The following is a 72,089-nucleotide window of genomic DNA, read 5'->3' on the forward strand; positions in this document are numbered from 1 at the left end:
CCAACAGAAGCTTTGAGCAAACTGCAGAAACATCTTTTCAAAGATTCAGAAAAAAGTTAAAGGAATGCAGTAACAGGATGCACACTGAATCAAGTAAAAGCTACTTAAGCAATAGTGTGGTTTCCAGTCTCAAGAGAAGCTCATGCCATCCTTTTTAGATTCCCCCCACCCCATCCTTGGCATGGTGCAGAGTCAATCTGTGCTCCCATTATGGGTCCCTGGACTTGTTCTGGAGGGAGCAGAGTAACCCCTGTGTTCCTACTAGGGTGCCTGTGTGTCCACACTAGTGTATCAGGTGGCAAACCGAAAGAATGAAACTGATCTCTGGCTTACCCTCCCAGAACTTGACCTGCGAGCAGAAGCAGTTTACAGACAGATAAGGCAGTATACCAAACAATTAAGTCCATGTGGCCAAGGCAAAGGATTACCTACTTTAACATATACAATAGAACATCCAGGAAGGGGAGAAAGTCTATTTGATAGGGAGTAGAGAGGGCATTTGAATTACTATAAACAGAGGCATTCTGTAGACCACAAAGAAACATAAGCCCAGGACCAGATGCAAACTCAGAGAAGACAGAGGACTCTGCACTTCACATTAGTCTTGCACCAGTCTTCACGATAGGAGGGCTACCCTCTGCAGGAGAACTACAACCAACATAGAGCCAATTTGCAAAGAAGAGTCTTTTGCAAAGAAAGGTGCTTTTTGCATTTGTTTGTTTATTTTATTAGCTCCTGGCATTCAAGGGAGGCTCTGTCATATCACTAGCTGAATACAAACTTAAAGAACACACAGTTCAAGAACTAAATCCCAGAGTTACACTTTAACATACTAAAGTGTGCAGTGTACAACAAAAGATTACAAGTTAAAGTAGACACTTGGGAAATGAGGACCCAAAGGAACAAGATAAAAATCCAGAAAGAACAAAGAAGGCTGCATTTTGGACATACTGGACAAAATTTTTTAAAAGCTTATCTTCCATATGTTCAAAGAGGTAAAAGAAAACTTCGTGAACAAAAAAACAATGTCCAAACAATATAAGAATCTTAATAAAGAGATAGAAATTTTAAAAAGGAACCAAACAGAAATGCTGGAATTGAAGACCATAATAGCTGAAAAGAAAAATTCCCTAAAGAGTTTTAACAGTACATCAGAACTGGCAGAAGAAAAGAATCAGTGAAATCAAAGAAGAGACAATTGAGAGGATTCTGGGTGAGGAGCAGAAAGAGAAAAAAAAAAGTGAATAGAGCCAAAGAGATATGTGGGACACTATCAAGCCAATACACACATTGTGGGAATCCCAGAAGGGGAAAGAAAAGAGAAATGGGTATAAGGAATATCCAAAGAAATAATGATAAAACACTTCCCACTTTCAAATGTACTGAAAGACATGAATATGTACATTCAAGAAGTCCAATGAGCCCCAAACAGGATACACTGAAAGAGACCGAGACCTAGACACAGAGAAGTCAAATCGTCAAATGTCAAAACTAAGGAGTGCTCTGAAAGCAAGAGAAAAATAATGTAGTATATGCAAGGGAGCCCCAGTTAGATTAAGGGCAGATTTCTCATCAGAAACCATACAGGTAAGAATACAGTGGGACAAAGTATTTAAAGTGCTGAAAGAAATCACTTGTCAACCAAAACTTTTATATCCAGGGAGACTGTCTTTAAAAAATGAGAGACATTCAGGCCATTCACAACTCTCTTGAAAAGTTGAGAGAGTTCGTTACCACTATGCCTAACCTACCAGCAATACTAAAGGGGGGACTTCAGTCTGAAAAGTGAGGAGACTAGACAGTGGATCAAAGTAGCATAAAAAAATAAAGACCTCTGGTAAAAATAACCAAATACCAGGATTATTGTATTGTATATTTTTGGTAGGTAACTCCGTTTTTTTACAGCTTGAGGGTTCTAGAATGCAAATGCATAGAATATAATGATAAATAGATGGTTATGGCCATAAAATGTATTAAGATGTAATATGTAACAAGTACACTACAGAGGTGGGGGATGGAAGGATATAAGGACAGTGTATTTGTATGTTACTGAAGTTAAATTGGTATCAAATCAAAAATGATTGATACAGATTTAGGTTGTTAAAGTGAAGCCCCATGGTAACCACAAATGAATACATAAAAAATACATACAGAAATTAATAAGAAGGGACACAAGATGGCACACTACAAAAAAAATCAAATAAACATGAAATTAGACATTATTGGAAGAATTGAAGGACAAAAATGGTATAAGACTTACAAAGATCAAATAGCAAAATAGAGGGCGGTGCAACGGTGGCTCAGTGGCAGAATTCTCACCTGCCATGTTGGAGACCTGGGTTTGATTTCCGGTGCCTGCCTATGAAAAAAAATAATAATAATAGAGGGAGAAAATCACACACAGACACAAGAAAAAATAGAAATAGAAGATCTCAAAAGACCAATAACAAGTAAGAGATTGAATCAATAGTCAAAAACTTCCCAACAAATAAAAACCAGGAGCAGTGAATTTTACTAAACATTTCATGAAGAATTAACATGAATCCTGCTCAAACTCTCCCAAAAAAATTAAGAAGAGAAACCACTTCCTAACTAATTCTATGAGGCCAACATAGCTTTATATCAAAGGCAGATAAAGATACGTAAAGAAAGAAGATTACTGCCCAATATCCCTTATGTATATAAGCGCAAAACTCCTCAAGAATATACTAGCAAACTGATCGCAATAAAACAAGTATATCGTAAAAGAATTACACAGTAAAATAATTATACACCTTTATAAGTGGGATTTAGCCCATGTATGCAAGGTGGTTTAACATAAAAAAATCAATTAATTTAATATACCACATTAACAGAATGAAGGCAAAAACCACATGATCATCTCAATTGATGTAGAGAAAAGCATTTGAAAAAATGTAGCATATCTTCTTGATAAAATACTTATAAAAATAGGAATAAAAGAACATTTCCTCGACATGATAAATGGCATATATGAAAAACCCCACAGCTAACATCATACTCAATAGTAAAAGATTGAAAGCTTTCTCTCTAAGATTTGGAACAAGACAAGCTGCCCACTGCATCACTGTTATTCAACATTGTACTGGAAGTTCTAGTGAGAGAAATTAGGCAAGAAAAAGAAATAAAATACATTCAAATTGAAAGGAAGAAGGAAAATTTTCCCTAATTTCAGATGATCTGAGCCTACCTATAGAAAATTCTGAAAAGTCTGCAGCAAAGATCCTAGAACTAATAACAAATTTAGCAGAGTGGCAGGGTTCAAGATCAACACTAAAATTTAGTAATATTTCTATACACCAGCTAACTACAATCTAAAGAGAAAATGAAAAAGAAGTCCACTTACAATGGCAACTAAAATAACCAAATATCTAGGAATACATTTAACCCAGAATGTAAAGGTCATGTACACAGAAATCTATATAACATTGCTAAACAAAATTAAAGAAGCCCTGATAAGTACTTTCTGCGTCAATAGATTGGAATATTAAATATTGTTACAATGTCATTTCTACCCAAAGGAATTTACAGATTCAACACAATATAAATAAAAATTTTAACAGTTTTCTTTGCGGAAATAAAAAATCAATCATAATATTTGTGTGGAAGGGTAAGAGACCCTACCTAGCTAAAACCATCTTGAAAAAGAATAATGAACTTAAAGGACTCACACTCTCCAGTGTTATTATTACAAACTCACAGCAATCAAAATAGCATGGTACTGGCTCAAGGGCAGACATTTAAACCAAGGAAATCTAATTGGGAGTTCAGAAAAAAAATTATTTTTAATAATGGTGCCAAGTCCACTCAATGTGGGGTGAAAATAGCCTCTTCCACATATGGTGTTGGGGAAACTGGATATCTATATGCAACAGAATTAAGTTGGACCCTAATCTCACATCTTATGAAAGATGAACTCAAAATGGATAAAAAAACCCTAAACATAAGAACCCAAATTGTAAAACTCTTAGAAGAAAAGTTAGGGAAGCAGTTTCAGGACCTTGTGAAAGGCATGGTTTTCTTAGGCTTCACACGAAAACACAGGCAACAAGAAAAAAAATCGATAAATGGGACTTCATCAAGATTAAAAACTTTTGTTCCCTAAATGACTTCATCTGGAAAGTAAAAAAGACAACTTACAGAATAGGAGTAAATATTTGGAAACTGAATATACCATATGGTTTTAACACCCAGAATATATAAAGAAATCCATCAACTAACAACAAAAAGACAAACAACCCAATTTTTAAATGGGCAAAACACTGAAGAGCTCTCTCCAAAGAAGATATCTATCTATCTATCTATCTATCTATCTATCTATCTATCTATCTATCTATCTATCTATCTATCTATTTATCTATCCATCCATCTATCTATCTATGTATAGCCAGAAAAAAAAGGAAAAGATGCTCAACATCAATAGCCATAAGAGAAATGGAAATCAAAGCCACAATGAGATACCATTTCATATCTACTGGAATGGCTGCTATTAAAACAACAAACAAAAAACAAAAAATAACAATTGTTGCAGAGAATGCAGAGAAAGAAGAAAACTCATTCATTTCTGGTGGCAGTGTAAAATGGCACAGACATTGCTTAAGACAGTTTGTCAGTTCATCAGAATGCTAAGTGCATGATCTGGGCTGGCAATCCCATTACTAAGTATGTATCTCTAAGAATTGAAAGCAGGTACTATAGTAGGTATTTGCACACTAATGCTCATAGCAACGTTATTCACAATTGCCAAAATATGGAAGCAATTCAAGTGTATCAATCAATAAATGGAGAAAGTATGTTATACACACACACATATATATACAATAGAATATTATACAGCCATAAAAAGGAATGGAATCTTGATACATACGACAACATGGATGAACCTTGAAGACAACATGCTGAGTGAAATAAGCCAGGCACAGAAGGACAAATGCTATGATCTCACTGATTTGAAACCACAGTATAAGCTATATATAACTCATAGAGTCAGAATGTAGAATGCAGTTTATCAGAGGATAGGGTGGGAATAAAGAATGGAAATTTATGATTTAAAATGTACAGCATTCCTATTTGGAATGATAGAAGTGTTTAGACAATGGGTGGGGTGATGGTGGCATAATATTGTGAACAAAATTAATAGCACTGAAATATATATATCTGAACATGATTAAAAGGGGAAATGTTAGATTGTACAAATAGTAACAGAATACATTTTTTAAAAATCCATGGAACTACGCCACACAAACAGTGAACCGTAACTTAAATCACAGACCTTAATTAACAGTACAATTGCAAAAATGTGCTAATATCAATTTTAACAAATGTTCTACAGTAATACAAAGTGTTGGTGGTGGGATGGTCTATGGGAAGCCTGTATTTTGTGCATGATTGTTCTGTAAACCCACAACTTTTCTAATAAAAAAAGGAAGGGACAAACAGTATTACCTAATAGCCATCATTAGTTAAAATGATACTCCCAGTAATCTTTTCCCAGTGCCTCTATGCTGTGTTCCTGTTAGAGGGTTATACCCTGTCAGTGTCGGGGATTCATTGTACTTGCCTCTGCATGTATGTGTGTGTGTGTGCATGTAGTATTGTGACTACATATATGGTGATGATTACAGACTGTAGGTTTGGAGATGGAGGAGGAGGGGAAGGGATCTGAGATGAGACCCCAAGTCTAAAATATGCTTGACAAAATATGTCTCAATTTTCCAATATTCAACTCATATTCCTAATAAAGCAGTTCTAGGATTTCAATGTTATGTGAACAAACTCTATTACATATCTAAGCTTTTGCAGTCAGCCTGGGTTTAATTTATGAGCTTGCCATTTACCAGGAGATACCAGAAAGGATGCCATACAAACCAATAAACTCCTCTGGAAAATGGGGTCTCACTTGTATGTATTAAGGCAAAGTATGTAAAGCAGATACCATAGTGCCTGGAATATGGATTGCTGTTACTATATAATTGCTCATATATTGCTATAAAATACAGTTCCAAGAATATCAGTAATTGTTCAAGTTTACAGTGTTTTCTAATTTAAAATGCACATTAGTATACATTCTTACACATACAACATATATTTATATATAGTTAAAATATAATTATCAAAGAGTTTCGAGTCAGACAGACTACCAAATCTGACATTTGATAAGATTATATGTGTTGGTAGTTATTATAATGTTTACCACTTTATCATGTAGTGATGCAGTGAATAAAGAAAATAATAGTAAATATTAAAGATGTCAGCAAATGCATGTATCTCCTTTACTTTAACCTAATTTTTGCAACAGATGCTCCTCTCTTAATCTCAACAGGGAACAGATTTCACAACCCAGGAGCGTAATTACAGAAAACACTGGCTCTTGTGGTCACGAAGTTATACTTGGGGCACACTGAGTAACTGCCAATTCAGACCTCAATGGGTGACTGGGGCATATGGTGATAAAGGATCAGTCAAGAGTGCACCATAATGTCCAATAAATGACAGTAGCTTTGTAAAATTAAAAACAGAGGTCACCATGCCTCCCCCATCAATAAGAAGCAACATTTGTTGCTAATATGTCTTAATATCTTCTAGTTTTCCTCCCTTCTTTCCATTTGCAAAACTTTTGAGTATATATTGGGTGCTTATCATGTGACAGAAACAATGCTAGGTGGTGAGGGTAAAGGAAAATAGAAACCCCATCCCCCGCCCCCATGGAGCATACAGTCCAATGCAGTTGTCTCTATGGATCTTTCTGCTAAATGTGTTCCCTTATGGGCTGAAAGATTCCAGGACCTCAGACTTTACTGCACAAAGAATTTTAGTCTGTTCTTGAAAATGTGGCAGCTATTTGTGCTTTCTGTGCGTTCAGATCTCTCGTTCTTGGTGCTGTCCACCTCTAGGAATTTCTACTCTCCCTATATCTCTCACCATATGGTGGGATGGGAGAGGAAATCACATTTCATAAATTACCTTGCTTTTCTTCTTTTAAAGGCTTTGGTAGGAACTATCAAACAAAATGGGATTTTGGAATCATCAATATGCCAATGTTCCAGTTTTTTCTTGTCCCCAGGCATGCAGTATAGACTGTTTCTGAAAATAAAGTTATAGAAGGTTTGCAGGCTGATTCTTAGGTTAAAGGAACAAATATTCTTTGTTGTTTTCAACTGGGGCACTTCTATTTGTATAGTGGTGCAGTGATTGATGTTTCTTCTGCTTTTTTGTCTCTTTTTTGAGCAAACAATTGTAGTTACTTGATAGAGCCAGAAGAGGAGTGGGTGTCAGTGAGAAAAAGAGCTGAAATACTGACTTGAGTAAGAGAATATAACCAACTCTACATTACACCATACTCCTGGATAGTTTAAAGACTGAACACCTTTAAGTATATTCTGCATCACTGAAATGCATTTTCAGTATAGCCTGGCCTATCGCTGTGGTGAGTGACATCTTCTTAGACTGCCTCCTTGGGAAGCAGAGCCTATTTTATTTATTCTATTTGCTTTAGAATGTCACTGGTACTGTTATGGGAAGCACAGTGTGGGTAGATGCTGGGTTTATCCTAGATGACTCAGACCTCCTACTAAGTGTCTATCAAACTAGGGTTCCTGATAATTTGAGAACCTAATTCCAACTTTTCTTTTGTTACTTATTATTCTTCACCCTTGGTTCTGTAGCAAGGGGTCCTAAATTGTTCTAAATGCAACTTAAATTAAGTGGCCATTTCTACAGAAAGTGTGTGTGTGTGTGTGTGTGTGTGTGTGTGTGTGTGTGGTGTTAGTGTTGGTGGTGGGGGAGATGGTGGTCATCTAAGATCCATTCTCATAAATACAGAGGGGTCAAAATTGAAATGAATGGTGGAAGGGAATGAGAGAGAGATGTTTTAATTTCTTTAAATCCCTCTTCTCTTTTTCTACACAAGCACACATACACATGCACACATACATATACATACATACACTTAAAAAAATCTGATCACTATAAGTTGAGCTCAGTGATGAAAGAGTAAGAGAAAGAGACTATTCAAATGCAAATGCTAGAGCTCTGCTATGGGGATGGGCACAAAAAGTCATTCTTCAGTGCCAAGATTCAGCCAAGTGTATTAAACCTCTTTCTTCCTTTTTGCATTCTGGTGGTGAAAGTCAGCGAAGTACCTGAGAGTATATAAAACAACAAAGAGGGTTTCATTAAGATCCCCTCTGAGGTCTCCTCCCCAGTGAGACTGGAGATGAATGAAGCCAGTAGAGTCAGACACTGCATCACAACTGAGGAAGCAATTAATTATGCTCACCTTAAGGAAATGATGCTCATCTTGAGGGATTTAAGACAGACAATTTTTGAGGAGGGCAGACTCACTCCCCATAGTTACTCCTCTCCTTATTGCTTCATTTTTCAAGTACCTAACACTGGTACTGGACAGGCAATCATCTTCTGGTAGCAAGAAAGTCTTGCTTTTTCTTAACTTTTTTTAAATTAGGGAACCTGCCAGTTTACAAAACAATCATGCATAAAACTCAAAATTCCCATACGTCAACCCACCACCAACACCTTACATTGGTGTGAAATATTTGCTACTATTAATGTTAACACTTTTTAAAAATAATTATGCTATTTTTATTAGCAGTTACATTTGTTATAATTGGTGAAAGATTATTACAATTGTCCTATCTATCATCATTATTTACATTAGATATACTTTTTTCCCCAATATACCATTCTGTTGTTATCACCTTGTATTAGTATGATACATTTGTTATATAGCCCATGAAAGAACATTCTAATACTTGTAGTATTAAATATAGTCTATTATCTACAATAGGGTTCATTATGCTGTACAGTCTTATGATGTATCTTTTCGTTTTTATTCTAGTAATATATACATCTTAGTTTTCTCTCTTAACCACATTCACCTAAATAGTTCAGTGCTATTGATAGCATTTACAATAATGTGCTACCATAACCACCACCCATTTCCAAACATTTGCCATCAGCCTAAATAGAAAGTCTGTATAAGTTAAGGATCATATCTCCATTCTCAAATATCAGTCTACCGCTTGTTAAACCTATGTATATATTCCAACTCTATGAGCCTGATTATTATAATTAGTTCCTAACAGTGAAATCATGCAATATTTGTCCTTTTGTGTCTCTGTCTTATTTAACTCAAAATAATGTCCTCAAGGTTTATCCACGTTGTGGTATCCATCAGGACATCATTCATTTTTACAGCTGAATAATATTCCATTATACGTATATATATATTTATTTAGTCGTTCTTTGGTTGATGGACACTTGGGTAACTTCCATCTTTTGACAATTGTGAATAGTACCACTATGAACATTGGCAGGTAAATGTCTGTTCAAGTCCTTGCTTTCAGTTCTTCTGGGCATTTGTCTAGTACCAGGAATGATGGATATCATCGCAATTCTATTCTTAAGCTTCCTGAGGAATTGCCAAACTGTTATACAAAGTGACTGCACCATCTTACATTGCCACCAACCATGAATGAGTGTTCTTATTTCTCCACATACTCTCCAAAACTTGTTTTCTGTTGTTGTTGTTTTTTTCTACTAGTACCCATTCTAGTACATGTGAAATGGTATTACATCGTGGACTTGATTTGCATTTCCCTAATAGCTAGTGACATTGAACATCTTTTCATGTGCTTTGTAGTCATTTGTATTTCCTCTGGAAGAATGTCTTTACAGTATTTTTCCTTTTTTAAATTGGGTTGTTTATCTTTTCATTGTTGAGTTGTAGGATTTCTTTATATATTCTGGGTATTAAAATCTCATTGGAAATTTGGTTTCCAAATATTTTCTCCCACTGAGTAGGTTGCCTCTTGTCTTTCTTAACAAAGTCCTTTGAAGCATAAAAGTTTTTATTTTGAGAATGACCTATTTTCTATTTCTCTTTCATTGTGTGTCCTTAAGTATAAAGTCTAAGAAACCACTGCTTACCGCAAGATATTGAAGATGCTTCCCTACATTTTCTCCTAGGAATTTTGGGTTCCTGTTTCTTATATTTAGGTCTTGGGTGCATTTTAAGTTAACCATATATAAGGTGTGAGATAGGGGTCTTCTTTCATTCTTTTACATATGGATATCAAGTTCTCCCAGCACCATTTGTTGAAAGACTACTTTTTCTGAGTTTAATGGGGTTGGCAGCATGGTCAAGTACCAACTGGTAATAGATAAGAGGGTCTATTTCTGAATTCTCAATTCAAATCCATTGGTCAATATATCTATCTTTATGCCCGTAACATGCTTTTTGACCATTATAGCTTTGACATATGCTTAAAAGTTGGGAAAGTGTGAGTACTTCAACTTCCTTCTTCTTTTTCAAGGTATTTTTTGCTATTTGAATCTCTTTACCCTTCCAAATAAATATATTGTATAATTAGCTTTTCCATTTCTGCAAAATAAACTGTTGGAATTTTTATTGGGATTGAATTTACTGTAAATCAATTTGGGTAGAATTGATATCTTAATGATTTTTAGTTTTCTAATCCATGAAAACAGAATTTCTTTCAATTTATTTTTATCTTCTTTGATTTCTTTTAGCAATGTTTTATAGTTTTCTATGTACAAGCTTTTTGCACCCTTTGTTAAATTTATTCTTAGATATTTGATACTTTAGTTTTCATCATAAATGAATTTCTTCTCTTGATTTCCTATTCAGATTGCTCATTACTAGTATTGAAAGCTATAAATGAAAAGTTTTATAGCCCTAAATGACTACATTAAAAAGAAGAAAGATCTGAAATCAAAGACCTAACTGCACCCCTGGAGGAACCAGGAAAACAAACAAACAAACTAACTAACTAATCCCAAAGTAAGCAGAAGGAAATAAATAGTAAAGATTAGAGCATAAATAAATGAAATTGAGAATTTAAAAATACAGTAGAAGCATTGCTGATTTTTGCATGTGATCTTGTATCCTGCCACTTTACTGAACTTGTTTATTAGGTCTAGCAATTTTGCCACAGATTTTTTGGGACTTTCTATGTATAGGATCATATCATCTTCAAATAGTGAAAGTTTTACTTCTTCCTTTCCAATTCAGATGTCTTTTATTTCTTTTTCTTACCTAACTGTCTAGCTAAAACTTCTAGCACAATGTCGAATAACAGTGAGGACAATGGGCATCCTTTTCTTGTTCCAAATCTTAGAAGGAGAACTTTCAGTCTTTCACCATTGAGTATGATCTTAGCTGTGGGTCATATATGCCTTTTATCATATTGAGGAAATTCCCTTCTATTCTTATTCCTGTAGGTGTTATGAAGAAAGGATGCTTGACTTTGTCAAATGCCTTTTTCTGCATCAATCAAGATGATCATGTGTTTTCCCCTTTGATTTGTTAATGTGATATATTATGTTAACAGATTTTCTTTTGTTGAATCAGCCTAGCATACTTGGGATAAAATCCACTCAATCATGATGTATGCTTCTTCTAATGAGTTGTTGTAAATGATTTGCAGGTATTTTATTGAGGAGTTTTGCATCTATATCCATTAGAAATATTGGTTTGCAATTTTCTTTTCCTTTAGTATCTTTATGTGGCTTTATTATTAGGGTAAAATTGGCCTCATAGAATAAGTTAGGCCCTGAACTTTTCTTTGTTCAGAGGTTTTTGAAGGCTAATTCAATCTCTTTACTTGTAATTGGTCTGTTGAAGTCTTCTATTATTTCTAGAGAGTGTAGGTTGTTCCTGTGTATCTAGGAATTTGTTCATTTCATCTATGTAGTCTAAAACATTGGCATACAGTTGTTCAGAGTATTCTCTTATGATCATTTTTTTTCTCTGTGGGGTCAGTAGTAATGTCCCCACTTCTATTTCTGATTTTATTTGTTTGCATCTTTTCTCTTTTTCAGTCAAAGTGTTTGTTGATTTTATCGATCTTCTCTAACAACCAACTTTTGGTTTTGTTAGTTCTCTCTATTGTTTTTTTAAATTCTCAATTTCATTTATTTATGCTCTAATCTTTGCTATTTATTTCCTTCTGCTTACTTTGGGATTAGTTTGCTTGTTTGTTTGTTTTCCTGGTTCCTCCAGGGGTGCAGTTAGGTCTTTGATTTTAGATCTTTCTTTTTTTTAATGTAGCCATTTAGGGCTATAAATCTTTTCATCACTGCCTTCACTGCATCCCATATGTTTTGGTATGTTGTGTTCTTGTTTTCATTTGTCATAAGATATTTACTAATTTCTCCTGCAATTTCTTCTTTAACACATTGACTGTTTAAGAGTGTGTTGTTTAACTTCCATATATTTGTGAATTTTCCAGTTCTCTGACAGTTATTGATTTCCAGCTTCATTCCATTAAGGTCAGAGAACATGCTCTGCACAATTTCAATGTTTTTAAATTTATTGAGGCTTGTTTTGTGACCAAACATTTGGTCTATCCTAGAGAGTGTTCCATGAGCTCTTGAAAAGAATGTATTACTGCTATTTTGGGGATGCATTGTCCTACATATGTCTGCAAGGTCTAGTTCATTTCATAGTATTTAAGTTCTCTGCTTCCTTATTGATCCTCAGTCTAGATGTTCTAGCCATTGACAGAGTGGAGTGTTGCGGTCTCTAGCATTTTAGAGACGTTTATTTGTCCCTCCAGTTTTGCCAGTGTTTTCCTCAAGTATTTTGATGCACCATAGTTAGGTGCATAAATATTTATGATTGTTATTTATTCTTGGTGGATTGCCCTTTTTCTTAATATATAGTGTCCTTCTATTTTGTCTGATATTAATATAGCTACCCTAGCTCTTTTTTTGGTTCTTGTTTCATGGAATATCTTTTTTTACAACCTCTCACTTTCAACCTATTTTTTTACTTTTTTCGGAATGGACAAGCTCTGTGAATTGAACCCGGATCTCTGGCATGGCAGCAAAAACTCTGCCACCGAGCCACCATTGCCTGCCCTCAACCTATTTTTATTCTTGGGTCTAAGGTGAGTTGCCTGTAGACAGCATACACTGGCTCATACTTTTTATATATTCTGCCAATCTATGTCTTTTGATTGGAGAGTTCAATCCATTAACTTCAATGTTATTATTGTAAAGGTGATACTCGTTTCAACCATTTCATTCTTTATTTTTTATGTGTCATATCTTTATTTCTGTCTCTCTTTCTTACCCTTTTAGTTACCCTTACTGGTGATCATCATTTCTACATTCTCCTCCAAGACTCTCTCTTGTCTTTTCTTTTCAGTCTGTAGAACTCCCTTTAGGGAGTTGTCGCACACTCTCCTGTTGACAGATTCTCTCAGTTTCTGTTTATCTGTGAATATTTCAAGCTCTCATTTTTAGAGGATAATTGTGCCACATAAGGAATTATTGGATAAAAGTATTTCTCTTTCAGTACCTTAACTATATCATACCACTTCTTTCTTACCTCCATGGCTTATGATAAGAAATCAGCACGTAGTTTTATTGGAGTTCCCTTTGCTTTTCTCTTTTTCTTTCACAATTCTCTCTTTAATTTTGGTTTTTGAGGTTCTGTTTGGTACAGATCTCAAAAGTAGGTCTATTCAGATTTATTGGGTCTGGAGTCTGTTGAGCTTTTTGGGCAGGTATATTTGTGTCTTTCATATGAATTGGTAAATTTTGAGCCATTATTTCCCCAAATAATCTCTCTTTCCCTTTTCCCTTCTCTCTTCTTTCTGGCACATTTATGACACATATGTTTGCACACTTTCTGCTGTCATTCAAATCCCTGGGATCCAGTTCAATATTTTTCATTCTTTTCTCTATGAGTTTTTCTGCCTGTTCAAATCTGCTGCTGTATGCCTCTATTGTATTTTTAACCTCTTCTATTTTGCCTTTCATTCCAATAATTTCTGTTATGTTTCTTTTTATGCTTTCAAATTCTTCTTTATGCTCACATGGTGTTTTCTTCATATCTTTCATCTCTTTTGTCATATTTTCCTTCATCTCCTTGAACTGATTTAGGAGATATTTTTGAACATCTTTGATTGGTTCCAAATTCTGTGTCTCCTCTGAAGTTTAAATTTGTCTTTTGAACAGGTCTATATCTTCCTACTTCTTAGTATGGCTTGTAATTTTTGCTGATGTGTAGGCATCTGATTATCTAGATAAGTTTACTCTTAAAATCAGTTTCTCTGTCACCTAAAGCTTTCTTGTTGCTTGGCTTTACATTAATAGTCTTCTTTGACACCTGGTTTAACTCATCCTAGATCTACCTTTAGAATTGTCAAAGTTTAATTGATCAGAAGTTTTCAGCTCCTCTTCATTTGATTCTTGTCCTGTATATGTGATACAATTTTCAAAATTGCACTATTTGTGCAATTGAGAAAGCTTACTTTCCTCTGCTCATTCTATGGGAATCTTTTGTTCTATTTGTTTTCTTTTTGTCTCAAAAAAATTGTCTACACTCCTTTTATTGCCTCTAGATGCTTTTGCCTGGAGGCAGATTCTGGGAGTGCAATCACCCAGAGGATTTTCCCAAGTCAACATTTCCAAGACAAAACAGGGCTAGGGACTCACAAATGGAATGAAGACCAGCTCCAAAGTGCTCTGGAGTGAGGGTCAGAAAAAACACCAAAAGCTTTTTTGTCAGCTCCCCAAAGCTGTGCTTTCCTGGTTTGCCCAATAGCTGGCACCCTTAAGCAAACTGTTCCCTGCAGCCCTAAGGAGGCACTGTATCTTCAAACCTCCACAGCTTCTGCTCCTGTGGGGAGCAAGGTTGAAACAGTGGCTCCCACAGCTTTTGTCTTGGGCAAGTTGAAGCAGTAGCTCAGAGCTAGGACTCAGTGATCTGAATTCACTAATCAAAAGCTGTGATCAGTGCTCAGTCATGCCTCCTTGTTCTTGGGAATGAGGAGTTTTATATTCCTTTCTGACAGCAGCAGCTAGCTAGGGACTGGATCCCAAGGCAGCCTGCCAGGACAGTGGTGAATGGGTGGTGGCAATCAGAACAAAGAGAGAGCTACTCACAGTTCATTACTGCAGTTCATTTGCCTCTTCTTCCCACTATTCGCTGGATGCTGGATGTGTTCTTCTGGCCTCCAGAGTCCCAGAACAGTTGTTTCAGGCAGTTCCCATCTGCTTCCTAGCTGATTTGGAGGAAGGAGTGAGTTGTGGAGCTCCCTACTCCCCATCTTTCTACCCACAATCACTAGCAATTCTCTCTCTCTCTCTTTTTTTTAAATTTCAGAACAAAGCCAAGGGCAATGGGTTTGTTTCTGTATCACACACAGTATCTCATTTTTGGAAATCTACAATTGTGTCTTGAGTGTCTTTTATATACCTTGCCCTGAGTAGGCAATATTGGGTATGCAGAAAGTGGAGACAGTATTTCCGCAATTTAGGAATTTAATTTACCCAAAGAATTTTGGAAACTGAGGCACAGGACAGATAAGTAAAATAGTCAATGTTGCTGTGAGAAGTGATACTTTTAAAATCTGAAATAACTAGAAAACCACATCAAAAACTTCAGGAAAGGATTATTTGGTGTTATTAAAGAAATAAGGTAGAACGTTTGTGGCCTAAACAGGTCATGGACACCAAATGAAATTGCAAGTATTTACTTTAAACAGCAACTCTGAACAGGACAGCATTGGGGGAAGATACCTCTGTAGAGAGAGAATTTCCTTGGCCTTGATCTTCAAAGTGTGAGCCAAGAGTTCGCTGCATCCCATGATTCACCTACTGAATCAAAATCTGCATTTTAATAAAGCCTCTATGTGAATCATGAGCCCATTAAAGTTTGGAAGGCACCATCTAGGGGCACTTCATAAATATATGGTGCTGTGCATGGAAACAATTTGCTGCACAGTCGATCACTATTTTGGATAGGAATATATCTTAACTCCTGAGAATGTTGAAGTAGAAAAGCATTAAAAGGGGATTTAAGATTCTAACAAGATGACAGACCAAAATAACTGGGTAACTAGAATTATTAGATACAATTTGCAAACAACAACATTTCTTTATGCATTATTAAACTTTCAGAAGGGAAAGAAAAGTTTCCAGTTGAAGATTTTTCCATGTGAAACTGAAAACCAGAATTGCATGCATGTATTGAAGCTGAGATTATTCTGGGTGGAGAGGCTGAGTGGGAGTTATCAGCTGATGGTTAGAAAGCCAGTAGCTTTGGTTTCATTTCACTTGTGGAAAAGAGATAAAACATTGGACTCTTTCACAGTGTGTATTTAGTATATTTAATAGTGAGAACCCTACAGAAAGTTGTGACTCTTGAATGGCTTAGACAAAATCTACCCAGGGGAGCAGGGAGAAGAGGAAGGCTTTCCTTTAACTGATCTAAGGCGAAAGGAATTGGAAATCCCACTAAGAGATCAGAAATCAAACATGGGTGTCAGGCCTGGATTTATGATGCACACATAGTCCAAGAAATAGAAACAAAAATACTAAAATAAAATAGAGCCTTAGCTTATGATTCTATTGAAATTTGGTAGGAGTAAGGACATATAACCATTCTTAATGGATACTCATTGCAGACCCGGCAACATAGGTTTCCAATGAAAAATTCAACCTAGGTAAAGATTATGTCACAATAAAAAGTACAAAAGAATTGAAAAAATTATCAATCTTTCCTTAGGAAATAGATAATAATGGAATGATTATATCTCAAAGAAATTGAAATAATAGAACAATAGTCTTGAAGAGAAAATAAAATCAGTGTATTAACTATGATGAAAGATATTAAAGTCAGAACTAAAATCTAATGAAATGAAAATGTATATATGTAATGGAATGAGCTAGAAATGGTGAAACAAAGAACAACCTGAATTGAAAAATGAAAATTTCAATAATTGAAATTAAAAACCAAATGAGCAGAGGAGCCCAAGATGGCCGACTTCGAGGATCGGGTGTCGGAGGAGGAGAAGGTACGCATAGCTGCTAAATTCATCACTCATGCACCCCCTGGAGAATTTAATGAAGTGCTTAATGATGTCCGGCTACTACTTAATAATGACAATCTTCTCAGGGAAGGGGCAGCACATGCCTTTGCCCAATATAACATGGATCAGTTCACACCTGTGAAGATAGAAGCCTATGACGATCAGGTCTTAATTACAGAACATGGTGACCTGGGTAATAGCAGATTTTTAGATCCAAGAAGCAAAATTTCCTTTAAGTTTGATCACTTACGGAAAGAAGCAAGTGACCCCCAACCAGAGGAACTGGATGGAGGTCTGAAGTCTTGGAGAGAATCCTGTGACAGTGCGTTAAAGGCCTATGTGAAAGACCATTATTCCAACGGTTTCTGTACTGTTTACGCTAAAATTATAGATGGGCATCAGACTGTTATTGCATGTATTGAAAGCCACCAGTTTCAGCCTAAAAACTTCTGGAATGGTCGTTGGAGGTCAGAGTGGAAGTTCACCGTCACACCACCTACAGCCCAGGTGGTTGGAGTGCATAAGATTCAGGTTCACTATTATGAAGATGGCAATGTTCAGTTGGTTAGTCATAAAGATGTACAGGATTCAATATCGGTTTCGAATGAAGTCCAAACTGCCAAGGAGTTTATTAAAATCATAGAGCATGCAGAAAATGAGTATCAGACAGCAATTAGTGAAAACTATCAAACAATGTCAGATACCACATTCAAGGCACTGCGCCGGCAGCTTCCAGTTACCCGCACCAAAATTGACTGGAACAAGATACTCAGCTACAAGATTGGCAAAGAAATGCAGAATGCTTAAAAGGCTGAATGTGGGATTCTTCACCATGTCAGGGGGAAAGGATTTATTCAACGTGTGGTCATATGATAAATAGGTGGTTTATAAACAAGAGTGATATTTTGCTAGGGCTTTTAAAGTTAACCGGTTTTCTAGCCTCATGGAATACTGTTGAACCTCTAGCATTGTCTTGACTTTTTTGTGTTCTTTGCCTTGTAAGTTTCTGTTCCACTATTTCTGTTTGTACTTTTTTTTTTTTTTTTTTTTTTTTGGCTACATTTAATGTTGGAGAGAGAGCTCTATCCAGGAGTCATTTTACCATTTAGAAAATTTTCCTAGCCAGGAAGTCCTGTTACCAATATAGACAGGTAATGTGTTCAGTACTTTCCTTCAGATCCTTCTGGTACTTCATTGGTTTTTACTGATCCACCAACAGCCAAAGAGGCTATCCTAGCTAAATAGAAGACACATTCATCCTTCTCCTTCCAACTGCTTTGATCATCATTTAGGGCATCTCATAACTGTAGTTTTCAAAAATTTTGGATTAGGGCTTTCGGGTTCTTTGGGGGGGGGGGGGCAAAGGAAGTTTTCTGGAAATTCCATTATAGCCAGCTTCTCTGGGAAGTTGTTTTTAAATCCGAAGACTTGAACCACAATCCCTGCACATGAACGTGTTTGCTTTTTTCCCCTTCCTTCGTTAATTATCTCCTTCCCATTTAGTACCATTATAGTTATATAAATCTGCATTTTTAGAAGAGTTTTACCCATTTTGTTTTGTTTTTTTTTCAAACATTCAAAAACTGCTGACATACTGTGGATGTAGTAGAGTAAATACAAAACTTGAAAACACAGATGTTGAAGGAATAATAAGTATCTTGTGCTTTAATGCTTTTGTGGCAGCATTGTACTATAAGCAATTGAATTAAACAAATATGTAAATCACAAATAAAGAGTAAAAATGAACCAAAGTGAGAAGGGTAACTTTCAGTCGGTATCTTTCTATTGTAACCTGTTATTTAAGGGAATACTAGTGATTTATTCAAATAGGATGTAAAACTTTTTCCTAATTACTCTTCTCTAGTTGTGCCTGCCAAGAATTCATACCTAACTGTGATATAGCAACCCTTCCCAGGTATATTGGCAGGTATGTGTGTTTAATCTCAGAGTACACAGGTGACATAGATATGATATGACAGCTGTTAATGATGGATTCATTTACATTGTTTACACTTTTTATGACCAGGCCTTAAAGGAAGGTCAGTTTTTTAAAAACCAAGTAGTGTCTTCCTACTTATCTCCAAATATATGTCAAAAAGAAGGGTGATTGTGCTTCAGCTTTGTTTTTGCTCAGTAATACAGTCAAGCAAGAGTGTTTCCAAGTGACCTGTTGAGCTGTGTAAGCATTTTTATTTCAAATAAAATATATTTGTATTATTTGTCATTCATACTATCCGTCCATACCACACTATCCTCTGTATCAGGTAATCCAATAGAAATATACCTGTTTTGATCTAAAAAAAAAAAAACAAATGAATATGTTAAACAACTAATTAGTCATAGCTAAATAATGAATATGTGCACTTGACAATTGATTAAATTTACCAAAATGAAGCAGCAAGAGAATAGGAGAATGAAAAGAGAGGTTGAATGACCCTTGAGGATAAAATGTAGCATGACATATATTTAGAGGAATTTCATCACAAGAGAATAGAAAGAATCATTGCAAGGCAGTATTCCAAGAGAACGTGTCTACAAGTTTTCCAAAATTGATCTTTAAAAAACTGTAAGGGGGAAGGGGTGATGTCATCAAGATGGCAACATAAGACATCCCCAGAAAAGTCCTCTCAGAAACAACTAAATATAGATCAAATCCCACTTACTTGGAACTCTGGAGGGTGACAGAGACTGGAGAAGAAATCCACAAATGCTGACTTGAACAAAACATTAAAAACACCAAAAAACAAGGCAGGAGATTTGTGTCTCAGGTGTGCCAGTCCAGGCCCCTGCCCCTCACTTGGTTGCATGTGACTTAAGGTCACACAGCAGCAGCACTCCAGCCCAGGCACACACTGCCTTGGTAGCAGACCACAGAACCATACACCGAAGTAAGTTAGAACCCCACACCCCTTCAGCCCAGGCACTGGCACCCAAGACCACATAGATTTAAGGCACAGCCCAGCCGGTTGGTGAGTACATGCATACAAAAGAGTCCTCAGAAACAAAAGAAACCCACAGCTGAACTGTAGGTAAGGAAGCATGCACCCAACCTGATCCCTAATTGTTGGAGAGCCTAAACAAAACAAAACAAAACAAAATAAGTGTTTTTGAACACTAACCCATTCTGACTCTTGGAGTTGGCTACCCTTATGCGGAAGTTAAGGGAGGCAGAAAAGCCCCATGGGATAAAAAGGAAAGTAGAACTGCTGTAAGGCAGGACAGGCCCCTAGACTGAGAATTGTAATGGTAAAGGGGACATAAAGTATGAGAGAACGGTTGGGAAAATCATAATTGTTGGGAGGAAAATTCACACAAAAACAAACAGAATAGTCCAGGACACCCAGAGAAAGAACAGAGGAAAGGAAATGTCTTGGAGGTGAAATAATTGCACATAGAAGGGCAATCTTAAAAGTTGTACCACATGTCCTGGGCAAGAAACGGGGCAGAAGACTTGAGAAGATCTGAACAATTAAACACAGGCTATAAGTTTAGAAATGAAGGCAATCAATGACCAAAGTTCTTATCAACTTTATTGTGTTTGGCTGGAGCTACGCACCCCAGAAAATACATGTTCTTACATCTAATCCATTCATGTGGGTATGAACCCATTGTAAGTAGAACTGTTTGATGAGGCTGTGAGAAAAAAACAGTCACAGAAATAAGAAGCAGAAATTCAATGGGAACAGAAGAAAAGAAAGAGACCAGGAGAGGCAGTCATTTGCCTAGCGAAGGGACAAAGACCTTCGGTAGTCAGCCCCAGAATGCCAGTCTTCAGAAAGAAAGCATCACCTGATGACATCTTGATTTGCACTTTCTTTTCACTTCAAAATCATAAGCAAATAAATTCCCGTTGTTTAACTTGACCCACTTCATGGCATTTGCTTGAGCAGGCTAGAAAACGTAAACAGCCATTTAAGTAATTCATGGATCAAAGAAGAAATTATAATGGGAATTAGGAAAGGTTTAGAACTAAAAACATCAATGGGAAGAGTTCACATTGACTTTGCTTTCTCTTTATTGATTCTTTTCTTATGAGAAACTGTTTACGCCTGGCATATGTATGCCTGCAACAACACAAAAGGATAGGTATGCCCAGATGCCTTTGCTGTCCACAATGTTTCTGTATATTCTAAACTTCGCTGCCTGGTGGGTGACTACCAGACAAATATGGCTATGAGCAATTGAAATGGGGCTAGTTTGAAGTGAGATGTGATGTTACTGTAAATTACCCATGAGATTTGAAAGACAGTATGAAAAAAAAACCTCACTAATTTTCTTTATTAATTACAATTGAAATGATATTTCGGGTTTGTTGTGTTCAATAAAATTGCAAAAATTAATTTCATTTGTTTTTTTGTACTTTTCTTTATGTGGCAACTAGAAAATATAAAATCATATATGTAGTTTGCATTGTATTTCTGTTGAACAATACTGTTGCTCTCTGAGATCTTAGATTAAAGAGTTAATCAGTGATGGAGTAGTCTACTGAGGGAGTTGAGAGATTTGGGTCCCAGAGGAGAAATGAAACCATATTCTTGCATTATTGCCTTGTTGAAGTTGGAAAGATAGGGACCCGTTTTTCATTTCTGGCTGTTTGTCATGTAAGGGCTGCTCTACTACTGCCTTAGGAAAAATCCCTGCCATAACTTTTTTGACTGGATGTGGTCCCTTTACCTCTATGCCTCCTTGCACACTTCGGTGACTGAGGGAATCCTAGGAGTGTTCCTTCTCTGATCAATTGCCTCCCTTCCGCTCCAGTACCCAGCTTTTCAAATTATGGGATTTTAGCTAGGTCCAAATGCAGCAGATTACTTCCCATTACTTCCCAGTCTTCTCAGAGAGAGGAATTTTGAGGCGATTTTTACAATCTTATGTTCCAATCCCATGCGCACAATATCCAACATGGACAATTCTGTTTGGGGGATGTGGATGATTTTGCTTCTTAATTTCCAGATTGATTCCAATTTGACTGTTATTAAAATTATTTTTGATATTTAAGTACGGGTTTAGAAGTTGATATGGATGGCATAATTGATCACTAAAGTTGGTAAAATGTGGCTCTTTTGTGCAAGTTACTTTAAGGCAGTGCTTTTCAACTGGGGGCATTTTTACCTCCCAGGAGATATCTGGCAAATTCTGGATCCATTTTTGGTTGTCATAACTTGAGGTGAGGGATTCTATTGGCATCTACAGGGTAGTAGCCAGGGGGTTGTTAAACATTCTGCAGTGCATAGGACAGACCACCTTAAAAGAATTATCTGGCTCTCCAAATTTCATTTGTGCTCAGGTTGATAACCTACGCTCTGAGGTAATCTGACACAGAATACATAAATTCCTTTATAAATATAAATACAGAAATAAACAGAATTATTTTAATGTAAGCTTTTCGTAAAGTATGATATATATATATATATGCAAAAAAGTGTGTACATTTTAAGTGAGCATCTCAATAAATTTTCCAACAAGGTGAGAACACTTATGCAACACCCAAGCAGCTCAGGAAATAATAGAACATCACTAAACCCAAGAAGCTCTCTCACGACCTGGTCCAGTTACTACTTTCCACCATAGATAACCACTATTCTGACTTCTAAAAGCACAGGCTAGTCTTGCCTGTTTTTGAACTTTATAGAAATTGAATCATAGAGCATGCACATTTTTGTGTCTGGCTTCTTTTACTCAACTTTACATTCTATGATTCGTCTATGTCGCTGTGTAGTAGTAGTTTATTCATTATTATTGCTATGTAGTTTTCCGTTATACGAATATGCCACAGTTTATATTTGTTCAACTATTGAAGGTCATTTGGTGGTTTTCAGTATTTGGCTACTAAAAATTGCCCTGCTCTAAAATTCTTATATATGTGTTTTTGTGAAAATGCACATTTTTGAGAATTTCTGGGTTGCAGGGTATGCAAATATCCACTTTTAGCCAATATTGTCAAATAGATTTCCAAAGTGGTTGTAACCATTCACACTCTCCTGAGTGGTGTTTCAGACTTACATGATACATTTTTAAAGATCTAGTCCAAATGTTTTATGTATGTCTATAGGTTGATAAGTAGGTAGTAAGGTAGGTAAGTAGGTCGGTAGGTATCTACCAGTTTGAAATCCAAGCTAGTTAGGAAGAAGAAAGAGCACAGGCCTCATCTCACAGCCATTTGAGTAGCTGGGTGACTAAAATATGTTGTAATGAGTCATTGCTCTGACCTTACGTATCCCAGGAAAGCAGCATCAGGTGCATAGAATGCATGTGTCAGTAAACCATTTGGAAGTAGTCGTTCTTTGAAAGCGTTGATTTGTTCTCACTGCCTTCTTGCAGCCAATTTAGACAAGCACAGCAATCCTGTTATGACGAAAATAACTGTAAGATTTTGATATGCTTGCTTTCTGTAAATGTCACCCAAATGTCTTGCTTCTGAAGCTGATGCTCTTCTTACTACACTGGGTTATTATGCCACTGGACACAGCGTTTTCTTCAGCACAGCTCTATTTCCTATGTTACATACCTGCAGACTGTAGTATAGTTGTAAATTAAAAGTCTGAATTCTTCAGGTAAGAATACCTTAAGAAAACAAAGGTATCTCAAGCGTAATAGCAGAACTGATATTATTTGGACTCCTCCAACTGTTCTGGATATCATACTTCCTTTGTTAATTTTTTAACATTGGAATTTTTCCAGTTTCATGTAAATTAGCATCACAATCTTATAAACATGTTTCTATTTATTGAATCCCAGGTCAAAGTAATTATACAACAAAGAACAACAGTTTTCATACCAGACTGCCTGCATGCATGTAAATTGGGGCTTTCTGCCAAGGAGGTAATTAATACAATCTCAGGTTCATGAGATGAATAAAAAAATGGAAAAACTAATGTGCTGGTTTGAATTGGCTACGTACCCCAGAAAAGCTCATGCACTTTTAATCCTATCTTGTGGGGGCAGACGTATTGTTGGGTGGGACCTGTGATAAGGTTGTTTCCATGGAGATGTGACCCCTGTCCATTCAAGGTAGGTCTTAATCCGCTTGCTAGAGAGAAAATTTTGGAGAATGCTCAGCAGAGAAAAGCTGAGAGAGAAAGAAAAGACCCACAGAGACATTTTGGAGAAAAGGACCAGCAAATGTCATCATGTGACTTTCATGTGACAAAGGTACCCCAGATGCCAGAGGCCTTTCCTCTGAAAACATCTCCTCTTCTTGGTGCCTTAATTTGGGCATTTTCATGGCTTTAGAAAGGCAGCTTGTAACTTAATAAATCCCTTTGATGAAAGCCAGCCCATTTCTGATATACTGCATTCCAGCAGTTTTAGGAAACCAAAACAACTAATAACAGAGTTCTCATACTTCAAATAGCCTGAATCAAGGTATCTTTCTTTTCTCCATAAAACCAGCTTCTTAATTTTAGACACAATGTTTTAAATGGTGTAAAAATACGTCATAAGTGAAAAATCTGAGACCATCTCTCTCATGCACAAGAGAAAGTGAATTTCATTTTGTAAAATAATTCGACTGGCCTCATTATACAGTGATGACTCAAATTAAATTCCATCTTCCTGGAATAATAATTATATCCAGGAGGTAATATAGCATAATGGTCAAAAGCATAGAATCTGTGATCAAATTACCTGGTTCAAGTTCTCATTCTCAAACTCAACAGGCATGTGATCCTCAGGAAGTTATTTCATCTCTCAGAACTTTGGTCTCCTATTACTCAAAATAAGCAATAATAATAGCACTTATTGCATGGGCTTTTCAAAGTTAAATGATACCTTTCATCTTAAGTAGTTAGCTTGGTGCTGAGGTCACAGAAAGCTCCAAAACATAGGTAGCTATTATTATTGCTCATTTGAAGATAACTAATAATAATCATAACAACATAGAAGACATAGGCAATATTTTTGCTCCTCTTACAATGGCTGTGCTGTATATGTGCTAAAGGGACTGTGAAACTACGTAAAGGAAATACATGAAGCGGAATGGTGGCTGAAATGCCTGTCAACTTGGCCACTTTTTAAATTGGGAATTCATGAAAAGCAGTATGCTATCCAGTTCTCTTGAGGCAATGCAGAGGAGTGGTAAGAGATCGGCTCTGGAACCAAATTGTTACTATTTGCCATATTTAGACTCAGTATGATCTGAGCAAGTTATTTAATCTCTCTAGTTTATAAAATCAGTAGAATCTCTGAAGATGTGTGTGTACGGTATGTGCACGTGTGTTTGTGTGTTGCATAGGGTCATTTTTAAGACAGATTTAATATACACGGAGCACTCGGAAAAGTGCTTGGCACATGCCGTTATGTAAGTTCTTACTATTATTATGTAACTAACATTAAATTGATTATCTTCTAGAAAGCTCAATTGCTGACCACATTGGGAAAAGACAGCAATTCCCAAAACAAGACATGAAAGTGATTCCACTGTCATCACCTCCACTTTGGAGTTCCATCTTTCAACTAGTTTCCTGCAAAGACTACTGAAAGGAGCATGGAAAGTATGTAGTATCTTGAGTTTGAAGATGGTGGGCACTTGTCAAGCTCTAAAAACTTGATGAGAGCAATGGAAACTGAGGAAAGGTCATGTCAAAATTACAAGCAGTTTTTCTGTTTCTGTAGAGGTTAGGACTTGAATGCAATTTTGATGTCCACTATTTCTACATATTGAGGGATAACTTTGCATAGGTCTTTCAGTTATGCAAATCTAAATCAGATTGTAATGAGAAATGGAGGTGTTTGAGAAGATAAAAGCTCTATTGGGTGATCATGGAAAAGGTCATCTATTTAGTAAATAGACTAGCATCATGGTAGAGTGCTCCCTTTGAAAAGCATTGCTTTAGTTACCTAAAATCTGCTGCTTGTTCTTGTGGAAACATATCTCATATTTGTATCGAGTAGCTACTTGGACAGTAATGTCCTGAGACCCAGGAGACTTTGGAAAAGATATACAGGAATCATCTTTGCTTTGCCCTGGAGAAAGGACCATGAAACTGTCCTATACGTGGTAAGTTCAAGACTGAAAAACTAAAATTTGTGAAACTGAAAAGCTAAAATTTGTGGAACTTAAAAAATAAAGGAGTTATCAATTCTTTTCAGTAATTTGAAATCCAAGTATATAAAGAAGTAGCTCCTCTGGCTTTCCTGGACACCCACCTGCTGCATCTTCTGTTTCTGTGCTGCTTATAAAGTTGGATGACAATGTTCTGAAGTGATTGTTCTTTTGAGACATTAGGGTAAGGAAGCTCAAAGTTTTGGTTGGGAAGTAAAATGCCAAGATTATTGTTTAAAATGAAATTTGGTGCTTCCAAAAAATTGTACGTTGCAATATGCTCTGTGCCTGTCATCCTACCTATAGCTAGAACAATCCTAAATGTTTTGAAATTGCAGGTAATGGTATTGCAACAGTGGCTCAGTGGCATAATTCTTGCCTGTCATGCTGGAAACCTGAGTTCGATTTCCGCAGCCTGCCCATGCCAATAAAAAAAAAAAAAAAAAAGAAAGAAAATCTCTTTGAAAATATTACTATTTAAATTAACAGAAATATTTCTTCACCCTGCGGTTTTATGGTGATGGAGTAAAAGAAGCCTAGTAGATGACAGAATTAAGATGTAAAGCATTAAGTTCTCCAGGGATGTTCGACCTTTGTTAGGTCAGGGAAACCCGGAAGTGCACTGCAACTGGAGCTGCAGAGGCTGTGTTGCCCCTCCCAACATGACTTCTGGAACCGCCCCTTCCGGATACCTGACTTCCGGAGAACCGCCCCTTCCGGACGTCACCTGATGCCCCCTTGCTGAAAAACTGCCCAGGCCATCACCCCAGGCGCTGACTCACCTCCCTCCATGTTGGGTTTGGTGAGCTCAGCCCGGGAGTGCAGAAATACTCCCCCCCCCACACTTTAAATTTCATTGTCTGTGTTCTTTCTTTCTCACCCTTTCGCCTCCTAAACCTTTCAGTCTTCAGTGGGCATGACTCTTTACCCAAACATAGCTAGTTTTATCATTTAATATTCATAATAAATATGCTATAGCTTAGAAACAGACTCTCTAAAGAGCAGCAGAGAAATGAAACCACCCACCTAAGCACCACAAGGTTCCCACGAAGCGTGTACCCATCAGCATCTCGGGCTCACTAAGCATGGAGGCTGACACACTACACCGCAAGTAATAACACCGTCACTCCCGTGGAGCACGTAGGTCAGGACTGCTGGCTGGATCTTCTGAGACCGGCATCCACCCTCGTTCCAGGCACATAATCTCCCACAGTCTCAAGTCTTGCCGCAGGTCCTAACACCTGTCATCAGATTCTAGGCTTCTTCAGTAGCATTACCCTTTCTTCCTGCTCATTCATTCACATATGAAGAGCTGCAGAGCCCCATGTTTGCTTTGTTTCCCAGTCCTTTTCCTAATCTACGTGTCTTTCTAGGGCGTCAAAGGGCCACGATGACAGCAAAGCAGTAATTTTAATTAGGGTTGATTATTTCAAAAATAAATCCTGAAGGATTGGGGAAAGCAACAGATCAAAAAAGCACGAGCTATCTTTCGAACCAAATCTGTGGAACAGTGTGGCTACTCATGCAAAAAGGGGAGCAAAACGGAGCTTTTCTCTCTCTGCCCTCCCCTTGTAGAGTAGGAAGCTGCTTTCCTTGTGGAATCCTGCCACCCCCTCTGCACTTGTTTTCTCTTTCAGGCCAAATTGGAAAACAGTGACCACCTTAGGGGTAATGGTAACTGAAACCAGCCAAACGACATGACCAAAATTTCTGGCTCTGGATTTTGCAGCTGATTAGAATTTAATATCTGATTTTTTTTTTTTTTTTAATTTTTACCTGGTTTGCTTTCAGCATAACCTATAAAACCTAAGATTGGGCCACGTGTTCTGCTTAGGGAAATGAGCATGTGGGATGATGTAAAGCTGAATGAGGAAGAGCAAAACAAGGATATAAAAGGAGTTGTCAGTTGATGAAATGCTAGTTTACACAGTAGGAGTAGAGAATTTTCTTTTCTGCCACAGACTTGTTTTAAAGAGGTCGATTAACATTTGTGTTACAATTTTGCATCTAAGGAGTGGCAAGTTTCCCTGTCTAAGTAGTTTTAGATGATTTGGTTATTGCCTTTTAGCCATAAAACAAATCAGGGTATTTGAAGCAAGCAAATCATTCGTCTTTATGAATTTATTAATTTTCCGTATATTCTGGCCATGTTGATGACTCTGATGAAGTAGATCAAAGAATAAAATTATATTCTAGGGTCTAACAATTTAGATTAGAATTTAACCTTACCCAAATTCTCTTTTGTTTGGTATGCAAGAGGAGGTAGAAGTTGAAACTGTCCAGAAACGTTCACCAAAGAAACCATGGCTTTCTGAACTTGAGTGTATCTCCTGGTCACTTCACCTAGTTAGCACTAATAGTCAGGGTTGAAAAGAAATTGAGTTTACAGGGAAATCAAGTTCCCAAATGTCACAGAAATAAAATATTCAATTCTCTGCTTTTTTCCATTTTTTTTTTACATTTCTTTGAGCATCTTCTGTCAGAAGGGGATCAGAGTTGCTGCAGATGTTAGAATTATTACTATTAATATTATTAATATATATAACTATGGAAGCATTAGAATAAGCTTGAAATTATTTGGGGGAAGAAATAGCAATATTGGCAAATGTTGGGTCTGGGGAACCAATAAATGGCATCCCCTACTTGTATGTTTAAGAACCATCTGAGGAAAATGCTCACAAGTCAAAGAAACTTCAAAATATAATTTTTTCTGGGCCAAAAGACATTATTACAGAAGTGAAAAAATAACCTACAAATTGGGAGACAATATTTCAAAACTTATATGTCCAATAAGATATATAATATTAATATAATATTTATATATATATAATATTTTATATCTAGAATATAAAAAGAACTCCTACAACTTAAACAAGAAGACAAATGACTCAATTTAAAAATGGTCCAAAGATTTGAATAGACAGTTCTCCAAAGAACATAATCAAATGACTAATAAACAGATGAAAAACTGCTCAATACCATTAGCCATTAGAGAAATTGGATCCCACATATGTTATTGATAAGAATGTAAAAGAGTGCAGCCACTATGGGAAACAGTTTGGTAATTCCTCCAGTTAAAACATATGGCAATTCCATACAGTTAAATATAGAATTACCATATGACCTAGCAATTCCATTCCTAGGTGTATACCCAAAGAATTGAAAGCAGGTAAATTGACAGGTGTTTGTACACTAATATTCATTGAGTATTATTCACAGTAGCCAAAAGGTGGAAATAACCCATGTCTTCATCAATGCTGAATGAATAAACACAATATGGTATAATACAGCATTCATCTGTAAAAACAAGTGGGAAGTTCTGGTACATGCTACAACATGAAAATCGAAACTTCATTGAGTGGAATGAGCCAGACATAGAGGGACAAGCATTGTATGATTTCTCTTATATGAAATACTTAGACTAAGTAAATTCATAGAAGAGAAAGCAGAATAGTGGTTAACCAGGGCAGCACGAGGAAAGAATAGGGAGTTACTGTTAAATGAGTTTGAGTTTTGGTTTGGGGTGATGAAAAGAGTCTGGAAATAGATAATGGTGAAAGAGAGTATTGTAAATGTCTTTATTACCAAAGAAATGTTCACTCAAAATAGTTAAAATGACTTATATGTTAGGCATATTTTACCACAATAAAATGATTTTTAATTCATTTGAAAGGGCAAGGGTCCCCGAATAGCTAAAACTATCTTGAAAAGGAACAAAGTTGGAGGACTCACACTTCTCAATTTCAAAACTTGTTACAGACCTACAGAAATTGAAACAGGGTATTGTTGCAGGGACAGACATGTAGATCAATGGAATAAAATTGGGGGTTCTTATTGAAAAATAAGCATGCACATCTATGGTGAATTGATTTTTCACTAAGATGCCAAGTCTCTTAAATGGGGAAATAGTTACTTCAACAAATGGTGCAGGGAAACTAGATAGCTATATGCAAAAGAATGAAAATGGACCCTCTCATCACACTGTATACAGAAATTTATTCAAAATTTTTCAAACATCTAAGAAAAATCCAAATTCTTTGACTTTACACTAAATATATGCACACCAACAGTAAGATAAATGGGGCCTCATCAAAATTAAAAACTTCTGTGCATCTAAACACATTCTCAAGAAAGTGAAAAGACAACTTCCAGAATGGGTGAAATATTTGGGAACCACATGTCTGATAAGGATTTCATATCCAGGATAAATAAAGAACTCTTACAACTCGACAACCCAAAGACAAATAACTCAATTTAAAAATGGTTTAGGGTGGGCAATGGTGCCTCAGTGGCAGAGTTCTCGCCTGCCGAGCCAGAGACCCAGGTTTGATTCCCAGAGCCTGCCCATGTCAAAAGAAAAAGAAAAGAAAAAAAAAAAAAAAAGATTAGGAATTGAATAGACATTTCTCCAAAGTAGATACACTAATGGCCAATAAACAGATAAAAGATGCTCAGCATCATTACCTTGAAAGAAATGCAAATCCAAACTACAATGAGACACCACTTCACCCCACCAGAATGACTATTATTTTAAAAATTGGAAAATAACAAGTGTTGACAAGGATGCAGAGAAATAGGAACCTCACGCGTTGTTGGTGGGAATGCAAAATGTTGCAGCCACTGTGGAAAACCGTTTGGCAATTCCTCAGAAAGTTCAGCATAAAATCACCGTAAGGCCCGGCAATCACAGATCTAGGTATAAATCTGAAAGGACTGAAAGCAGCAACTCGGCCTGATGTTTGCACTAATGTTCACAACAGCATTATTCACAATAGTCAAACGGTGGAAGTAGCCCAAGTGTCCATCAGCAGATGCACAAAATGTGGCAGGTACATGCAGTGGAATATTATTCATCTGTAAAAAGGAGTGAATTTCTGATACATGCTACAACAAGGATGAACCGTGAGGACAACACGTTGAGTGAAAAAAGTCAGGCAACAAAGGGTAATACTGTATGATTCTACTCTCATGAAATATCTAGAAATAGCAACTTCATAGAAACAGAAAATAGATTAGCCATTACCAGGGGCTGGAGTTGTTGCTTGGTAGGTCTAGAATGTTAGGAAATTTGGGAAATATTTAAGAAAAGTTTTTTTTAATCCTTTAAAAATATAAATAAGTGATTTTTTAAAATACAAGCTTAATGATGGCAGGGTAGGATTAGAAAAGTAGATTGGATATATGAATATAATATGGCTTCATCATACATTCCTTCTCAAAATTAAAATGCTCACCCATTTACAGTCCCTACCTGTTCTAGTTTGCTAGCTGCCAGAATGCAATATACCAGAAACGGAATGGCTTTTAAAAAGGGGAATTTAATGAGTTGCTAGTTTACAGTTCTAAGGCCGAGAAAATGTCCCGATTAAAACAAGTCTAAAGAAATGTCCAATCAAAGGCATCTAGGGAAAGATACCTTGGTTCAAGAAGGCCGATGAAGTTCAGGGTTTCTCTCTCATCTGGAAAGGCACATGGCGAACACAGTCAGGGTTTCTCTCTCAGCTGGAAGGGCACATGGCAGACACGGTGTCATCTGCTAGCTTACTCTCCTGGCTTCTGGTTTCATGAAGCTCCCCGGGAGGCATTTCCCTTCTTCATCTCCAAAGGTCGCTGGCTGGTGGACTCTCTGCTTTGTAGTGTTGCAGCATTCTCTGCCCTCTCCGAGTCTCTCATTCTCCAAAATGTTTCCTCTTTTATAGGACTTCAGAAACTAATCAAGACCCACTCAAATGGGTGGAGACATGTCATCCCCTAATCCAGTTTAACAACCGTTCTTAACTAAATCTCATCAACCAGGGAGATGATCCCATCACAGTCCCAAATCCACAGCATTGAATAGAGACTATTCTACCTTTAAGAAATGGGATCCATATTAAAACATGGCTTTTCTTAGGGGGCATACTTCCTTTCAAACCAGCACACTACCCCATACCCCATTTCATTCCTTAAGATTTCAAATTCTAAGAATGGGTTGTCCCAAACAAGAGTCTGAAGCCTAAGGTCCTTTCACTAATGTCACCAACCAGGTAAGGAGAATAATTTCTCTTTCTTTGGGAAGGAAGCACGGAAGCTACACTCCCAATATTTCTGTGAGCAGAAAATGTCTCTTTCATTGGCGTGATTGGGATGACCAAAAAGAATGAAAAAGTTATTTGCTTAGCTATAAATCTTTATGGTGTTTATATTAATTTTATGGAAGAATTAGAAGTTTTCAAGAGTTAGTGATGTTTTAAGTTAATTTGAGAGTGAAATCTGAGCCTTTAGCTAAAAGTGGAGAATCTACTGTCCTACCCACCACAATAAAAACACCAAAGGAAAAAAAAAAAAAAAAAACACAGTTCTAGACCAGTACATGATCTTATTCTTTTTCACTTCCACTAAGTTTCATAACCTAGAGGGAAACCTGAACTTTTCTATTTTCCTACATCCCTTGAGCTTGAAGCCAATCCTAAGAAGTATTTTTTAAAATTTCTTTCCTGCTTCTACTCACTCTGGTAATAAAGTATAGAAACCTGGTCTTCTATTATTACAGAATCAAATATCCTTTCCAAGCAAAAGATACTCCTCACCCCTAAACTTCTCTACTTCACTCCATTTCAGTAAAAAACCTCAGAGACCAGGAAGCCTAAGAACCTTGCAATTTTCTAATTTGTAATCTCTACACTGAAGGTATAAAAGACCCAACTTTTAATTCCATGATATTTCCCTATAGGAATATGTGTCTTTATGTGTAACCGAGCATCAATGCATACCCTTTGATATCCAACTGAATCTGGTATTTCACACAGGAGTCATTGATTGGCCATGTTGGTGGCAGGTGTGGCTAGCTGATCTTTATTAGGCTTACAGATAATTCATGTTTCCCAGGTTCCTTTACAGTTAATTGTGACCATGTGACCAAGGTCTAACTAACAAAATATTTGTAGAGGTGATATACTTCTATGGCTGTCACATTAAACCATCTATGAGTGGTCCTCCATGATTCCTCCCCTGCTGACTAGTTGGAATGAAGATGACACCCTCGAAAGAAATGTGCTGATGATGAATGAGGCTTCATCCCTTTGGGTCCCTGAAGGATTTCATGGAGCAGAAAGCATACTGTGCTCATCCTCCCACCAGTTAGGAATGCCCAATTTGAGACTTTACTGTGGCAATAAACAAATTTCAATTGTGTTAAGCCATGAGAGTTTGAAGTTTGTTACAGCAGCTAACATTATCTTAACTTATACTAATATTAATGAGTTTATTTCTCAATGAGACCTAAATTTGTTGTCTAGCTTTCTGACTCCCATCATGATTGGCACCAGGGAAAACATAACTCCTGTTCGTGGTACAAGGATATTGTTAAAATCTTTCTAACTCCATATTGGATATTACTCTAACCCTCTCACACGACAATCTTTTCCCAGTTTTCAAAAGTTGATATCTTTTACCATTGTTCAGTTGACTGCAATAAACTTTCAAAAGAATACTTTGTGAGCAAGTTATTCATTATGTTAATTGAAAAATCTGAGCAGAATTTTTTCCTTTGCCTTCCTTCATCTTTTTTCCAGTGTGAGTACTTCATGCTTTCTAGGTCTCCTTGCTAAGGCAGAAGAAATTATTTGGGTCCAGCTGTAAGACAAAAAATATTTATCAGATACCTGTTACATGATCAGTCTTCTGCTTGGTGAGACAGAATATTTATAAATATATAGTAGAATCTTTGCTGTAAGAAATTTACAGTTGGTTATGATAAAAATTGTATGCATATAGCAATCAAGAATTATGATAAGATCAAATAGAGATAGCTTTTTTGATGCTTACTATGTGCCAGATATCATGCTAAATCTTTAAGGTACATTACCATTTTAATCCTCACTACAAAGTTCTAGTTTAGAGGAAGAAGAATCAAAGCTCAGAGAAGTGTGGTCCCAGTCACAAAGATGGTAAGTGGTGGTGCCCGGATATGAGCTCGCCATTTTGACTATGGACTACAAAGGACATGGTTTTAACCACAGTGCGATACTGAACTGCGTATGTTGACAATTCAAACTATAAATTAAAATAGTAAACATATTTTGCAAGTAGTGAGCTAAGCTTTTTTTTAAAATCTCATTTAATTATCTCAGCAATCTATAGGATAGGTGCCATTATTTATTCTCATGTTACAAAGGTGGCTGAAGCACAGAGAGATCTTGTAGGCCAACAAGGTTCAGGCATAAATATTTGAAAATAGGCTGGCCTATTTAAGAAGATTCTTCCCCAAACTTTTGGGAAAAAAATATACAGAAAAGTGCCAAGAATAATACTATAAACACCCATTTACCTATCATCTAGATTCGGCATTTTTCCCGTATTAGTAAAGCCCTTACTGTGAGCTACTGCAACTATATAGCTGAATTATTTGATCAAATTAAATGCCAAAAGAATTTACAGGAAATTAAATGAATAGACAAGGAAGATTTATGGAAGGGTGTTTTGAACTGTTCTTGAAATTTTGATACTGATAAAGGAAGGTGGTTCTAAAAGCAGGAAACAATCTTAGCAAAGTGGGATGATTATGTGGGTATAATTGGAGGAAATATTTAGCTCAGGGAACAACAGAAAATTAATTTGGGACCAGATTACGAACACCCGAAAATCAAGAAAAGGGTTCTCATACACTTTCATGGGAAAAAGGGAACCTTTGAAAAATAAATTTAGCAGGATAAACAGATAAGATATTGACATTTATAAATACTTGATTCTGATTGTCTGTTAAGGAATTCCATAGAATATCACCACTCTGAGGGAAGATAATATGCCTCTCATTTAATTCTGGGATGTCAGGATTTAGACAGTGCCTTTGGAAATTGATACCCTGAAGAATTCTTGAAATGTCAGTATGTTGATTGGCCCTTGGAAAGATTGGCAAAATTGTAAATGATGAAAAATATAATTTGATGATTTCTCCACCTTTTTGCTTGCTATCATAAAGGCATCTCTGTCAAGACAGACTTCCAGAACCGGACTTTTATACTTTAGAATTTTCCCCTTTCTCTCCAATAAAAATGATCTGACCTATATTCTACTTTCTTGGGACTCTTTTAAGTCAGATTGCCCAAACTGGCTAACCTGAAGAATTTAGGAGATAAGCAATGAAAATCTAATGAAGGGGTGAGGCGAGATGAAAGATAATAAACAAGGTGAGGATAAAAAACTTTCAGAGCTTAACATATAGGTGAATAAAAATTTGACCATTCTTGTACTCAGTCTTGAACACAGCCAGTGCTTTTAATAAATGGGAAACCAAAAAGTATGATGCTGAATTATTGCAGGTTTCAGGGTTGCTGCATTCTAGAAGTATAAGTTCATGGACGCTGAGCAGAATGACCAGGAAAGAAAATCTCTTTTTCTATCTAAGTCTGAGAGTCACATTGCTTTTGCTCCCCATGCTTGACAGAAAGAACTGAGACAAATAATGCGAAAGAAATATGTTGGCCATTTGTGCAATATGCCACTAACATTTCAAACATGATGCAAATACGTGGCATGTCTGTCATCTTAAACTTGTTTATCCTTCTTATTCCTAGAGTTTTGAGGTATAAACAGTAACATATCCAAGTTGGTAGTGTTTTCTATCATTTCAAGGTCAGAGGAAAAACAGAAATGTTTATTTTTCAGTATTATTCAGGTTCAGTCAATCTCATGAAAAGATTTAAATTATGCTTCCCTTATGCTATCTTTAGTCATGGATAATACAAGCTAATTGTATTTCTTGAAGTTACATTGTGAAATGTTTAAAAAAATGATCATTTTGTTAAAAAAATTAACACAGGCAAGATGAAGGGTTTTTATTTCCATGATTGAAAATGTTTCATGCCATTTGAAAGTTGCCATAAGAAATGCATAATCTATAACTATTTCAATATGAAGGATTTGAGTCAACTACAAGGCAGCATTGAAGTTGACGCAATGATATGAAAGTGTAATGGTTAGTACATAACTATGTTTTCCTTCTGTAACTTTCCCTGACCTTTGTCTACAGTTTCTTTACTTGACTACCATAAAAGGTTTTTCTTAGGCTAATGACTCACTGGCGGTTGGGAAGTTGGCCTTAGAGTTAAAAGAATAATAAAATGTTCACAGACATGAATGGAAAGAAGATCAATTCCCTCATTTTAGGAGACTAGATAGGAAATTATGGGGAAGACACAGCGCTTTTATACTTGAATATTACTTTTTTAGATTGTTGCAAGAATATATAGTGTCATTCTAATGATACTCTAGTAGCTCAGAAATAGTTTTGAAGAAATATATCTAGGAAAAAGACAAGCTAAAATGAACTGTTATTAATCTCTCCTTCTATCCACTTTCTAAATATGGAAGCCCTCAGATGAGAGGTAAGTGGGGCAGCATAGGTGCCCTTGGCTGTCTATAATTAAGGATAGCAATACCCCACTCAGAGTAGGCAAAAATGAGGGCTTCCTTCATCCAAGATCACATTGAAGATGATTTGTAGTGCTCCAAATGGACAGAACAGAATGCAGATCTCAAGCAAAAAGAATCAATTACCCATCTCTGGGCAAGTGGGCAAGATGGCAAGACATCAGTTTGTTGGCCTATGTAGATGGAACAACTAAAAGCCAGAGAGATTCAGTTTCTATTGATAGCCAAGGCCTTACTTTCAGTTTTATCTGCATCCTAGATATTCCAGGGTTCCAAGATGGCTATATTGGACAAGAACTTACCTGTTGAACTCTGTTTTGAGAATCTTGTCTTTAGAGACTTTGTTCATAAAAGCCCATTGTTTAGGGCAAAATATTAAATTGGAGAAATTGCATTTTTGGAATAAGACACTAAGTTGGCATTGCCTTTTTTCCTCAGTTGTTATCAGGGAGAATGTATTCCTGGTTCCTCAAGTTTCCATTGAACAAATGGAATCTTCATTCCATTCCTCAGTGGAAATAATGGTAGCAAACTTACTGCAGTTAGAAAGAGTGACTTCTCCAATGAGAAAGTCCAAACAAGAACTGAATACACTTGGCTTGTTACTCTCTGGAGTCTTTCTCTATTTCAATTTCAATGTCTCTAGAGCACAGACCTTCTCTTGTTCTGTAGTGCCTACAAGGGAGATCCATGGTGTCCAATGTTGCCTATGACTGAGTAGATAAGCCCATCTATTTCAGGGGCAAGCAGAATTTTCCAGTTGTCTGTCTTATTTTATTTCAAACCTTGCAGTCAAGAGGAATCATATCTTATATATTTCTCTTTCCAACTGTGACTTTAATATTTTTAATAGAAATAAGTAATACACGATGTGATAAAAAGTTATACAATGAAGAATTAGTATTTTTTTCCACTCTTTATTCTAAATCCCTTCCAAGAGACAAAAACTATTTTAGGCCTGTTTGTTTTTTTCTTTAGAAAAATTTTGTGTATAATCAAATACATATATATATATGCATAATTATTCCACATACACTGTTTCTTAACCTTGCTTGTTTCACTTAAATATGTACCTTAGAGAGTCATTCATTTTAAAAGCTGTAAGACATTCCATTGTATTCTGTACCAATGTATTTCATAGTAACCCATTAATTGACATATAGGTTGCTTCCTTTCTTTTACTACTGAAATATTGATTCAATAATAGCCTTTGTAGCTAAAATCCTAGAAGTGGATATGCTATATTAAAAAAAAAACTGGGCTCAAGGACAAGGGGGACTGTGAAAACTGCACCAAAAGATATTTACTGGTAACAATAAAACGAATTTGTTTAATTATAAAAGCCAAAGAGTCCAAGGAGAACAAAAACCCTTGAGGAAAATCCTGATGAGGATTTTGCACAGGGACATTTAGAAATTGAAATCCACTTAAGTAACAGTTTTTGTGGGGAAGACGGAGGTATATCTTCACTCTGAGGTCCAGGAAAACCATTTTCCATAAATTAACCAGGAAAGGTTGCTCCAGGCAACTGCATGGTCTGGGGTTCCATGAAGACAGTTCTCACTTCATTGCATTCCACATACTTTTGTTTGTTTATGCACTTCATTGTGTATGTCTTCTTGGTATCCTTCTTCTGTACAATGCAGACCTATTGGTACAAACCAAAGAAAGTGGATAGGGCAAGATGGGTCATTGCGATGAGTGAATAAAGTTTGCTCTTTAGCATGACTTAGGTGACTTCTCACTTGCAACTTCTCCAATGTTAACATTGCCATTCAGTTTTGAATTAGGAGTAAAAATTTTACTTTGTTCCCTTGTGCGAAATTTCTGAATCTCTTTTCTCTCGCAAAAGCTTGCCAGTTTTTCTTGTTGTTTTGTTTTGTTGGATATTATTTTAGAGAAAATGGCTGACTCCATTTTAGGAATCGTCCAATAACAAATGACATCCTTACTCATACTCTGAGTGACTGAAATGGATATGGCTATACTGTCAAGCTAAACAATATTGTGCAAAGAAGTTCTGTTCACAACCATAAGTTATAGAAACAAAAAAGACTTTAGACACTAGGAAAACACTAAATATCATGTCATTTTTTTTTTATTACCTTGTAATCTACATTTCTAGAAGTGGAGATGCCATATCAAAGGGTATGTGCAATTGAAATTCAATTATTTTCAAGGTGCTCTATAAAAAATTTATACTACCAAGCATTTTAGAATGCCTGTTTCTCTAGACCTTTACCAATACTGCATAATATCAAATATTTTTTTCTTTAAAATTTTACTTCTTGAAAAGTAGATTCCTAAAGTGCACTTTCTCAGTGTTGTTGCAAATACTATCAGGACAAGGTTAATTTAATTTATTGTTTGGGAGGACAATCACAGAGACAAGCCAAAGGGTCACTTCCAGTCAACTCTTCATCTAACAAGCTTAGAGAAAAAGAAATTCTATGTTCTTATTGTTAAACCTCAGCAGTAAAATTCAAACATACATTCGGTTCTTTTAAAGGATATCCACTTGGATACAAAACATTACTCTAATTTCAATTTAAGCAGCTCTATCTGCAAAGAGCAAAGCTAACTATAACAGGTATGTAATTTCATGGTGTCTTATATAAGCGGTCATGTTTTGTGAGGAGAAAATACCAATGAGGTATAGTTAAAGGTCACTTATTTTAATCAATTGGTTTTTGACTCATGGTTTTACCTTCACCTTTCTTTTACTTTTTTGTAGGTAATACTTTGATTAGCTTACAGATTTTCCAATAATTGTTGCAATATTTCAAATTGAAATGATTCCTTAGCCAGGAATAATTTATTTGTACAGGATTAAAAGCAGGTGAGTTCTTATAAGACCTCAGATTGTGTGTGTGCATGTGTTTTTTTGTGCGTTTGTGTGTGTGTGTGAGAGAGAGAGAGTCTGTTTACAAAGATAAATTGAGAAATAAATTAAGAAGGAAGCCTAGATATCCCCTTTCCTTTATTTTGTTAGATTCTCTGGTGCTAGCAAATGGTTGCCATAGGAAGGTTCTCAGAGAAAAGGAAATGAATCCTGTTTTCCAGAATTAAAGGTGATGCTTTATTTTCTGATGTGAACTGCATTTTACCTATTATATTTAACTAGATTCAATATTTCCCTACTCATGACTCAACTGGTGATAGAACACAGATTACTCATGAGTAATTTTTCCTAAATGTTATTAGTAGTGGACTCCCTACCAATTCTCTAATACCCACCTCCCATGCTCCCTCTAGATTTTTGAGTGCCTTAAGACCACTCCTCTGGTGATTTTTTAAGGACTATATTGCTGCCTGTAATCATATTTAAAACGACTTCAAAGTTCACATTTACCTAAGAGGGGTGACTGCATAGTTAGTCGCATATTATCCCTGTGGGTTTCTCCAAGCTATGTATTACATGAACTAATGTTAGTCGAGTGCCTTCTATATACTGGGTCTACTATTTTAATTAATTCTCCCAATAGCCCTATGAAGAAAGCATTATTATTGTACTTTGATAGGTTAAGAAACTAAATCATTGAAACCAAGGAAGTTAGCCAAGATCTCATGGCTCAACCCACTAAAGCCGTGCTTTGAGCCCAGTTTGTCTGACTTACAGCAATGTTCTTTCTATCACACTACCCTGCCTAAATGTGCTGTTTGCATGTCCTATGAGATAACGTACACAAAATTATCTGTAAATTATATAACTAATAGCACGCCGTATATAAATGGTCAATGATAGTTCTTATATGTATTTTTCGCAACTGTATCTTTCCACTAACATGGAGAAAATGAGAGTGAACAATTCTTTTGAAACTTTCTAGACCTATGTCTAGTAAGAGTATACACTAGAGTATATGCTAGAAGAGTATAATAAATAATGCATACCCATATACCCAAAACTCAATGACAGTTGAAACTCCCACAGCCTTTACATATGCTTCTACCCTATACATTACATTCCTTCCTACCCGGTTTGCTTCATCCTACTGCAGAGGCAACAACTATGCTGGGCTTGGGATTTATCATTCTCATTTATTTCTCTAATCTCTAAATAATACATAGTGGTATTTGTTTATCATCCCTATACCTTCTATCATACCTCATGAGGTCATTTGCAACTTGCTTTCCTTTGTTCAATTTTATATTTCTTAAATTCACCTATATTGGTAAGTATCCCTCTAATTCTTCTGAAATGTTGCTAACAAAGGCAGTAACTTGATTCTATGAGCTTAGATGCTGAACTGAGTACTTTACATATTAATGTATTTAAGTTTCACAATACGAGGAAATGTGCATGATTATTCTTATGTTATAGATGAACCTCAGAGAGTTTAAATTACTCACAGAGGTAACAGCTAGTCAGTAGCAGAGATGGAATTCCAATGCAAATGTTTGTAACTCTAATTCTGTGCTTTTTCTATTACAGTGCACTGCCTACCTTTAGTGAATTCTAACTTTCATCTCATTCAATTTTCTTCAAGATCAAGACTCCAAATGCCTGGCCAAGGGCAAGACATAGAGCAAGAAACAGTGACCCCTCTGTGCCCAGAAGCTGCCTTAGTAATGCAACCCCCAGGGTCACCATCTCCCCACTGTCTCTCATTTACAGAGGCAATTACCCTCGGCTGTTGCTGTGCTGTGTAGTGACATTTGGCATCACCTTGGGCACCTGTTTCCTGAAATATCCCACCCGTAGAAAGAAATAACTACTGCACGAATCCATTCCCCAACTAAAACCTAGGCAAATTCACCACCGTGCACCATGATTGAACAGGTGTCATAGAAAAATGTGAGAGGCTTCCACAAACCAGCCAATGGCCTAATTGTTAAATGAAATTGCTGTCTTACAATTACTACTATTACAAACCATCCATTAAAAAGCAGCCTCTGCCTCCCTCTTGACTCTTTCATAAGCACAATACTCCTACATTAGTACCCAATTATAAACAAGTCCTATCCAAATTTACATTACTCTCCAAATTACATACACAGACTGATTACTGTTTCTTGAAAGAGCTAACTACATGAGCACTAAATACTCCTCTCCTTTCAATGTGTTGTGGTTTCATAGTCAGGCTCTTCTGAATACATGTGGCAACAGCCTCTTAGCTCTGTCAGCACAGGCATACATTATACTTGGAATGTGATTCTTCCAAAGCGCAATTCAAGAACAGCAAAACCGTAAGAGAGATGTTTTATCTTGAAGCATTGAAACTATTTGCAACATTTTCTTCTCCTTCGGCTCCCTCTTTCTTCACTTTCCTTTTCATTGGTCTCTCCACCCTCCCTTACTGACTCTCTGCAGTTCTCTTATGGTTTTGTTTGTTCGTTTTTTGACATGAGCAGGCACCCCGGCCCAAACCCAGGTCTCTGGCATGGCAGGCGAGAACTCTGCCCCTGAGCCACCGTTGCACCACCCAGTTGTCTTATGCTTTAAAAGCCTGACCTCTCTGTGTGTCTTGTTTCCTTTTACTGCTTATTCTTGGCACTGTTTGGGCATTTCAGCCCGTTTGAGTCCCAGCACCAGTCTCCATGATGATGTGTTATTTCCGCGCAGGATCTCCTGTAGGGGGCGCTCATACTGAAGCGGTGCCTTGCACTGGTGAGTCTGTGCTCAAAATTCACCCTCAGAGAAGACGAAGTACTTTTGGCGATTTGGTGCTTCAGACCATGTTTTATTTTCTCAGGACACTGGTTCTTCTCTGTTTATATATGAGAATTATTTGGAATAGCTAAGCATTTATTTTTCTCTTGAGGCTTCTTTACAGAGGAAGAACCCTAGGGATTGAAAATGGCAAATATGAAAAGAATTTCACCCGTTTTTACCAGAAAGAAAATTAATGACGTGCTTAGAATGATGGGCTCTCCTTTTTTTTTTTTGAATCCCATCTGTTCCTTCAACTACCCTCAATTGCTCATTTACCACCCTAGCGAAGTGCTGAACTTTGAGCCGAGTGTTTTAGTCCTAACCTACGACCCTCTCCAACAGTTTGTAGAGGCCTCATGGATACCACCATATGTTCAAAACAGGATTTCTCTAACATGCAGCAATTACTAATGTTGCACTTGAATTTTTTATTCATTTGGTATGTTTTTCAATTATAATCTAAAACTTATTCATTTATTAACATACTCATTTATTACCCTCAAAATAGAAGCCAGTCCCCCTTACATATTAAAATAAGATAAAATTCTCAAAATTATAAATGCCATTCTTGCAATTTACCTTAAAATGCCTCTATGTCTTCCATTACGCTCAGCATTTAATGCCCATTTGTAGTCATGGTTTTACAAGTTTCTCTTGATGTGGTCCCTACCTACCTCTCCCATTTCCTCCAGGAACATTTTCCTCTCTCATTTAACATGTTCCAATCACATGGTCCTTCCAAAGGGTTGTCATACTCACCAAATTCACTCCTGTTATAGGGGCTTGCCCGTTTCTACTTGTGTTTCATCTGCCTGAAAGGCTCTTACCCGGGATCTTAGAAAGACTGGCTTCTTGTCAACAAGATGTCAGCTCAAATCTCAGCCCCCCCTCTCCAGGCTTTTCCTGGCGTACACTTTCAATAAATACTTGAATCAAACACTAAAAGTTACCAATATATGTAATTTCTATACAGCATATACTCTGTTTCCACCGGCTTTGATGACATCACCTAGTATGAGTTTCTATTATAAAAGCCGGTCCCAAGACTATTGGTGGGCTCTGCAGCATTCTGTGTATTGTCCAGTGGCTACATTAGATCCCGCATTTTCTCAGCCATTCTTTAGAAGGAGATTCCAGCCTCATGTATGGTGCTAAAGTTTGATATGTCTTTAGAGAGGCATAAAGTGGCAAAATCATTTTCTAAACTTTTCTAGCATCTCATCCGTAATGACTGCATCAGGAAGGGGCACCAATGCTTTGATAATGCAGAAGGTCAAGTATTTCTTTCTCTCAAGGCAGTTTTGGCATATAGCTTCAGGGTTAGTCATCAATAAGTAGAAAGCAGATACTCACAGAACAGACAAGATAATCTATCATGATGTCATCTTACCTTGCATTTAAGGTTGCCAAATTTGAACTTACATTTCTTCAATTTACGCTTGTTTGTCAAGCAAAAATTCTCATATATTCATATATTCATTACCAAAACAACTTATTTATGCAGAAGCATAAAAACAAAGAAAAAATAGAATTTTTCCCCAATAAAATAAGCCCAACTGTTCAGAAAGGATGGCTGTTTCAAATTGAAGGTGCTAGTGAACTTGATACAACATCAATATGTGTATCATCACATGTGATACTTTACAGACCCAGCTTGGTTCTTCTCCAATGTCTCCTCTTGGAGTTATACTTGATTTTACTGCCAGTTTTTATTTGAATCAAGTGAGGAATGGGAAGACTCTGCTTTTGTTTGTTAACCAGGAATTGCTTGATTCTAAAAGTCTTATGAGAAGACCTGGCAAAGCTGGCAGTCAAATGCACACACAATGATAGTGGACAAAGAAAGAGAAAGAGAGAGACAACTTCACTTTATAATTCAGGAAAAAGTATCGCACACTTTATGTATATAAAACATATTTTCAGCTACTCACAGTGCATGCCTACCAATACTGCTTGGAGGGTGAAAACAAGACAGAAAAAACAAACTTTCGTTGTGCATCGTTTAAAGCGTAGTATATGTACTTTCTTCTATACAAGTCTAAACCTGACAAATGATACTGCCATTAATTCCTGACTCTTCACCCCACTCTTGCATATGAGAATGCAGCTGATCAAGATGGCCACAAAGTTAGTATGGATTTTAGGTATGTTATCAATGATATAATAAAAACTCTCTTCCCTTATTGTCATGGGATAATTCTTTTGATCTAGCCCAAAATAGAATTGGCCTTTTCTATCCTATTTCTTTGTCAACAGCTGTTTTTGCAAGGTTTTCTTAATTGTTTGAACTTCCTATCTTCATTTTTCTTGTTAAGGACCGATTTTACAAATGAGTTCATTATCTCGACCATTTTAGACTCATCATTAATTTCATGCTCCTCATTTATTAGTGGACCTATTTTCTCTCGGTATTTCTTTTCTCATTACAGTATTTGTAAAATGTCCTTGTTTTCTTAGAGTCCCCTTTCCTAGCTACTGGTGTCTCTCCTATGTGTAATTGATGCCACTCTTAATTTTTCTTCTAAAATAGCAAGTTTTCTTCCATTGACTCTAAATTAAGGTATTAAAAGACATTTATGTTACTTTATATATTTGCATACCCATTCTTCAAACATATTTTTTATTGATTTTCATTAGAGAAGTTGTAGATTTATGGAAACATTATGCAGAAAGTACAGAGTTCTTATGTACCCCCTTACACATGCAATTCTCCATATTATAAATAGTTTGCATTAATGTGCTACTTTTGTTACATTTGATGAAATAAAATTATAATTATATCATTTATTAGAGTCCACAGTTTACATTAGGATTCATTGTTTTGTACACTCCTGTTTTTTTAATATTTTATTCTACTAAGATATATACAACCTACAATTTCCCCCTTTCAACCACACTCAAATATATAATTCGGTGCTGTTAATTACATTCACAATATTTTGCTACTATCACCACCACCAAATATCAAAACTGCCAATCATCCCAAACAGCAACTCTGTACCAATTAAGCATTAACTCCACATTCCTTATACCCACTACAGCTTAGCTTTTCTGACTCTATGAGTTTGCTTATTCTAATTATTGTTTAACAGTGAGATCATAGAATATTTGTCCTTTGGATCTGGCTTTTCATTTAACACTATGTCTCTAGGTTCACCAATGTTATTGCATGTATCAGAAATGCATTCCTCTTTATGGCTGAATAATATCCCCTTGTATGTATATACCATATTTTGCTCATCCATTCATCTGTTGATGGACAATTGTATTGCTTCCATCTTTTGGCAATTGTGAAAAATGTCGTTATGAACACTGGTGTGTAAATGTCTGTTCAAATCCCTGCTTTTAAATCTTTTGGGTTTAGACTTAGAAGAGAATATTGGTGTTCCAACCCAGCTTTTGAAGGGCTTGGGTCAGCACAACCCCAAGTCTGAAGAACATGCCAGGCAAAGAGTGAGGTATGGATGTTATTGGGAATTACAGACAGGAGAATATCTTTTCTGGTGGCAGCTCTCCAGAAAAGGGAAGTCAGTACTCTGCAAAGGGACAGGGAGTGCAAGAGACAGCTTATAGGTGTTTAGGGCAAAGACATTCTGTAGGATATGAGAACATAGTTTCAGCAGGGCTTCATGACACAGGGGTCTGGAAGTTCTTTGTCAACAGTTATTAAGGGAGGGGAGTTTTAATGTTTGTTTATGATGCCATCTGAATACTCTTTCCACCCATGAGGAGGTCTGATGAACTTTAACTTCTGTCCCAGTCATTATACGTACTAGGTACAATAACTTATTCTCAATTTGGAGGGGGCTTGGGTCTTGTGCTCCACAATCCTCCCGCACACAGCAGACTACATTTACAATAGGACAGACACTGCATCCATATTCCACAACCACAGTATAAGAGACAACAGATCACTAGGGGTCCCCCCCACAGAGATAACCCCACATTGTGGTGATACCACAATGGCCAAGAAAGGGAATTAAACCATTTAGACAAGGGGTCTACTGATCAAATTATGAATGTGCTCTTGCATATGATTCAAAACTTATGAAACATTGTGCAAGTGATGGGGGATATATACACACCACTGCATGTTAATTAAGGCACAGGTACCACGTAAAGCTGCAGTGAGGGTAGTTAAGGCCATTCTGTTTTGTAAAATTACCTTTCTCAGCTGTGTGCACTCTTCATTTAGCAAGGATATACTATTTTGGAATCATTAAGTGCTTGGGCAGTATGATTGGCTATAGCTGCCACATGTTTTTCAGTAATTATTGTTAACTCCGCCTGGTGCAAGAATGGCTAAAGGATAATACCACCAGGAAAGGAATTTTATCCTATGTCTAACTTTAACCGTTTTCCCAATTCTAGGATTATGGGATAAAGAGTCATATAAGGTAGCAGGAACATAGAGCTCTCCCCACATACAACATCCTGTTCACTTATAAGTAAATATGGCCAACCATATTTCCCATCCCTTAGGGGAAACATATGCCCCATGTTGGTTGGAGATGTCTTCCTAGCAGAAAAGACTATTGCTTTTAGCTTACCTGTAAAATTACACAGTTCAGGGGGCAGCCACCCCACGTCATGAATTTCACAAAGACAGGAGCAACATGGTCTACAGATACAGCTTCTGCTGTCAGCCATCCTAAACCATCATCCACAGCATACCCCAGTGCAGGTTGGACCTTATCCTCCTGTTCCTATACAAAGGAGAAGGTGTAAGCCCCGGTCTCATTATAGAATGGCAGTTGGATTTCAAAATAAGTTTACATGGATTTTAAAACACCATTAGGCGACTGTTTTACTCAGATGCACTTTTTCACTCAAATATCCACAGGGAATTTAGAGGGGACTATATTGGACTCCATTTTTAAAACCAAGTCTTAAATGAGAAAATTCTTTTCCAGATTTTCTGCTGAGTCTGTGCTGAATTCATGTGCTGAATTCTGCCATGCCAGCAATCCAATTCACAGGGATCACAGTCAAAGGAAGGCTGATTGCACCTGAAGATGGCAAGTCCATGCAAACCCAACATTGGGTTCAATTGTTGGCATGAATTACCACTGAAGCCCACTGTTGGAAGGTGTCTTCTAGGGCACTGTGGGTGAAAACAGAGATGTTGATAGAGAATAATAAGGGGTAATTCCCGCTGATCTAACAAAATACATGCTAGAGTTCCACCAGTTGACAACAAGGTACCAGGCAGAAAAACATTGTAAGGAGGGTTTTTTAAAAATATTTTTTACTGACAAATCTTCACACACACATTCCATAAATGGTATAAAATCCATGACTCACAATAACATCACATAGTTGTGTATTCATAACCATGATTATTTTTAGAACATTTGCATCACTCCAGAAAAAGAAATTAAAATTAAAAATAAACTCATACATACCATACCCCTTACCCCTCCCTCTCATTGACCCCTAGTATTTCTATTTACCCAATTTATGTTACCCCTTATCCTCCACGTTATTATTTATTTTTTAATCCATTCTTTTTTACTCATCTGTCCATACTCTGGATGAAAGGAGCATCAGACACAAGATTTTCACAATCACAAAGTCACACTGTAAAAGTTATATCATTATACAATCATCTTCAAGAATCAAGTTACTGGGACATAGCTCAACAGTTTTAGGTACTTCCCTCCAGCCACAATAATACACCATAAACTAAAAAGTGATATCTATATAATGCATAAGAATGGCCTCCAGGATAAGCTCTTGACTCTGTTTGAAATCTCCCAACCACTGAAACTTATTTTGTCTCATTTCTCTCTTCTCCCTTTGATGCCAGGTCCCAGCTCATCCTTGAAGTTCTGTCCCATGTTTCTGGGGAGATTTACACACCTGGGAGTCACGTCCCACATAGGGAAGAGGGTGGTGAGTTCCCCTGCCAAGTTCATTTAGAGAGAGAGGCCACATCTGAGCAACAAAAGAGGTTCTTTGTGAGTGACCCTTAGGCATAATTTAAAGTAGGCTCAGCTTATCCTTTGCAAGAATAAGTTTCCTGGGGGTAAACCCCAAGATTGAGGGCTTAGCCTATTGATTTGGTTATCCCTACTACTTGCAAGAATATCAGCAATTCTCCCAATGAGGGAGTTGAATATTTCTTCCTCTCTCCCCAGTCCCTTGAGAGGACTTTGTGAATACTTTGCTGTTCACTGCCCAAATTACTCTGGGACATATTGGGGCATCACATCAACCTGGACAAGTCAACAAGATCTCATGCCCTATTCAAGATTCCATGTACTTATAGTGTTTAACTAAACTGACCATACAAGTTAAATTAAGAAACGCAATACCCAAAATATAAATTTTGTACCAGATAAGTGCATATCCTTTTTGGTCTCACATAAAAGTTGAAGCTTTAAAATATGAATGACATCAGCCTTTAACCTGTATTCTAATTTACCTTTGTCCTATCCATATCAGCTTCATTCATATAAAGGGCAGGTTTTAAATACCAGATATTCTCTCCCTGAAAATCTTGGAGAGTCCTCCACTTTTACAAGAATTGTTAATATGGGTATAAGAAGAGTCAATATAGTGACACATAAGGTTCCCATGGGAATAGGAGACCCCAGATTGGTAATAAAGATTTTAACAGGCATTTTCTATATAAAAGATGATCTGATTACAATATTTTGGGTGACTTTTATTCTCTATAGGTTTAAGATTCCCAACCAGCATGGCTGCAAGGGCCAGCTCAAAGCCAAAGGAACTCATTCTCCCTTTTTCGTATGGTCTAAGGCACATGCAACAACAAATTATTATTATTTCCCCTTTTAAGCTGTAAAGTGGTTGGCCCTTTAATTTGTGTTCTGAGGGCCTGTCTGGTTCCTGCTGTTAGCATGTCAACAGGGGCAGGTTCAGCAGCCCACAGCATTGCATTCATGTGAGTTAAGGCTCGATAGAGCCTTTTAGTCCACTGCTATAAGGACCTCTTATCATCTTTTAGCTGTTCCTTTAATAAACCATTCATTATTTAAATAAATAATTTATTCAACCTGCACCTGTGGGCTTGTATGGCCGCTAGAATGTCTATCAGGTGTGAGAGCCCACATGGTTGAGGTAGGGAGCATGAAGGGCACTCTCTAGTGATGTCCACTCTCTGCTGGTGTGTCATTGGCTGCTGGAATTGCTAGACTAGGTGTCGGAGGGATGGATACCCTTGGCATCCACTTTTCCAATGTAGTCATTCTGAAACCAGTCATTCCCTGGTTTCAACTGGGCTGCCTCACAACTGTGCGAGTGAATCTGCTTCCACATTTCCAGGTAACATGTTGGGAGTATGGGTAAGGGCATGATAGACTGTTACATTTTGTCATTGGCAGGCATCCCAGATGTCTTTCCACAATTCTTGTCCCCCAGAAGGGGCAACCTATGACTGTACATTTTTCCTGCTTCTAGGTTGCCATCCAGGTTGTAAGGCCTTTGTAAACAGCCCACCTGTCAGTACAGATAGTTAGCATGTCTTCTGGCTCATGCATTATTACTAAACATGCTGTTCTTAACTCAGTCCATTGACTGATTTGCACAGTACCAGTCTTCCACCATATAGTGCCTATGGTAGTTAGATTCAGTTGTCAACTTGGCCAGGTGAAGGCACCTAGTACTGTTGCTGTGGACATGAGTCAATGGTACATGAACCTCATCTGTTGCTAATTACATCAGCAGTTGGCTAGGAGGTGGGCCTGCTGCAATGAATGACATTTGACTTAATTGGCTGGTGCTTAAATGAGAGAGCACAACGTAGCACAGCTTAAGCAGCTTGGCATTCCTCATCTCAGCACTCGCAGCTCAGCCCAGGCCTTTGGAGATACAGAAAGAAGTCACCCCAGGGAAAGGTGTTGGAACCCAGGGGCCTGGAGAGAAGGCCAACAGAGACCATCCTGTACCTTCCCACGTAAGAAAGAACCTCAGTGGAAAATTAGCTGCCTTTCCTCCGAAGAACTAACAAAATAAATCCCCTTTTATTAAAAGCCCATCTGCTTCTGGCATGATGCATTCTGGCAGCTAGCAAACTAGAACAGTGCCATTACTGAGTTGCACTGCCACAGCTATCCAAGTGAGAGGCTGCTCACCACTGGACCCATCCATGTACCAAGCAGACAGGAATGGTTCCCAGGCATTCTGTAGTGAGCATTTCAACAGCTATTTCAGGTGTAGTGACTTTAAATGTTGAATCTTCTATATAGGACACTAGTCTGAGAATCTCCTCCATTTCTGCACTCAGAGGGCTGGTATTGAAAATGCTGTGCTGTATCAAGTAGGCTTTCTATTTTGTCAGTGTCCTTAGTTGGTCACTGCCAGAGCATGGATTAGAAACTATGTCAGTTGTCCACCCTGAATAGGGATGGCCATTTTCAAGCTGACTGGGCATCTTTGAGTCTGTCCTTCTACTTGTACTAAGACATTATATGCAGCACACAATTGCTTTTCCAGGGGCTATATCTTCATGCTTTCCCTTTCCATAGTTGTGACCAAAAGCCAAAAGTCAATCATTTAGAATGTTGTCTCTGCCACAGACCCCACCCAAAGTCAATGTCAGTGCTGGCTATATCCAATTCACAGGGTAGGGTAGATACCCCTCAGTGCTTGTGCCTGTGCTGTTGTCCTTTTTATCTTTCCAAAGACAGTCCTGTTGGTGGGTATCCCATTCCAAGGGATGACCTTTCAAAAAGGGTCTCCAATATTCCCAAAACCCTAAGAAAGTCATTAGTTGTTTTGGCATTTGTGGCATGGGGAAATATCGTACTTTATCAATTACAGCAAAAAAGTATAGCTTTTTGTTACCTGACCATGCAACACCCAAGAATTTGACAGAGCAGCCAAGGCTTGCAATTTGTTTCAATTGACTGCTCATCCTCTATTTTCAAGGTCAGACAGCAATAAGACTGACGCTTTTTTTATTTCTAAAAGAGAATTACTGGTTAACATGACATCTTCAATGTAGTTAAAGAGTTACACTTGTGGGACATTCCACTTAACCAAATCTGGTACCACAAGATTCTAGCAGATGGTCAGACTAGATACATAGCCTTCAGGAAATACAATAAAACTCCATTGTTGGCCTTCCCAAGTGAAATGAATGCAGGCTGATTTGATGTTTCTAGGAGGACACTAAAGGAAGTAATAGCAAGATCCAATACAAAATGATATTGACACAATTGGGTACTAATCTCTTTTAATAAAACAGCAATGTTCAGGACTGCAGCATACAATGGTGATGTTACTTTGACGCCCAGTAATCTACTGTCATATGTCATGTTCCTTTAGGCTTTTGTACTGGCCAAACAGAACTATTGAAAAGCCTATGGGTGAGTATTATTATCCCCACCTGCTTCAACTCTTTGATAGTGGTTGAGATTTCTTGGTGCCCAGCTGGAACTTTATATTGTCTTGTAGCCATGATCCTCTGAGGTGGGGGTACTTTTATAGGGGGCCATTCTGCCTGCCCCTCTAAGTCAGCATTGATCACTGTACAACAGAGGTGGAATTCCCTTATACTGGTCTGCAATGTGGCATTCTGTTGAAGATCAATTCCTAAAATATATTCCAGTAAGGGAAATAAATGCATGTACCCCTGGAGAGGGCAATCTCCCAATTTGTACAGTTAAACAGCCATTTTGCCTGTATCATTTTCCCCCATAGCTGTCTTTAGGCAGTAGTGGTCCATGGAATTGGACTACATTCCAATTGATTAAGGTACATTCAACTCCCATATCTACTATTGCTAACACTTTCTCCTAGTCAGTAGGAGACCAGTAGATGTTTAATTCTAGATGTGCCCTCCGATCCCTGGGGGTTTCAGCTATTATTTGCACCTAGGAATCTCAAACTCCCCCCTACAGAAGAGGGAGAGGGGCTTGCCAACCCTCTTCTGGGAGAGCAGGCTCTAACTGTAGTTTCTTTTCAGACTTCCTTTCTCCCCCAGAGGCTTGGGAACTCACTTTGGTAAATATTTGGTCCTTAGGCAATTTGCTCCATAGTTCCACAAGGACTGCATTAGGTTGCTTATCTATATCCTCTATCTATATGTCTGCAGCAATGAGATTCACTGACATTTGTTTGCAGGATACCCAATTAGGGCCAATGTTTTGATGAGGAGCCTTTACTTAATTCCATCCCCTTTCTCCACAGCTTCTATAACTCTCAAGGTCAGCTATTCTGAGTGGCAAGGGAAATGGGCTGTCCAACTAGTGGGCTTAGAATAAACATGAAAAGCCCATAAAAATGGTTGGGGGCAGTATGCAATACCTTGTCATTCATTCCTATGGTAAAAGCTTCAGGGTCAGGGCCTATGAAAGCCAGGACTTAAATGAGCTGTTTTTTTCCCCAGCTCCCTTAAAACATGTTATAGCTTCTCCATATTTTGCCAATGGGGGTTTTGTGTGGTATATCCTCTTCATTGGGCCATGCAGCCTTATGTGCATTAATCAGCCATACATACCAATAAGGAAGTGGTTTTTGCATCCTCCTTTGCTACAAATAGACACCAATTTACTCATCTCCACTCCAGAATGCACTACCCCCTCTGCTTGGGGGTCCCATAGCCTCAGAAGCCAATTGGATAGGTACTCCCTAGTTTTTTATCTATACAGCTGCCTGAAATCACCCAGTCCAGCTGTGGCACAATGTCTTATTAGAAACATGTAATATTTAATTACTGTTCAGGAAGTTGGAATTGACGAGTCCCAGGGTGGTGATCTTGTGATGCCTTCCAGTTCTGTTGTATTATGGGATGAACCTGCTAGGGCTCTTCACCCTCCTCTACCTTGCTTTTACTCCTCTCCTTTCAAGGAGAAGTCTATGGAGTCCCATGCTTTGGGGTCCTATTCCAGAGTAGCTAAAATCCTCTGGACTTGAGCTGAGGAAACTCAAGGCTTCTGATGCTGGCATATCTGCATTCCGCAGTCTAACTGACAGTCCACTTAGTGTAACAATGAGTCCTTCATTTGTGCCTGGATAAGATGTGTATCTCTTTCTAGTTTTAATTCCTCCTCTAGATGATGGGCTGTTGTTTTTGTCACCTGTTCTTCCTCTGTGGCCCTATGTAAGACTCTTAAAAGAGGCCATGCTATAGCTGTTACTACTTGATGTATTTTTTTTCTTTTTGCTAAAATTCAGTTGTCCTCCTATCTGTTGCAAAACAGCAACTCCACCAGAGTCTTTAGGATGTCCCTATACTCTCACTGCAGTCCCCATTTTCCAGGAGGGCAGCCACCCCTCCCATAAGGATTATACATGCCAATTTAGGATTGCCCCCATGGATTCTCCCTTCCCAGAACTCATGCCCACTATGGCCTGTTGCTCTTTGGTCTCCTGTATGGCTCACCAATTGTTCCAACCCAGCTCTTGGAGAGTTTGGGTGGTGCAGCTTCAAGACCAAAGAATACACTAAGTAGAGTTAGGTGTAGATTTGGGGGGACTTACGAACAGTAGAAGTTCTTTCAATGGTGGCCACCTCGAAAATGGAAGTTAGTGCTCTGCAAAAGGCCGGGGAGTGCAAGGGACAGTTTATAAGGGTTTAGGACAAAGACATTCCATAGGATATGAGAAAGAGTTTCAGCAGGGTCTCATGACACAGGGGTCTGGAGTTTTGTTATAAACAGTAGTCAAGGCAGGAGAGTTATAACGCTTTTTTTAACCACACCATCTGTACATTCTTCCCCACGCTAAGGAGGTCTGATGACCTTTAACATCTGTCTGGTCATTGTTGGTGGTTATGTGCAATAACTTATTTTCAATATGGAGGGGATGCCTGGGCCCTAGGTCTCCAGAACCCAGCCATATGACAATTCTACATTTAATTTTCTGAGTAAACGCCAAACTGTTTTTTACAGTGGCTGTACCTTTCTACATTTCTACCAATAATGAGTGAGTGTTCTTATTCTTCAACATCCTTTCCAACACTTGTTATTTTCTGTTTGTAAAATCGTTGCCTTCTAATGAATATAGAATGGTATTAATTTTGCATTTCCTTAATGGTTAATGATGTTGAGCATCTTTTCATGTACTTATTATCCATTTGTATGTCTTTTTGGAAAAAAAGTTTATACTAGTCTTTTGTGCATTTATTTTTAATTGGGCTGGTTATCTTTTATTGTTGAGTTGTAAGATTTCTTTATATAGTCAGGATGTTAAACCCTAATCAGGTATGTGGTTTCAAAATATTTTCTTCCATTTTTAGGTTGTATTTTTTACTTTCCTGATGAAGTACTTTGATGCACAAAAGTTTTAATTTTGATGAAGTCCCATTTATCTACTTTTTCTTTTGTTACTTGTACTTTTTGTGTAAAGCCTCAGAAACCATTGCCTATCACAAGGCCCTTCAAGATGTGTTCTTATGTTTTCTTCTAGGAGTTTCAAGGTTTGTGCTCTTATATTTATGTCTTTGATCTATTTTGTGTTAATTTTTGTATATTGAATGAGGTAGGGGCCCATTTTCATTCTTTTGCTTTGGATATGGAGTTTTCCTAGCACTATTTGTTGAAGAGACTATTGTATCCCTATTGAGGTGGGCTTAACATAGTTGCCAAAAATCCATTGGCCATGGATATGAGGTTTTTGTCTCTGGACTCTTGATTTGATTCTATTGGTTTATAGGCCTGTTTGCATGCCAATACCATGCTGTTTTGATTATTATAGTTTTATAATAAGTTTTAAAATTGGGAAGTGTGAGTCCTCCAACTTCATTCCTCTTTTCAAGATGGTTTTGGCTATTTGGGGCCTCTTACCCTGTCAAATAAATTTAATGTTTGACTTTTCCATTTCTGCAAAGAAAACTGTTGAAATTTTTGATTGATATTGCATTGAATCTGAAAATTGCTTTGGAAAGAATTAACATCTTAACAATATTTAGTCTTACCATGTGTGATCATGGAATTTCCTTCCATTTATTTAGTCCTTTTAAAAAATATTTTCAGTAGTATGTTTTCCTTGCACAAGTCTTTTACATCTTGGATTAAATTTATTCTTAGTTATTTGATTATTTTAATTGCCATTATAAATTGATTTTTAAAATTTATTCTTCCAATTGTTCATTGTTAGTATATAGAAACACTACTGATTTTTGCAAGTTGACTTTATACCACTTGGCTGAATTTCTTTGTTAGCTCTAGTAGCTTTGTTATGCATTTTTTAGGATTCTTTGTATATAGGATCAAGTCATCTGCAAATAGGGAAAAATCTAATTCTTCCTTTGCAATTTGGATACAGAAGTGCAATGAAGTGTCCTTTTCATGTTTTCTGAGCTGTCTTATCCTGTGCTTGTATCTGCTTATGGTTTTAGGTATTTCTCCATTTACAGGAATCTGACCGACCTCTCCACTCCCTATATGATAGACTTCACCCACCCCCTATACCCTCCACCTCTGCTTCCAGGTTCTCAACTGCATGTTGTAAAGTCAGAAATTTTTGTCCCAGGACACTTTGACTGAATTGTTTCTCACACTGCTTTAGCTCTGACAGCTGTTTCTGCCTGCCGGGCAAGTTTAGGGAGAGAAAGCCAGAGATGAGTTCATTGGTTTAGTCCTTCAGTCTGCCACCCCTGAGACTGGCACAGATGTGCCAGCCACCCCAGTGTGTGCACAAGATTTATTCTGGTCCCTCTGGAACATGGACAGAGACCCATGATGGTAGCTCAGAGTGGATCCATAATGCACTATGGAGGTGATGATGGTGGAGGGGATAGCCAGGGCACCATGCAATTCTCTTACCATTTTAAAACTGTGCTTTCTTGATTTGGCACTGACCCAGTTACTACAACCTTTTAATTTTTTTTTTTAAGTTGAGGAAGATACCTCTGCCAGTTATTGCTAGTTGTTCAGAGATTCTGTGGGAGAACAGTACCCCGGAGCCATCTTGGTCAACAGGAATTTCAAACACTTTTTTACATCTGCTCTCATGTTCTTAAAATATCAACAGAGGAAGCACTTGAAGAAAGAGAATTGAGACAATTCCACATCTTATAAATTCCTAATTGCCTATGATAAATTTTCTAACTCTTAATTAGTGAGGAGATTCATAAAACTTTTCTCTGTTAGGCTGATGCAGAGCCTTATTCGTTATTGTTGTTAACCAGTGCTCATGGAAAGCCAAAGGAGTAGAATTTTATTTGTCAATCTTTTGGGCATTTTAGGAAACAATGTATAGAGTAGAGGTAAATAGCATGGAAATATCCATGTCTAGAATGTGGATATTTCTGAGTAATTTTAAACAGTTTCTTGCTCTTTTTCTCTGATAGAGCATTTCATCTCCATTTTGAATCTGATCTCTGTTTATTTCCTAGAAATATGGGGGTGGGGATGGAGAAAGGGAGAGACATGTATTTGCATGAAGAGCACTTTGGCAGAATCTAGGCAGCAAAAAGTACTGTAATCCATGATCCCTACTGTGTTACAACAGAGCACTGCATTAGGAAACAGGAAGCCTGGGGTTTTATTGCAGGTTTCCTATTCTTTGACTTTTTGGCAAATGTGCTTTCTCATTTGTAAAATGTGAGAGTTGAATTGGATGATCGTTAAAATTCCTTCTATTTCTATATGTTCTGTATAATTCTCAAAATTCTGAATCTACCAAGTCATTCACTAAGCGGTGTATTTATATATCTTAGTTATTAGGCGCCTATAAATCCTTTAGTCTCCTCCTTGGAACACTAATGAATCTGATCACTCCATACGCTACATGTATGACAACCCACAAAAGCAAGTTCAACCTAATAACCAGGATTCCCCCTTGTCAACTCCCTTACTTATTTTGCTTTTATTCCAATTTCAATTTGCTTCTGAACTTGAGGTCCCAACCTTGAGCTAAGCTTTAACCCATCCAGAGTAAGTATCCATTTGGGCTCTCTCTAGCCTAAGTCCTTGCTTTTCTCCTCAGATGAACTTGGTGACATCTTTGACTCTGATCATAACCTGATACATTAGAGGGAACTGTGCTAAAGCTGTGATCTTAACAACTCAACCTCTGCTTGTCTGAACAAATTCTCTGTCCCTTACTGACTTATGTGAGGTTAGGAGGGTACATTGAATAATTATTTATTAAGTACTTTTCCTTGGAAAATTTTCCCTGAATCCTAGCCTTGCCATTTGTAAAAACTGCTAACCTACTTCCTCAAAGCTGCTCTGAATATCAGACGAAATAATTTCTGTAAAATTCCTTTGTAAATTATTTATCTTATGCATACTTATATTTGAGTCTCTAAAATAATTGCTTTTCAGCCAGAGGGCCTTGTTCTTTAAACTTTCCTTGCCTTTTTTTTTTTTTCTATGTTTACCTCCACATCTCTCCCACTCCTTGAAATATCCTCCTTATTTAATTTTTTTTTCCCAATCTGGTAGACTCCTATTCATTCCTCAAGAACCTGCTCAAAGATGATTTCCTCTGTGAAGCCATCCTACATCTTCTGGGAAAGAAGCCATGTTCTCCTCCATGCCCCTTTGTCCTTTGTGTGCATCCATAGTTATGGCAGCAGTAGTAGTCCCATAGGTAACATGCTTTGAGGATTTCCTATATGATTGACATAGTACGTGCCTTATCTTTTTCATCCTGAAGCAATATCAATAAATAGATGGCTTTATAAAGTCCATATTGTTATGGTACAGAAACTGAGGCCAAATAACTTGCTGAAGTCCACCAAATTAAAATAACCCTGTGCCTAGACTGCAAACCAAGTCCAAGTCCTTTCACATGTGAGCATCTAAAGTGTCCTCATAACAGAATTGTTCAGATTCACTCATTTAGTCGGAACTAAGGGGCAGGGGAGTGACTCTTCATTCTTTTCTCATTAGCATGTCCTTTATATTTTTTGTTTGTTTGTTTGTTCAGATGCATGGTCCAGGAATTGAGCCCCGGTCTCCTGTACAAAAGGCGGCCATGTATGTTTTTTGTTTTGTTTTTTTTTTGTTTTTCCTGTATGTTTTTAATATTCTACTTTGTACTATTCCATTTTTGGAGGGTTTGCTTGAACTGGGAAGGGTTTTTTTTTAATAAATAACATTCATATTAAAACTCTCAGATCCCCTGCTTGGAATTTCTGAGTTTAATTCCCATATTTGGAATTAATTTTTTCTTATATTTCCAGGGATGTTTGTCTTCCCTATAAAATCCCCGCCTCTGTGCCTGTATATCTTGGTTTGACTGCTATCTGTTTAATTTAGTTCAGCATTGTGTGTGGGTTCCCTCTTTAATCTCCATGATGGTGGGAAGAGTTATGGAATCCTTTGGGATTTGGGCAAAGAGAAGGCAGTTTTCAGGTTAATATTGGTCTTCACAAAGAAGTCTTCTGCACAAGCATCCTAATGTTATATGATACTTCCCAAGAGATTCTCTGTTCTTATGAAACAACATTTATTCTCTCTCACCCCCAACTACAACTATGAGGCATTTGCCTGTTACTATTTTATGGTTACTTTGTGAAGAAGGCTCTAGCTGCATATTAAGAATTTTATTTTAATAATTTTAACACTTAGATTGTGTCTCCATTTAATGTCCTACAACAACAATGTTCAAGGCAGTCTCATGTGCCTCCCTACATATTGCCCTAATTCCAAGGATTGACTTAACAGGAAATAATGACTTCATTATTAATTTCTGAGAATAGTACACAGTAAATCTTGACCAAGTACATAATGCAACCACTTATTTATGTAAACTACACTCCATGGAAAAAGGGTGAAAGGCCAGATTAATAAACTGTTAGAGAGTTTATGAAATCCATAACTTTTTACATTTATACTATACATTCAGTACAACCTTCTTAATGTTGTGTGTCTATAGTAATTTTTAGTGATCCTAAGTATTCACAATGAGGATTCCATAATTTCCATCCATCAAATAAAAATGCATTTCTGATACTTTTGGTATTGAGGAAAGAGGAACCATGTATTTGAGAAAGATTTTCAGCAATAAGAACTGAAACAGAAATTCTGTAATTCTGTTTCATTACAGAATTAAATTAGCCAGAACACCTCATTCTTCAAGCATTTCCGCTAATCAAGGTTTATATATGAAGTATAATCAAGACTATCTGAGAAGTCAGCTGGATTGAAATGTCACTTATCAAAGATTTCAAATGTGTTTTTCAGGGCTTTTAGCCCCTGACTTTTAGGAAAAGTTCTCTGGTCAAAGACTATCTGCCTGCAGAATGTCATACAGAATCTTTAAACAATTGTCACTAAAATCTCATTTCCTTGCCAGACAGAGATGTCATTATTTCTGTGATTGTGTGTGTCTTCATACATATAAAGGCACAATAAAATGTAGAAATGTGTTGATATATTCAAGGCAAGGCTTGACAAATGAAGAGCCCTTCCTGGAATCAAGATACCCTGGTTTACTGGATCCCAATGCTCTTTAGACACTTGAGCAATTTAGGCAGAGATGCAGTTTTGGATACTTTTGTTTTAAATTGTATCATCTATTACCTAAATGCATATCTACCCAGCAAGAAATGGCAGAGCCCAAGATTTATAACATCTACACTCCCAGAAGCAGAAAAATGGTGATTCCGGTCATGGTTTCTGAAAAGGTATTAACATGCTTACACATGCCTGTCCTTTCCACATTTCCCTCCAAATCCCAAAATATAACATGAATATTTTATAGTGATGTTTAGTAATGAGCATCCAACCCAACCTTAAAATGACTCTTCTTCTTAATTAGCACATTAGTCACTCACTAAAAAATTGAGTTGGATGAATTATTCACATATAATTTCAGCAGAGTTTCAGAAGCAAAACTAAGAGACCGAGGAAAGAAAGAGCAAGGCTTCCTAGTTGTTTTTCCACCCACATAAGGTTAGGGTGGGAGTCATGAAAGCCATTTGTTAATAGAGGAAGCCTTAGAACCAGTCTAAAGCAGCCAGTATCAGAGGATGACCTTGAGGCACTGAAACACACACAGCAAAGGAGGGAAAACCATGTTGGTGAAGTAATGTTTCTTTATCTTTTACTTTCATAGCCTAAATTAAACCCCAAAGAATACTGCTGTTACATTTTGGGACGAACTCTCACTAGGCATTCACCTAGTACCTAAAATGCTTTCGAACTGCAAAGAACCATTCACGTTGAAGTTTTGTTGCCTCAGGATAATTCTGTAATTTAGTGCAAAGAAATGGTCCGATTAGCAGCTGGGACCAGCAGGGGGAAACTAACTGGAGTGAAGAGGTGAGAGAAAGAGTCAGAACTTTATTCCTCAAGCACAAAAAACTCCTCAAGGGAAGAAAAGGAAGTGGGGAAAATCAGAAGGAAGTAGAATTCTGTAAGTCAGTAGCAATGATACTTGGAAACAAAAATTATTTGTAAAATACTGCAAGGCCAAACAAAGTCCATAAAAACAAACAAAGAGATAAAAAAAATCCCTCGAGGATTTAGACTTTCTCATGAAATTATTCAGAATCATGGGCAATACACAAAGCTTGAATCCTGCAAGGATTTGAGAGAGGACAAGAAATAAACAGGGTTGAGCAGAGAGTAGTCATGAAAATTAGCCTGGCTTTCCAGGTAATTTATCTGCAAAAGACATTTGCTTGAACTATTTGTTTTTGGTTGCTATTCTCTTTCCATTTCATGTTGCTTTAGTCACAGAAAAGCACTTGAAGGGAGGAAACCTGCTGGGCTGCTCTTTTTTCACGCTGAGTGAACCATTTTCCTGGGCTCAGTAGAAACTTGTTTGACTTTAGCCTGATGTGCACCCTTATACATCTTGACTTCAAGACCTCAGGACTCTTTTCAGTGGTCATTTTGAGAAGGTGGCTTATTTTATGACAACTTTGGCTACGGAAAACTTGAAACAAATTAGGTCGAAGGAGCCATTAACCTTGTGGTCAAAATCCACATCAGTCTGAGAACTCACCCAGATTCGCTGTCACCCTTGGAATGAGTAGTCATGCATTTATCTACAGCCGTGTCTGGACTTGGATCCAAATTTAAATGTATAGGTTTAACCAGTAATAATCATAATTTGACTCAAGCACAGCCTGCTTACCATCAATCACTTTTTTTCTATAATTGCTTGACCCAAGAACAGCGCTGGGTCAAAGGAATCTGTGCCTACCTACATGGCAGCATTGGAGGGCGAGCAAAATGCTCTGCATTCCAGATACTCTCCTACCAGGCTTCACAGTACTTGAGATTCCCATTCCCATTCTCAACCAGTTCATTGTAGCTAGAATTATTTTAACTTGATTATTTGGCCCAGGCCAATGTATGCTAATATGTTGGTTGCTATGTTACCCAGCAAAATGTTAGATCGTCCTGAGGGCATGGGACACGAGATAGGGTATGTGTCATACTGGTATCCAACACATGGTCAAATAAAAAACAGTTTAAAAGAAAAAGTAAAAGTTTTCCTCACATTCTCTATAGTTAACTACAATTAATATTTCTGGTAGCTATTATTTCAACTTCTATTTCCTGAGAGAGTTGTGACCTCCCAGAAATATGAAGATTTTAACATTATAATTCTATTTTTACCTCATATTTTTTGATAATTATATTATTACTGCCTCATTGTCAAAGTCTATGATGTTTGATTCTATACATATAAATAAAATGCTTATGTTTTCTTTGTCTATAGGTTAAGTATACTAGCTTAAACAGAATAAAAAGTAAAATTTAATTTTTGATTGTGTAAATATTATTCATTTTAGATCTCTGTAGTATGACTGAACTGATAGAGAAGTATAATTCCATCACCGAAATCTCTGCTTAAATGAGAATGCTTTGTGTGCCAAGAGCCAATGGATTCATTTTTAGTTTCTTTTCAACTCTCTTCGTCCAGATTATATTCTGCTGTCATTCTTTTTTTTTTTTTCCATCTCATCACACTTTTTCTTGTATTACTCTTCTGCTGCTTTGGAATACTGCCTTGAGAGGTTGTATCCAAAATTGTCTTTATTTTGCCTTCACATTTGATTGGAGTTCATTTTAGCTAGAATCTGTTAATTCGATCACTGCCAATGTGTTCTTTGCTAGTCGATATTGCCTAGCAAAGATTTAAGTAGTCCTGAGGGAATGGGACCTGGGATTGTGTTAATTTTGTTTATTTGTTTAACCTGAATGTGGTTAAAAAACAAAGAGTCTAAAATAAAGGTTAACGGGTTTTTTTTTCCCCCTGTAAATGACGAGATAGGAAAATTTTTGGCTTTGCAAGATATAATTATTGCAACTACTGAACTTGAAGTTATTGTGCAAAAGTTTCATAAATGATACATAAGCAAATGAGCATGGTTATGTTCCAATAAAACTTTATTTACAGACACTGAAATTTCAATATCATATGATGTTCATATGTCCTGAAATATTATTCTTTTTTAAGTTTTTTTCTACCGGAGAAAAATGTAAAAGCATTCTTAACTTGCAGGATATCCAAAAATAGGTAGCAGGCTGATTTTGGCCTGTTGGTCATAGTTTTCTGATATCTGGTCTAAAATAAAAATATAAAGTAAATGTTTTCTGTTCACGTCCCTGATTTAATTGCAAAGACTGTCTAAAGCCTAAATACTTAAATAAGTCTCAATATTTTTTTCTCCATACTTTGAAGACCTTGTCCCATTTTCTTCTAGCATCCAAGATTGTTAATGAGGCTGCTGATAATTCCATCTCTTAGTAGAAAAACTATCTCACCTCCCTCAGAATTTTTTAGCATTTTCTCTGTGTCTTTGGAGTTCTGAAATGTAAATGGGGTCTGTATAAACGTGGATCTTTAAAATTTCTTCTGTGTGATACATGGTGGTTTTGTTCAACTTAAAGGCTGTTACTATTCCTCAGCTCAGGAAAATTAACTTCTATTTATGTGATTTGATTGTCCTCTCCTTTGCCTCTGTCCTCTCCTTCTGTAATTCCTATTACCCTGATATTCAATTGCCCAGATCAGCTAGGCATGAATCTTCATTTTTTTTCTGACTCATCCTCTTTTATACTTCATTCTGGGAAATTTCCTCAATTTTATATTCTAAATTACCAACTTCTTGTGTTAGCCCTTTTAATTATTTTGTCTATTTATTAGGTTGTCAAAACCAAAACTAAACATTGCCATCACATTTTTAGTTTACAAAAATTCCTGTTGACCCAGAGTACATTGTCATTTCTTATATTTCTTGACTTTGAGTTTTTTGGGTTTCAATATGATCGAGGATGCTAGTTGACTTCTCCAGATATTTTCTCTCTGCTTTCTTTATCAATCTAATTCCTATATGATGTCTTTATTTCAAGAAGCTCTCAAAATTTCTGTTTCACTGATGGTTCTTTTTTTATTACTTTTTTTCACTTGCTTTTCCCACTACCCTCTGCTGCCATCCCAGAGCTACTCTGGTTTCTTTCTATTTGAAAGTATGTTCTATCATTTCCTTCTTGAGGAGGAAGGAAATGGATGTCTGCCATTGGGCTGTTATCTTGAACAATAAGATGAGGGTGAAGACAGGGTAAAAGTTAACAGAAGTAGGGAAAAAGGAAAAGAAACCCTTGGATTCATGTGGAATCTCATTTGGGACATATCGGAAGGACTAGAACTGCTTACACGATTGGCACAGGGAGACAAATCAAGCTTTGACTGCATGACAATTTGGGGGAAGGGTCTAGAAATGCTATTACCATTCTTAGGACAGAACCTATCAAGTGCTCACTAATGCTGTGTAGCTGATAGATCCAAATGTTAAGGTGACCATATTTGTTCCAAGTGTCATGTCAGGCGTGTAGAAGCCAGGCTAGTTTCATTTGACTTCCTGGAGGCGTAATCAATGGCTTCACAGAGGGAAAAGATGACAAGTATGACAAATTCCACAAAGATTCCCTATTTAAAAGGGGAAGTTATGCCCATTTAGACATGTTCTTTAATCTGAACTATATAAATAATTTTTCCTAGGCTCCTGACTTTCTAAGTCATGCTGGCATTAATGGCTGGGAGGTTCTCAAATAGTACAGAAGCCCGCTGATATTAATGCTTTCTTTCCTTTCAGAGTATGTTAATCTTTATTTTCTGGTGAAAATAAGTCATGGGTACTGCACAGTAAAGCTCTATCTTGGTAGTTTTAAATGTTTGTGATAGTGGTTTAATCCTGCTCCCCAAATTCTAACATGTCATGAATAAGCACCCTCAGAGTTCAATTTCCTGGCCAATCTCTACGACCTTTTTATTCTTTCTTGTGAATAGTCCACAATATGCATGAATGAGGCCCAGAGGGGTAGTTTCTCTGAGTGTTAATGATGTTTGTGAACTGAGTAAAACTTGGGAAGAAAAGAAAAAGAACATTGAAAAAACTACCTAACTCAAAACACAAAGGTATTCCCAACCAGAGTGGACAGACTGTGGATGCTCATTCTGTGGGCAAATAAAATCTAATCTTTCTCTCCCTTTCTCTTCTTGCTTTATAATGCAGCACGTCTGTAGCAGCTTGGTCTTTTCCTCTGAGCTTTGTGTTGCTGAACTGAATAGTAACTTGCAAACCAATCTGCAGCCCAGGGAAGACAAACTGAAAAATTAATTCCTCAACCCCTACCCTTCACACCATATGTCTGACCCTTAATTATATTCACAGGGTCCTATTCAGAATGGGAAATGCTTGCCTATGAGACAAGGGAGCTACCAGGCAGATCAGACGAAAAGATAACCTTGCAAAGCTTTTGTCTGTGAAATAATACTGTGCTGGGTTATAAGTTTTATACAAAAAGATACATGAGATAATAGAGCTTTGTAAATCAATTTGGGCTTCAGAGTTCCCATTTGGGCCTTACTACTAAAAATGAAAGCAATGAATTTCAAACATATTCTATCCTTTTAATCAATGCTGAATTTAAATAGGAACATAGATATAAAAGAAAACATGGCATTATCTCCTCACACCTGTCTTATCTTTCAAGATGAGATCATAGCTTAACCTGAAATTACTGTTATTGATTTTTAGGGCCAAGGTGTTAATTTATATGTGCCCAGCAATTTTTTTAGATGGTCTTTATACCCAACTACTTTAAATGCAGTATATTAGGAAATGTATACCAATCAATTGATTATACCAAAATGCACTCTGTAAGGAACATTTTACTGTCGTATATTATCAGCTCCAAGACATGTATAGGAAACAAATGGTAGCCAGGGCAGATATTTATTTTGATCATTGAGATACTTTGATATGATCTCGTCTTTTCCTGTTAAAATAACTAAATAAGCTTGTCTACTACTTCTTGCCCATAATACATTGGCTGATATCTTATTGGCATGTCACCAAAAGGCATAACAATGTTCCTGAACTTTCTGTAACTCAGTTTTCTTATCTACATTGAGAGTGAGGCTAAACGATCTATAAGTTCTTACTTGTCACTTAGAATTTTTACAGGTGCAACTTAAATTCCTCACACTCAATCTACCAGTTGGCATAATCTGCAACAAATTTATCTTGTCTCATTAGCAGTCTTAATATTTGGGAAAATCAAAATTCATCTTTAAATTGGAATGAAAGAATGACAGTCCTGGAATCTTACTTCCCTGAATATCTGGCTTTATGCATAGTCAAAAAGTAATATATTCCTTCATCCATTCAAAAATCATTATGACTGACTATTATCTGTTTGACTCTTCTGGTACATTCCCCATTTACTTGCTAAAACCTGTGTTTGGGTTTGCTAAAGCTGCCCGAATGCAGTATGCCAGAATGGATTGACTTTTATAAAGGGTTGGTCTTGTTTGATTAGGCTGCTGGGATGACTTCTATAAAGGAGAATTATTTATTTACAAATTTAGTAATTTGGGAAGGCAGATGTGGCTGACCTTTTCTCCAGGCTTCTGGGTTCAAACAGTTTTCCCCAGGGTGATTTCTGTCTGCATCTCCAAATGTCTGGGCCTGAGCTGCTGAGCTCTGAGCTGCTGGTGCTGTGCTGTGCCATATTCCTTCTCTCTTCTGACCTCTCCTTTGAAGCCTCACTCATTGCAGAAGGCACTCCCCTTAGCTGGCCACAGATGTGTAATCAGCCATAAATGAATTTTACATGCTGATGATTTAAATCCAAAGCAAAAGAACAATTGGGCACTACCACCTTGCCAAGCTGACACTTGAACCTAACTATCACAAGAGAATTTATTAAGTTACAAATTACAGTTCAAAGGTCATGAAAATGTCCAAATTAAGGCACCAAGAAGAGGATGCCATCACTCCAGAAAGGCTGATTGAGTTTGGGGTTTCTCTGTCACATGCAAAGGCTCATGGAGATATCTGCTGTCCTCCTCTCCTGGCTTGTTGTTTCAAAAGGGTCTTTCAGCATCTCCAAGCATCTATGTCTAAGCTTTCTTCAAAATATTCTCGTCTTAAAGGACTCCAGTAAGTTAATTAAGACTCACATTAAATGGGAGGGTCACATCTCCATGAGAATGCTTTAATCAAAGTTCCCACCTACAATTGGGTGGATCACATCTCTATGGAAACAACTAATCAAAAGATCCTACCCACAAGTCTGTGCCCACAAGATTGGTTTAGGATTAAAAGAACATGTTTTTTGTAGGGTACATAACAATTTCAAACCAGCACAGACTGGTAACCGTAATGGAAGGAATTAAATCCTACTGTTCCATAATTAAAGGCAAGGTTTAAAAAGCAGTGAATGGTTGCTCACAGAAGAACAATCATTAACTCACATTTAAGATAGAATATATGGTTTATAAAACTGTTCCTGAGGACAGGTTTGTTTCTTAATATATTATTGTTGTATAATTGATACAGAATACAATTGACATATTTGAAGTATACGATTTGATGAGGTTGACACGATATACACTTCTGATATCATTACCACATTCAGCATATTGAACATTTCTATCACCTCCCAAAGTTTCCTTGTGGCCTTTTATAATCCATCCTGCCAAAATTATCCCCAGGCAACTACTGTTTGTTTTTCTTCACTAATAAGCTTGCACAGTGTACATTTTAATATAAATGGAGTCATGCAGTGTGTACTGTTTTGACTGGCTTCTTTCACTCAGCATGATTATTTTAAGATGCATTCATGCTGCTGTATGTATTAACAGTTCAGTATTTTGCTATTGCTGAGATTCCATTCCATGGTTATTCTACAATTTGTTTATCAACTCAACTTTTGATGAGCATTTGAGTTGAGTTTAATTTGGGGCTACTACAATTAAAGTTGCTATGAATATTCATGTGCAAATCTTTATGTGAACATATGCTTCCCTTTCTCTTGGGTAAATACCTAAGAATAATTTGTTGGATCATATAGAAGTTATATGTTTAACATTATAAGAAATCACTAAATTGTTTTCCAAAATGGTTCTACTATTTTACATTCCTATAAGCAGCATATGAAAGTTCCAGTTGCTCTACCACATGGATGAGCAATCTAAGTCCCTTGAGCCAAATCCAACATGCCATCTGCTTTTGTATGGCCCATGAGCTAGGAATGTTCTCTATATTTTCAAGGTATTGGGAAAAAATGCAAATGAAGAAGAGTATTTTGTAAAATTTGAAAATTATATGAAATTCATATTTTAGTGTCCATGAATAAAGTTTGATTCTAACATTCATTTATGCATTATTAAGCCTGCTTTTGTGATACAATGGCAATACTAAATAGTTGCGGACAGATCTCTTAGTCCAGAAAGCTATTCTAGTGGATGTGTAGAGGAATCATAATGTGGTTTAAATTTGCATTTATTTAATGACTAATGATGTTGAGCATTTTTTTGTGTTTGCTTTGTTTTTGCTATCTATATATACCCTTGGGTGAAGTACCTGCTCAAACGGTTTGCCCATTTTTTTATGGGGAAAGTTGTCTTTCTTATTGGGTCATAAGAATCTTTTATAGTATTCTAGATAGAAGCTTTTGTCAAATGTATGTTTTGCAAATATTTTATTTGTCTTCTTTTATCGTGACTTCTTGAAAATGTTTTTTGAACAGCAAAACTTTTTAGTTTTGATGAGGGCCAATTTATCAACTTTTTCTTTTATAGTTTGTACTTTTTATGCTCTATTTAGGAAATAAATACCCAACTCAGGGTCCTACATATTTTCTCCTTTGTCCTTTTCTAGAACTTTTATAGTTTTAACACATATTTATGTATACAATAGATTTTACGAACTTTGCATATGGTTTGAAGAGTCATAATTCAATTTTTCAACATGTGATCATCCAATTGTTCCAGCAGCATTTATAGAGATTTTTTCCCCAATTGATCATACAACTGTGAGTCTATTTATGGAATTTCTATTCTTACCAATGAATCTTGATGCCCTACCATACTGTGTTGATTAATGTAGCTTTATAAAAAGTCTTAATATCTGGCAATGTATGCCCTAAAGACAGTGTTATTATTTCTCAAAATTGTTTGAACTTTTCCATGGCCTTTGCATTTCTCTATAAATATTATAATCACCTTTTCAATTTCTACCAAAAAAAAAAAAAACCTTCCTAGGATTTTGATTCAGTTTACGTTGCATCTGTAGGACAATTGGAGAGAACTGATATCTTAACACTGGTGGGTCTTCTAATCCATGAACATGTTATTCCATTTTACTGGTGTTTCCTTAATTTATTTCAATCAAATTTTGTTGTTTTTATTAAACTGGTCTTGCCTATCCTTTGTCAGTTTTATCTGCTAATGGTTTATATTTTGTATGTTATTGTAAATGATGTAAGTTTTTTAATTTAAATTTCCTCTTATTTACTGCCTACTGAAATAAACTGATTTTTTTTATATTTACTTTAATCCTTCTACGTTACTAAACTCAATTATCAGACCTAGTGACTTTTCTCATAGATTCATTAAAATCTTCTACAGAGAAGACTATGTGGTCTGTGAATAAAGCCATGTTTACTTCTTCTTTTCTATTTCTTTCTTTTTCCTCCCTTATTGTACTGGTTGGGACTTCTAGTACAATGGCTGGTAGAAGTAGTGACAGTGGAATTCATTGTCTTATTCCCAATCATAGGGTAAAATCATTAAAACTATTGTTATTAAATATGAAGTTAACTCTAAGATTTTTATGGATAGCCTTAATATAATAAAGTTTCTTTCTATTCCTATTTTGCTGAGAATTTTATATCATGAATGGATCTCAGATTTTTCCAAATACATTTTTCTACATCTATTGTGATGATCATGTGTTTTTTCTTCTTTATTATATTATTATGATGAATTATATTGATTGATTTAAGAATGTTAAACCAACTTTGCTTATATGGAATAATCCTAACTTTGTTATATCCTCATTTTTATACATTGTTAGATTTATAAGTGGTTAAAATTTTATTAAGAATTTATACATTTATGCTATGAGAAATATTGGTCTATAGATTTATTTTCTTGGAATGACTTTGGTCAAGTACTAGAGAATGATGACTTCATAAGATGATTTGGAAAGTGACCCCTCTGTTTATGAAAAGTGTTCATATAGAAGTGATATTATCACTTGTTTCAATGTTTGAAATTTTTTAGGTTTACTAATGCTGCTAGAATGCAATATATTAGAAATGGATTGGCTTTTACATAGGGGATTTACTACGTTAAAAATTTACAGTTCTAAGGCCATGACACTGTTCAAATAAAGGCATCAAGAAGAGGATGCCTTCACTCAAGAAATACCCACATCCAGGGTTGTCTTCAGCTGGCAAGTCATGTGGCTAGCATCTCCTCATCCTTTGGTCCTGGGTTGCATTGCTTTCAGCTTCTGATTCCAGTGGCTTTCTCTGTCAGTTCTCCAAGCATCTGCATCTAGACATCTGCTCTCTGTTATTTGCTCTGCAAACTTCCTCTCTCTGTGAGCTCTTTTAAGGACTCCAATAAACTAATTAAGATCCACCTTGAATGGGCAGGGGCCATAACTACATGTGGATAATCTAATCAAATGTCCCAACCACAATAAACCTGTGCCCACAAGATTAGATTAGTATTAAAAGATCTAATTGTACTGAGGTACAAAACATTTTCAAACCAACAAAGAAAGGAATTAGTTTTTGTTTCAATTTTTTATTCTCTATTGTTATGACTATTTCACTGATTCTTGCTCTCGTATCAATTATTTCCTTTCTACCTCTTTCTTCAGGTGTAATTTGTTTAACTTTTTCTGTATATTTACATTGAAAACTTAGTCCATTGCCTGGAAATCTTTCTATTTATATTAGTGCCTGATGCTATGAGTTTTCCTCTAAGCACTGCAATAGATGCATTCCATAAGTTTACATATATTATGCTTTTAAGTTCATTAAGGTCAAAATATGTTCTAATATTTTTTTGTAATTCCTTATTTGACCCACAAGTCATTTATAAATTTGTTGTTCAGTTACAGAGACCATTCTGTTATTTATTTCCACATTAATTTCAATGTGATCAGATAATATGCTTTGTAATAATTGATCACTAAAAATTCATTAAGCATTGTTTTGTGGACCATAATATGGTCTTGGCAAGCACTTTATGTGCACTTGACAAAAAATGCTTGCTAGAATGTTTTACAAATATCAATTAGGTAAACTTGCTTGATAACTTTATTTGTCTTCTCCATGCTTGTTGACTTTTGTTCTTCTATAAATTGTTGACAGTGGGATGTTGAAATGTCCAACTGCAATTTTGGCCTTCTCTACTTTTTGTTGTGGTTGTTTCAGTTTTTTTTTTTAAGCAGGTTATTAGCGTCTAAAGATTTAGAATTTTTACATCCTCATGATTAGTTAACCTCTTTATCATTATGAAATAACTCTCCTAATCCCTAGTAATAGTCATTGCTCTGAAATATATTTTACCTGATATTAATAGAGCTACTTCAGCTTTGTTTTGACCAGTATTAGCAGGACATATCACTTTCTATCTTTTTACTTTCAACAAATCTGTGTCTTTATACTTACAATGGTTTTCTTTTTTTTAACTTGTTTTTATTCTACAATATAGCATTTATATAAAGTAAAGAAATAAAAAAGCAATAGTTTTCAAAGCACTCTTCAACAGCTAGTTATAGGACAGATCCCAGAGTTTGTCATGGGCTACCATACCATCCTCTCAAATTTTTTCTTCTAGCTGCTCCGGAATATAGGAGGCTAGAAGAAATAAATAATTTTTTTTATCATCACAATAGACTCTTTGTGTGAAAAATAACATACATACAAAAAAGCAAATAATTTCAAAGTACAGCACAACAATTAATTGTAGAACAGATTTCAAAGTTTGGTATGGGTTAAAATTCCATAATTTTTGTTTTTTACTTCTAGTTGCTCTAAGATACTGGAGTCTAAAAGAAATATCAATTTAATGATTCAGTAATCATATTCATTTGTTAACCCTACCTGTTCTGTATAACTCGCTCATCACCTTTGATCTTTCTATCCCTCTCTTTAGGGATATTTGGACTATGGCTATTCTAGCTTTTTCATGTTGAAGGGGCTGTCAATAATATGGGTAGGAAGATGGACTAGCTGATGTTCTGGAGAGGCTAGGACTTCTAGGTTTAGGACTTTTCTGCACCTGGGACCCATCTGGAGATTGTAAGTTTCTGGAAAGTTACCCTACTGCATGAAACCTTTGCAAAATTTTATATATTGCCCTAGGTGTTCTTTAGGATGGGTGGAATGGTTTTGGTTGGGGTTTGGCAAGCTATGACAGGTAGCAATGTCTAACTGAAGTTTGCATAAGAGTGACCTCCAGAGCATCCTCTTGACTCTATTTGAACTCTCTCATCCACTGATACTTTACTAGTTATACTTCTTTTCCCCATTTTGTTCAGGATGGAATTGTTGATCCCACAGTGCTAAGATCAGGTTCATCCCTGGGAATCATCTCCCATGCTGCCAGGGAGACTTTTACTCTTGCATGTCATGTCCCATGTAGCAGGGACAGCAATGATTTCACTTGCAGAGTTGGGCTTAGAGAGAGTGAGGCCACATCTGAGCAACAACAGAGGTCCTCCAGAAGTAACTCTTAGGAATACCTATAGGTAGGCTAAGCTTCTTCACTACCTGCATAAGCTTCACAAGAATAAGCCTCAAGATCAAGGGCTTGGCTTATTGATTTGGGTATCTCTAAAGTTTGACACAGTATCAGGGGAGTCCCTGAGGGTAAAATTTAATAGTTCCATATTTTTTCTCCCATC

At 36.8% G+C, this 72,089-nt stretch overlaps 1 protein-coding gene and 1 pseudogene across 1 annotated transcript; one reads left to right on the top strand and one right to left on the bottom strand.

Annotated features, from left to right (window-relative positions):
- Window positions 1-16,821: 16,821 nt before the first annotated feature.
- Window positions 16,822-18,055, top strand: LOC143654860 (F-actin-capping protein subunit alpha-1 pseudogene; annotated as a pseudogene).
- A 25,575-nt stretch (window positions 18,056-43,630) lies between these two features.
- LOC143655269 (large ribosomal subunit protein eL39-like) lies at window positions 43,631-50,228 on the bottom strand. The gene is made up of 2 exons (XM_077126677.1): window positions 50,089-50,228; window positions 43,631-43,793 (listed from the first exon to the last, which is right to left on the bottom strand). The coding sequence occupies exons 1-2, from the start codon at window positions 50,226-50,228 to the stop codon at window positions 43,631-43,633; spliced, it is 303 nt and encodes a 100-aa protein (XP_076982792.1).
- Between the last annotated feature and the right edge of the window lie 21,861 nt (window positions 50,229-72,089).

The sequence above is a fragment of the Tamandua tetradactyla genome, chromosome 14, assembly GCF_023851605.1.
Source record: "Tamandua tetradactyla isolate mTamTet1 chromosome 14, mTamTet1.pri, whole genome shotgun sequence".
NCBI lineage: Eukaryota > Metazoa > Chordata > Mammalia > Pilosa > Myrmecophagidae > Tamandua > Tamandua tetradactyla.

Bases quoted from the DNA above. Each gene is read 5' to 3' on its own strand.
- LOC143655269 (XM_077126677.1), bottom strand. From the start codon at position 50,228: ATGGAGGAGATTCTCAGACTAGTGTCCTATATAGAAGATTCAACATTT. The intron at 43,794-50,088 runs GTGAGCAGCCTC...TTTGACTGCCAG, and splicing joins GTACATGGATGGGTCCAGTG to CTTTGCCAGGTCTTCTCATA.